Source organism: Mytilus edulis, chromosome 9, assembly GCF_963676685.1.
Source record: "Mytilus edulis chromosome 9, xbMytEdul2.2, whole genome shotgun sequence".
NCBI classification, from domain to species: domain Eukaryota; kingdom Metazoa; phylum Mollusca; class Bivalvia; order Mytilida; family Mytilidae; genus Mytilus; species Mytilus edulis.
The window spans coordinates 69,071,731-69,128,032 of NC_092352.1; the positions used below are offsets into that span (position 1 = coordinate 69,071,731).

At 32.3% G+C, this 56,302-nt stretch overlaps 2 protein-coding genes and 1 long non-coding RNA gene across 3 annotated transcripts; 2 read left to right on the forward strand and 1 right to left on the reverse strand.

Moving 5' to 3' along the window:
* The first annotated feature begins 20,653 nt into the window (after window positions 1-20,653).
* On the forward strand, window positions 20,654-46,615 carry LOC139488897 (uncharacterized). Its single transcript, XM_071274859.1, has 9 exons — window positions 20,654-20,703; window positions 20,980-21,107; window positions 21,598-21,740; window positions 23,491-23,613; window positions 26,040-26,153; window positions 37,759-37,911; window positions 38,547-38,755; window positions 44,371-44,526; window positions 45,447-46,615. Exons 1-9 carry the CDS (start codon window positions 20,662-20,664, stop codon window positions 45,609-45,611), a joined length of 1,233 nt encoding a protein of 410 aa, XP_071130960.1. The 5' UTR covers window positions 20,654-20,661; the 3' UTR covers window positions 45,612-46,615.
* Window positions 26,509-36,070, reverse strand: LOC139488875 (uncharacterized). The gene is made up of 6 exons (XR_011656105.1): window positions 35,885-36,070; window positions 34,188-34,284; window positions 32,491-32,587; window positions 30,794-30,890; window positions 29,097-29,193; window positions 26,509-27,496 (listed from the first exon to the last, which is right to left on the reverse strand). It is a non-coding gene; the product is annotated as an uncharacterized lncRNA (long non-coding RNA).
* Window positions 46,616-48,638: 2,023 nt separating the features above from the next.
* Window positions 48,639-53,565, forward strand: LOC139488898 (galactoside alpha-(1,2)-fucosyltransferase 1-like). The gene is made up of 2 exons (XM_071274860.1): window positions 48,639-48,733; window positions 52,465-53,565. The coding sequence occupies exons 1-2, from the start codon at window positions 48,715-48,717 to the stop codon at window positions 53,481-53,483; spliced, it is 1,038 nt and encodes a 345-aa protein (XP_071130961.1). The 5' UTR covers window positions 48,639-48,714; the 3' UTR covers window positions 53,484-53,565.
* Window positions 53,566-56,302: the final 2,737 nt, after the last annotated feature.

Here is a 56,302-nt window from a genome sequence, read left to right on the forward strand (position 1 = left end):
TTGATGGATTTAGGCTCACGATAGTCGAACCTTTCGATAACACATTTCGCAGGGAAGTGTTATTTACAATATTGAGGTCACCGGTTATAACGTGGCCAGCCGGATTACATGTGAATTGGGAACTAGCACAAGTGCAATCGGGAGGTTTAGGCACGGGGGGGGGGGGGGGGGTCTCAACATGGGATTTTGTGTACAGGTGTGCAGCTGGGATTTTAAACCCCCCCCATTCATATATTGAATAATTGTGAAATCCCTACCTATACATATATTTCACAGCGAAATCATAACCCATTCATATATTTATCAGCTCAAATAGTACCTATATGCATATACAATCTTATTATACATCAAAAACACTTTTCAATTATACAATACACTTTAATTAATATGAAACATTGAACTTTTCAAACAATAACAAGTAAAAACACTGTTTTGAAGGTGCAATAGCACAAACAATATGACTTCACAGCTGGTTATAATTATGATCCAAAAACACGCAGTTTTGAGGAAATAAACCTGTATTTAATGCATTTTTTTTGCTCTATGAGCAATCAGTTGAAAAGTTAAGCAAATTCTGCACAATTTTTTGAAAAATTTAATTTAACAAACAGTAATAGAAGTTCCGTGTTGAAGGTCGTACTTTGACCTATAACTGTTAACTTTTTATACATTGTGACTTGCATGGAGAGTTGTCTCATTGATACTCATACCACATCTTCTTATTTATAAGTAATAGAAAACTCTTTGGTGGTTTTGCACCTATGTAATGTAGTGAATTTGCTTCCGTATCCTTGAACTTCGGCGATTGTCCGATTCAGAATGTGACGGGATAACAACTTCAGCAAATCTCCCGTCAAAGTCCTGAAATGCATGTTGATGTGAAACTGATCTCTTCTGTCCTGTAGCTCTACCTTCTTTTGTTTTACCATGGTTTGTGTTCATTAACTTTTCGACTGATTGCTCAATAACAGATAATTCTTCTGCAGAAAGAATTAATACACCAGATTGAAATGTTAAATTGACATGGCATATGATATCAGAGGCTGTTATTGAGACTATTTCAAATATGTTAATCTTGTACGTGTCTTCACTTATCCTCTCGTACTTTGAAAATGTAATTTGTAAGTCGTTTAAAAAGTCTGCCGAAAAAGAAACCGTATCTTTATAGTCCAACTGCCTTTTGTTTTTAGCTACAATTGTTCTTTGCATCCTTTGGATGCGTCCAATTTGAAAAGTCTTTGCTGTCCTATCAACATAGGCGAAGTCCTCAAAAAGATTAATGCCGTTGTCTGTTCCTAATTGTGCCGATTTGGCCATATTTGGTAAGGCAGCCTGTCGTACACGCACTAACCTGTAACAATTATAAATCGTCAATTTTCGAAATTAAATCCATTTTTGGAGGCTTTTTTTAAGTTTCAAATGCACTTAAAATTTGCCTAAATTAAATATTTCATAAATATTTAAAAAAACTAGTTTTCCTATGCATGTAGAAATTCATACGCATGATGCCATGAAAGAGGGTTTATACACTGGGTTTATACATAAAAAACATTGGCCTTCTTTTACTTTAGGGATCCCAACCCATATTAGAACTCTACAAAACTATTCTTAACCTGACAAACCTCAAACCTTGCCCTAACCCATACTTAAACCTAACACTAGCCCTAACCCTAACCTAAAACATCCCCTAACCTAACCATAACCACGAATGTCTTTTCTTTACAAAACATCATATTTAATGGAAATATTTAAATTGTAATTGATATATTGCCAAGGAATAAATAAACAATCTGAAACAAATAATCAACGCAAAGGGAAGTAATCATGTATATTACAGATATTGGCTATCCACTTTGCGTCTATCATTTTTACTAAATTCGATATTTTTTTTATCAAGTTACTACATGACTGATTTTAATAAAAATAAATACAATAAGATGAAGAAATGGTTAATTTTTTATTGTTTATTTAGCCACATGTTTTATACAGATATTGGACAAAATGAATAATTTTTCTGTGAGAATTCACTGAGAGTATACACCCTTGGTGTAAAACAGTCTGACATACAGATAATGGCCATGTATTTTCGTTAAGTTATAAAGTTAGGGGATGACCATTTGATATTCTGGGGGGGAGGAGGATTTTGAAAATAAATAACCTGTCCTGGCAAAAGCTGAAAATAAATAGTTGAGCAGCGAAGCCGTGGAAAATAAATAAACTGGTTAAGCATCAAGTGAAAATAAATAACTCATCAGGCAGGATTTTGAAAATTAATAACAGGTTTTGAAAATAAATAACTTGTCCTGGCAAAAGCTGAAAATAAACAGTTACGCGGCGAAAAATAAATAACATGGATTGGCATAAAGTAAAAACAAATAACTCATCCGAAACAAAAACTCCTCCCCCCCCCCCCCCCCCACGTGCCCCCCCTCCAGAATATCAAAAGGTCGTCCCCTAAACGTGAAACGTTGTTTATTATGGACGAACAAATAAAAATACAACACTTGGTTGAAATTAAGTTTGCACATACCATTTGAAACTTCTTCTACGCAGTTTTCTTCTAAATTCTCGAACCCACTCGTCAGTGATGTTAATCCTACATCACTATGACCACTATGTTCCAAAGTGTCCAATTTGAAATGTTTGTTTGATTCATCTCCCGTTATAGCTTCCTCCTCTTGTTTTCGAATGTGTTTTGCAGCTACACAGTCACAATAATCACATCTTAAAGTTCCAGTAAATTCCTCACATTCATGACAATTTAAACATTTCCCTGTCAATGCTTCGTATGTCTTTCATTTTGGCAATCAAATAATGACAAATTCTTTCAACAAATTAAAAGTGATTAAGCAAGAGACACAATGTCAATGAGAATAGACGCAACAAATTAAGTGCAAATAAATCGATGTGTTACGCAACTCACGTGACGCAACTAGTGCAAAAGGTTCGATATCTACTGGGTAATTTACTGAAGATTATTAATTGTGACAATGTAATTAAATTTAATCAGTATCAAAACTTGTGTAAATAAGTTTCAGCAGATGTGGAAATTTTAATGACAAAGAGTTTGGGAAATTCAGTGAAGATCGTTGCACAACAAACTGAAATTTATGACCCATTGATATATCACAATCGGTCAATTACTACCTATTGATATATTTCCTCGGTAAAATTGCACCCCATTGATATATTTGACGGATCAAAAAAGGGACCCATTCCAGCGGCACATATGTATATTGTTTATTGCTACCAAAATGAAGGCTTTGTGTATATTGGTGGAGATGTTAATTCTAGATGCGGGAGCGAGCAGGATTACATACAAGGTGTGGATGATATTAATGACAGAGAAATAATTGACGTTTCCAGTAACAAGTACGGTGATCTTCTAATTGACTTTTTGACCAGTTGTAACTTGTGTATGCTAAATGGTCGTGCTGATGGAAATAACGACTTCACTTCAACTTGTATCAAAGCGTGGACGGTCAGTTGTTGACTATGTCTTTGCACCTCATGAACAGTTAGACATGTGTACAAGCTGTGACGTGTATTTAATGTCTAATCTTATAGTCGATACTGGTTTGAACTTTGAAAAGTCCATACCATACCATGGACCATTTATAGTTTGGACTGTAAACGTAAAGAAAGACATTGCATGCGATACGAGTAATATTGGACAAGCACCAAATACAGATAGACCCAGGTACAATTTGAAACGCTTCCCATTGAACTTTCTAAATAACAATAAACACATTCAAGATACTATTGACAAAATTGAAAACGAACTAGTCACTAATAAAGACATTAATAGTGCATATACAGAGTTTGTTACTTTAATAGAAAAAGAGATGAAAGACACAGTTCCCCTATTGAAGACCCCAACAGGACCAAGTTCGAATACAAGGAAGAAATCGCTTCGAAAACCATATTGGACTGAAGAACTTACCTCATTATGGAATAAAGTGTGTATTAAAGAAAAGCAGTGGTTGAAATGCAAAAACTGCACTAATCTGAGACGTAAACTAAAACAGGAATTTTGTAATATTCGTAATCAGTTCGATAAACTAAATAGAAATACTAAACGTAAATTTCAATTAAAGGAGCAGGATAATTTGTCTAAACTGTTTCAAAGTAATAACACTCGGGACTTTTGGAAATACATTGGTAATATTGGTATTGCGAATGAACGTCGCCAAAACATTCCATTCAAAGTAAAAACAGATGAAGGCTTTAGTAGTGATGTTGATGTTGTCCTGGACAAATGGAAAACAGATTACGAAAAACTATTTAATTCTGGTGATAATGGCAACTTTGATAACAATCATTTAGACTGGGTAAAGGGAAACAATCATGTTTTCCCGACTAGGAACTGTGACACTTTGAACTGCCCTGTTACGAGACAAGATGTCATTGACGCTGTAAATAGGACTAAATTGAATAAAGCCGTCGGTTTTGACTATATTCCTGCGGAAAGTTTACGCAATAGCATATGTATAGACCTGTTATTTAAACTTATTTCGTTCTGCTTTCAAAATGGTAAAGTGCCTGATTTATGGTTAAATGGAATTATTAATCCTATTCCAAAATATGATAGTGGTTGTAAATTCGATCCTATGTCATATAGAGGTATAACTATTTTATCCATCCCATGTAAAATTTTTGCTGACATTTTGAATAAGCGTTTGAATAAATGGCTTAATGAAAATGAAATTTTATGTGATGAACAGAACGGTTTTCGAAAAGGTAGAAACTGTACAGATCATGTTTATGTATTAGATAATATTGTCAAAAGTAGAAAAAATGCAAAAAAGGATACATTTGTATGTTTTGTTGACGCAAAGAAAGCATTTGATACCGTTGATAGAGACTGTCTACTATTTAAATTGAGAGAAATTGATATTAGCGGTATATTTTTAAATTGTATTACTTCTTTATACAGTAATGTCAATTGTGCAGTCAGAGTAAATAACTTTATGACATCCTTTTTTCCTGTTGCTCTTGGTGTAAAACAAGGCTGTGTTTTATCGCCGACTTTATTTTCTATTTATGTAAATGATTTAGTCTCAGATATTAAAGAAGCAAATTGTGGTATTCAAAATAGATGACATAATGGTCTCTATGTTATTATATGCTGATGATATTGCATTGATTGCACCAGATGCAGAGAAACTGCAAAAGCAGTTGGACATTTTAAACAAGTGGTGTTAAAAGTGGAGATTAACTCTAAATAAAAACAAAACCAAAATTGTTCATTTTAGAAATAAATCTTTACTAAGAAGTAATTTTCAGTTCAAATGTGGTGAACTTTGTCTTGAATATGCAGCTTGTTATAAATATCTTGGTGTACTTTTGAATGAATTTTCAGATTATTCTATAATTGCCAAAGCATTGTATAAATCAGCTAATAAAGCTCTTGGTGTTATTAAAGCAAAATTTTGTAAAACTGGTGGTATGAATTTTGATGTATTTACTAAATTATATGACACTTTAGTCAAACCCATTTTTACATATGCTTCCGGTGTATGGGGCATTAATATACATAATTGTATAAATAATTTGCAAAACAATGCTTGTAAATTTTTCTTAGGCTTAAGCAAAAGAAGCAGCAACTTAGCTGCTAGAGGTGATATGGGTTTTTTTATCAGGTGATGCACTATTAAAAGTTGAAGTTTTTAAACTATGGAATCGTCTTAAATGTGACAATACCAGTAATATATGTAAAAAGGTTCATACCTGGGCGATTAGAAGAAAATCGTCATGGGATTATAGAGTTTTACAGTTAGCTCGTAAATATAGTTTGATTATAAATGTAGAAGATGAAATTAATATGTGTAATGTATGGGACTCTATACAAACTTTTGAAAAAGAATCTTGGCACCATGAAGTATGGAATGATAAAAATAATGTCAATGGTAATAAATTAAGATTTTATAGATTGTTTAAAACTTGTATTGGTACGGAGCCTTATGTAAAGGTAGTTAATAATAGATGCCACCGACGTATTTTGTCACTATTCAGAGCTGGTTCGTTACAACTTAAAGTTGAAACAGGTCGATATGCTAGACCACCAGAACCTCTACAAGACCGTTTATGTATTTTTTGTGATAGTTGCCAAATTGAAGATGAAAAACACTTTCGTTTTAATTGTTGTTTTTACTCTGATATCAGACATGAACTATATGCCAAAGCCTGTCTTTTAAAAGTGGATTTTGAATATTTATGCGATATTGAAAAACTTCGTTATCTTATGTGTAATGAGAATATGGTTCCTCTTTTAGCTAGTTCCCTTTATCATATGTTTTATCGACGAAAACATGTCATCTAGAAATTATATATTTTTTTTTTTATTATTTTTTTTTTATTTACGAAATACTTTTTAAATGTAACAAAGCTGTCCTTTTATGTATGTATTAGATGTTTGTTTTAATGATAGTGTCTCATAAGTCGTTTTCGGCTGGCATCCTTTTACTTAAATGTTAGGTTCTTATGACTTTATGTGTATATATATATATTGATATTGTAATGGATGGTGACACTTTAATAAAATAAATCTTATCTTATCTTATCTTATGTATATACCTTTATATAGGAAGAGACCCCCCCCCCCCCCCCGGGTTTAGGCTTGCAGTTGTCAATATTGAGATCCTTTAAAACGTGTTTGTAATTGAAAATCTTACTTGCAATAGGTTTGGTATAGGTATAAGAAATTATTGGTACAGACTGATCTTTGAAATAAGGAGGTATTTTCGATTGAACTAATTTATGATGAAGGATATTGCCTAAGTTGACGCCATCAAGACCTTTATTGGCAATGGAAAGATTAAGAAAAAATCTTTTCTCTTCATCATTTATTCCAGTTTGGCCTGGTTTCAAAAGACTGTAACATGCAATATCCGAAATTTTATCTGTACGTTTGTATTGGTTTGAATGAGGGTTTGAAACAGTGGTTTCCAAACATAAATTAAACAGAGAATAAAATTTTGAAAGGCGAAATAAATAAAGCCTTTGGTATCAAATTTCGAAATGCGACAGTGTTGTTCAGAGCCATCAACATCCAAAATATCTTTAAGGACAATTGAACATGGCTGTAATTTACCTGAGGGATGGAACATCCTTAGTATTATTATCCTTTAAGGGTTTGGTACACAGTTTATTTATAAATGTGAGAAAATACCAATGATAGTTCATTTTAGCACAAGTGCTACAAAACGACTCCTTATATTCATTTAAGAATACGTTTTCTGGGGTGATTAAATATACAACCATATTCATTTTTATAAAGAAATTACTCTAAATATGACATTTTATCCTGCAACTGCAACTGCGTGTCCTACTATAAATATATACAGTCAAACATATATCGCTAGCCTATATGTGTATACTATACCTATGTCGCTTTAAGCTCCGTCTACTGCCGTACTACTGTTGTTTAATGTTTCTGTATGAACTTTCGTGACCTCAGAACGTTTATTGCATTCGCATTCCAATGACGTATTGTTTTACTTTCTGTGAACTATGCATTTACGTTCTGTTTGTGTATTTTATGCGTTTTTGGCGTATTAAATTTTAAACCTGATGCTTTTTGTTATTCATTAATCATGTGTTTCTTTGTCTAATACGTTTTCCTATTTATTTGTATTGTAGTCCTGTAATATTATGTTGTCATTTCTATGTTAAATTTAACATTGCCATTAAAGTGCGAGGTTTGGCATGCCACAAAACCAGGTTCAACCCACCATTTTTTCCTTTAAAAATGTCCTGTACCAAGTCAGGAATATGGCCATTGTTATATTATAGTTCGTTTCTGCGTGTGTTACAATTTAACGTTGCGTCGTTTGTTTTCTCTTATTTTTCAGTGTAAATTGACATTGCGATAAGACGTGTAACGGTACTTGTCTATCCCAAATTGATGTATTTGGTTTTGATGTTATATTTGTTATTCTCGTGGGATTTTGTCTGATGCTTGGTCCGTTTCTGTGTGTGTTAGTTACATTGTAGTGTTGTGTCGTTGTTATCTCTTATATTTATGCGTTTCCGTCAGTTTTAGTTTGTTACCCCGATTTTGTTTTTTGTCCATGGATTTATGAGTTTGAACAGCGGTATACTACTGTTGCCTTTATTTATCATTTGTGTTAGAGCAATATTAAATAAAATGAAAATATTTTGCCTTCCATTCTTTTAATTTCTATCTTTAAAATCTCAAGAATGCATTATAGTCGTCTGCTGCAATGATGCTTTCGAAAATGGGCGAAATCCAAAGTTTCGTCTTGAGGGTTCGTGGTCAGATTTAGAAGATATGAATGAAATTGGTGGTAAAAGTGATCTGAGGCTTTGCTCCACATAATACAACCGGTTGGAGACACAAAATTGTCAGTGCACACAATGTCTACATTTTATACCACAGACAATACTGCTGTTAAAATGGCACCAAACAATGAAACCAAAAATTTACAAAAAAAACAGAAACTCACAATGCGATAATCAGTGACCAAACATCAAATGTCCGAGTTTGAAACAACCTCCTGTTTCCTAGTGCAAATTTATTTTATTTTCAAATTTTCTAGTTTGTCTTTCGGAAGATCAATGTATGGAAAATGTATAAATACATTAAAAGTCTATATAAATAACAAAAGGTGTACATCTGCTCTTAGCAACAATCTACACATACTGATCAGGGTATTTTAAGTTCTTGCATACTGCATGTTATTTTAAAACGTTGCAACGAAATAGACTATGAGTAAGAAAGTTCTGTTCCAACAAGTCTTCTACAAATATCTTTACTGTCTAGCATGTTTAACATATTTTATGGTTTTTATTCTGAACAATATATAGCTCTTACATTTGTTTTGGACAAAAGTAAATGAAGTGTACTTAACTACATTGGCAATTAACAACATTTCCAAATCGATGTAGTTGTGATGTGTTTAATTTCATTTAAAAAAATGTAATTAAATGTATTACATGTAATTTCTTTAGGACGTAATTGACTCCAGTTCTGCATTAAATGCCAACTTAGAATTTTGAGAAACTTTTGTATTTACGCATCAGATTATGAAAGAGTCAGTCAGACCTAAATGCTCACCGGTTGTGTTTTTGTGATGTAAGAACAATTACTTTTATTATTTGTTTATGTAATTTTACTTTGCAGTTGCATTGAATGTCGCTCAGCACAAACAAACAACCCAGTCGTCCACATACAATGAAGGAAATACTGAATCTGAAAATGCAGTAGATGGAAATTATGAACAAGATATGATGCTGACCACGACCAGGTGTACACACACAGCTATATCTTCCAATCAACCCCATTGGTGGTCAGTAGATCTTGGAGCAATTTATACTATAAGTCATGTTGTAATTTTTGGAAGTTCTGACTGTTGTTGTAAGTTATCAATAATATATATCTTACTTTCTTATTCTATGTGACACATTTTCGTTACAAAATGTAATGAATGATGTTTTGAAGAGGATAAAGTATCTCCTTGGAAAACTAGTCATAGGTCATGAATATTAACATGTTAATTTCATTAATCATAAGTTCACGAGACGGAAAGTTCACCATCCACTTTTTGTGTATGGAACTCCAAATTAATATCGTAGCTGCATATGACCAATTCTTTCGGATTTTTGGGTGCTTAATACTCTACAACTTTTTACTTTATTTTGGATTTTGAACTTTTTTATTCAAGCGTCAATGGTGAGACTTTAGTTGACGTCTGACATGCACAGTTTTTATACTGGTCCATGACCAGAATAGATACGGAAGATCATCGCTTCATTTTGAATAAGAATTCTTAGATCGATGATTCCGCCTATAATGAAGCTATTCCATCATTCTATTATTGAACTCTGCAAACTCCATGTGAATGAGTCAAACACGACAGGTGCCGTATACGGAGCAGGAAATGCTTACCCTTCCAGGGCACCTGATTTCACTCTCGGTTTTTAGTGGAGTTCGTCATGTTTCTTATTTATTATTTATAACTGTTGATGTAAATAACGCGCGTTTCGAGTACAAAAGACTCACCAGTGACGCTCGAATCTAAAAATGTTAAAAAGGCCAAATAAAGTCCGAAGTTAAAGAGCATTGACGATCAAAATTCTTAAACGTTTTGCCAAATACAGCTAAGGTAATCTATGCCTGAAGTAGAAAAGCCATAGAATTTCAAAAATTCAAAATTTTGTAAACAGTTAATTTATAAATATAACCATATCAATGATAATTCATGTCAGCATGAATATCTTTTGGTTTTACGAGTCTTTGTTTACTCCTTGGTTTTGATTGTTATTGTGTCAAAGTAACATCGCCGTCTAAAAAGGAAAATTACGAGTACAAACGACTTGTTGGCGACATTATGACTACGGTAAGTGGTATATTATTAGTTATATTTGGTATGTATTTTAGCTGAGAGACTCTCAAATTTCAACATTGACGTCATTAAGCCATGTAAAAACGCAACCAATTGGTTTGAAGGAGTCACTATACTGTGCCACCACAGACAGGAGGCTACAATCTATCTGTATGCTACCTGTTCTAACGGGGCCACCGGAAGGTATGTTCGCATACAGCAGCCAAAAGGAGAGAATGGTTTAGGCCTATGTGAAGTAGAGGTTCATGGACTATTTGAGCAGGATTTAAATTCAGGTAAATTAATCTGTTTATATACTTTAAAAAGGGCTATACAAACTGGACAATAAATATTATGGGCGATAAACAAATCCAGCAGATTAGATTCTCAATATATCTAATCACTGGTTATATGTAATCCGGGAATTGATTTGTGATTAGGATGTGAGAGATTTGGCTAGGTAACAAATCAGGTTTAATCCACCATGTTCTACATCAGAAACTGTGTGTACAAAGTCATTAATATGACAATTGTTTCCTATTCGTTTGATGTGCTTGAGCATTTGATTGTGTCATTTGGGACTTTCCATTTTGAATTTCCCTCTTAGTTCGGTAGATTTGTTATTTAACTTTTTATAATCAATTTTTAAACCTGCTCAGCATATAACTTATACCCCACTAAAACAAAAAGTTAGATAATTATTATTCGAGTGAATTGATTTCAATTTTCTTAAATTGCACAAGATCATCTGATGTAACTTTTGATTCTGAATAGATTTCGGGGGTACTAAATGTGTTATTAACTACGAAATAAATTTGGTATTGTTATACGAAAGTTTTAGCAGGGGACAATAACTAAACATTGCAACTTTACTTTCCATTACATACAATTTTGAAAGGAACTCAATATTGACGACTTCGAGTCTAAACTCATGGTTGCACCTTTGCTAATTCCCCATTCATATATAATCTAGTAAGGAGTCACATTATTACTGGTAAACTGAACATTGTCGACAACACTTGTCTCCGAAATGTGATATGCAATGGCTCAAAAAGACCTATCACCGGTTTTGTACCCCGAGTGTAACATGTGGAGCAGGATTTGCTTACCTTGCTGGAGAACCTGAATCCATCCCGAGATGCTAGTTTTGTAGACAAGGTCTTTTTGGAATCTTGTTTGTGTTGCCATGATATTTTCAGTATATAACGTATGAGTCTGAATATTCCCTTGGTATCATCTACCTCTACTTGACTATTATTGTATTAAAGTTTACACTTACAAAGCGATTTAATTTGAACAAAAGTTGATCTATTGAGAGTTTTGGTATGGAATAATGTTTTGTTTTACGATTACGAGACAGTTTAATATTGCCTACATATACGAAGGGATATGTGGATTTTATCAGAGCAAGTTTTCGTCCCCGAAGGTATCACCGCCAAGTAGTCAGCACTTGATATTTTACAGGTGTTGACATGAATATCAATTATATGGTAATTTTTATAAAATATGAAATATTCGAAATTCTAACTGGATTTTTTTGTTATCCAAGGCATATTACCTTCGCACAACTTTCTGGAATTTAGGGTCCTCAATGCTCTTCTTCGTACTTGTTTTGGCTTTCTAAATATTGTGATCTGAGCGTCACCGATGAGTCTTATTAAGACGGAACACACTTGGTACATTTGATAGCTATACGATTTGTTTAACTGTCTTCCCAAATATCCAATTTATATACTATGTCTTAAACTTTATTGTTATTTGTTTACGTGCACAAACGCAACACAAGGATGACGTTAATCGTCTGAACTGGATCAATGTTTCTACTATCAAATGAACCGTATTAAGTGATCTAATATCGCAGGGCCATAGTACAGTAATTGGCAGGAAAAGTTAGATTAAAATTAAAATCGATTAAGAGTTATGCTATTAGAGGCGGTCTATGTTATTTTGTTTACCAAATGACTGCTGCAAAGTCACATTATTTTGACGATTGCAATATTTTCGAGAAAAATTACCATTTTTTATTATTTCCTTTTTTTAAACTTCAGTGAACTTGCCATATACATGTGGATTTGAAGGTCACAGTTATGATGGACTTGAAGGATTAATTAAAACAGCCAATGTCAACAGCGAAATTCAGTGTACATACATGTGTGCTTATGTACACGGATGTCATGCTGCAGACTTCGTGAGAAAGAACAATGCATGTTATTTAATGGAGAGAAAAAATGGGTCAAATGTTGTTTTTGATCCTGACCACAATGTCTTTCTTGTCAATTGACTATATATATATATTACTTTTTTTTTATAATTTAATCAAAGTTTTATTGCACTTTTGCTGTTAACAATTTACTCAATCTACAGCTTCAATTAAGTATCCCTTAAATTAATTTATTAGTTATTGAATATTTAGGGAAAAATATTCAATAAAGTATATCTATAAAGTTAGTTATATTTATTAAATACATTAGAAGAGTTCAATAGAGTACAATTTTATACCGGAATACGGTACGTTTCTTAACCTAAACTGTATGTATTTATTTACTAAAGCTTCACTGAACCGTGAAATTAATGGTGATCTTTGATACTGATAGCATGACTTTTCAGCCGACAGTAGAATTTCGAAATTTTTGTTCAGTTACTCCGTTGAATTGTTCAAAGGTCTTAAATGATGAGGTAAGACAGTTTGTTTTCACAAATTATATTTACAACATAGTCATGATAGTCTTTAACAGTAAATGTTATTTTTTTATATATTTTTTTGTGATCAAACCAAAGATAAAAAAAATGATCGAAAGTACACGTGGTATAATTTACATATGAATGCCGAATCGAAGCATTGTGTTGTGTAAACTAATAACAATACTAATTCAGTGTAGCTTTAATAAAGATGATAAATTATATAAACATGACAAAAGAGTAAAATTGAGAGTTTAATGTGATGCACATGACCTGACAGGACACATGTGCAGTCATGAACTAACGAAGTCGCAGCTTGAACATGCTTTACATTGATAGAAATTCGAAATATTCTCATGCTTTAAGTATAATTCTCTTGGTTTTGTCCTTATTCTATTCATGTTAGTTATGTCCCTGATTTCATTTTTGAAGATTTTAAAGATATCGATGACATTGTCTTTCTTGTCAGACATGTTTTATGCTTTATAGATTGAAAATAAAATGATAGATAATAGACAGTTCATATAAAAAAAGGCTTCATCTTCAATTTTATAGCCGGTCATTAAACTTTCAAGACTAAGAATATGCTTACCAATTTAATAATGTTAATATCTAGTCAACTTTATGCCAATAATGTACATTATATGAACAGGAAAATAGAAATCATCATGTTGCTTACAATGGAAGCACAAACTGCTTCCTACTATTTCCCATTAATAAAGTAATTCATTACAGGCTAGTATAATATATAATGTATTATTGTCCATTTAAACATTTTTCAATTTGTTTTTTCAAGGTAGTTAAAAATAAAGTTGAATGTGCATATCAATTTTGTAGACATCTTATTATGCAAAATTCTATCCTATATTAGAATTCCTGTTGGTTTATCATTTGTAAATTGACTTTGTAAGAGATATATATTTCTTTGTTGCTCATATCGGTGAAATTTCATGTTTAAATTCATCGATTGTTTTATGTTGACAACACTATGTATATCATCAATAAATTGAAATGGTGTGCGATGTGTTATTTGTTTTATAATTGAAACATATATCAAATGTTCTGGAGGTAATACAATAGCACGCATTTAGTATGATATACAAAGATGCTTCTAACTCATGAAGAAGGAGTAGACAAATGTTAACATTCTACAAACCTTAACTTAAAACTTAAAGTCTCTAGCATCTTTTTAATATATGTATGCAGTTTCTTTACATTTAGTCTATCCCTAAAACGCCACCAATGTGTAAAACAAATGCGAAAGATACCAAGGGGACATTCATAATAAAGTCGAAATACACTGACAACGCGATTACAAGAAATGAAAAAGAGACCAAAAAGAATATAGTACACTAAACAAAGCATATGAAAATAAAGTCTGGAGTAATTAGAAATCAAACAGTAATTAGAGATGATTGCAGGTTCTCCGTTCCGTGAACTAGCTAGTTCAAACTCGGTACTAGTTCTAGTTAGGTGGGTCCCATTTGTGAAACAGAGGATGTGATTGCGGTTAGCGACAATTGGAAAAGAGATCGAAAATAAATTAACAACGCCATGGCTATAAAAAAAAAGACAAACAGACAAATAATAGTACACAAGACACAAGATATGAAACTATAGACTAAGCAACACGAACCCCACCAAAAACTAGGGGTGATCTCAGGTGATCCGGAAGGGTAAGCAGAGCCTGCTCCACATGTGGCACCCGTCGTGTTGCTCATGTTTTTACAAACCCGGTAAATAGTTCTATTCGGTAGGTGACATTTGTGAAAAGGGAAGGGGATTGAAGGTACGACATAAGGAGCATATCCGAAATCATCTGTGAAAGGGCTATTCCATAAGGGTCAACCTACTCTTTGTGGCGTCCGTAAAATTTATGAAGGGATAATTTCAACTTCATCATTTGGATCTTTTGGTTTAAAAGCTTTATTAGCATCAACGCTCTATCAAGGAAATCATGATAGAAAAAACAATCCCGGGAATATCGTATCAATTGGGAGATATTTACTCCGTATAAAGGCGCTGGTAAAATGTAACTACATAGAAAAGGAAAGTTCACAATTGAGAAGCCAAAATAATCTCTTTTGTCGTAAAGTTTTGTTTTTGACCGACCCTCATTGTCCATTTCTAGATGTAAGTCAAGATATGAGGCAGACTTAACTATCTAGTGTATCCTATATCTTGAGTTTGATGGTTTAGATGCCTTCAACATCGTCACCAATCTTTGATTTTTTTAGTGAAAGAACATAATCTATATAGCGGACAGCAAAGTTAGAGATATTGCTAACCTCTTATATTTCTTTCTAAGAAGTTCATGTATGAAGTCAGCCTTATAATGATAAAGAAACAAGTCGATAAGGAGAGGGGCACAATTGGTTCCCATTTAATGCCGATAGTCCGTGTTCACTTTAGATATTCCATAGCGTGATAGCGTCTGTAAATTTTTCAAAGGGATGATTTTAACTCAACCACTTGAAACACTTCATATACAAGCGTTCTTATAGTTATGAATCATGTCAGTGCTATTAATATAGTTAGGAATTGAATTTAAATGAATAAGTATTTAGCGATAAACACAAGTGGTATGACATTTTGCATGAAGCACGGAAGAAGTTGATGCTTAAAAACTATGTGCAATCACTTGTTTTCCTGTCGATCGATTGATACACAATATGATTTTAATCAAAATATTTACTGTTATGTAGTCTTACGAACTAAAACAATATGAAAACAATTTGAATATGTACATATATGTGTGCTTATCTGAACGGATGTCATGTTGCAGACTTCGTGAAAAATAAAAAATAAAAGTGTTACTAGTACAACCTAGTCAAAGAGGATGCTTATGGTTATGAATAATGTGATAGCAAAGTTATGGTAGAAAAACGTTTAAATATGGGGATAAATAATCAATTCACTTATTGTGCATGTGGTCCGGGAACAAAGTTATCGTCCCTTGATTTCATACACCTTCTAAACTGATTTCTTCATGTTGTATGCCTCGAGTAGCAAGAAGGTGGATGACATTACACTGTAAAAATAATTGGGTTATCAATTTTAAAGTAGTGCTTTGATCCAGCTGAAAAGGGTTACAAATGAGGATTTCGGAAGCTGTCAAAAGATTTCAAGGCACAATTAACATCATAAAATTGTTCATATGTTGAATAACAACTGATGACGTTTTCTAAATTTTAATATAATTTGTACCAAAATTAGTCCAACAGACTGTAAACATATTATTGAGAAAGCGCAGGATGGCTTTATTTTTTTTATCTATTGTTTAGAAGAAATGCACTACGAGATAACTGTGTTCTCGGGTCATGTGTTGCATGCCAGTGTTACAATGCCTTGATTTCTCAACATTAAAAGTGACATATTGAATATGCCATTCATATCATTCTTTTTTTGGCTGAACATATTTGTTGTAGTTGTCGTGTTGATATTTTCAACAGATAGACGGTTTTCCAAGGAGTACTTATTGGCAAGACACTATAACAGACAGAACGATTAAGATTTGCAATCTTATAAAGCAACAAGTATACAGAACCTTCTCAAAGTCAAAAATAACATCAATTTTTTTTTTAAATTTCATTTACATATTTTCATGTATATCGATGATGCGTTGTCATTCAATAAAGTAAACAACACCTCAATGCATGTTTGTATATCATAAATCAGAGTGAACTTGAGATTTTAAAAACTACTGTAGATCCATTTATTTTCGTGGGTACCAATTTTCGTGTATTAAAGAAAACTAACATGTTTGTGGATATTTAATTTCGTGGTTTTGCTGAAATTTGCATACAAGACTTTAGAAAATTTGGTATTCGTTGAACTTATAATTTCGTGGTTCACCGGTTCCCACGAAATCCACGAAAATTGGTATCCAACGAATAATAATGAATCCATAGTACTGCAAAAGGTCTGTTTCATATCTTTCCTCAATATGACATAGATGAACGAATCTACAAAATAACCTTTTAGTCAACCGTAAAATTACCTCTTCCACTCCGTATTTTACTTACAATATGGAATCTGTAAAAGATACAAGAGAAGTAATATTGTCTCTTTTTATTGAATCATGTATCCGATTGTTTAATTTTGACTCACTTTTAGTTCGTATGGCGATTGAAAACTACCTGGAATGAGACGCTTAATTTCACTCTTGGTATCTTGGTATCTATGATGAGTTTATGTACAACCACTGGGTCGATGCCACTGCTGGTTGAGTTTTAATTCCCCGGGAATATCACCAGCCACGTAGTTACACGTAGCACTGCTGTGTTGACTTGAGTTATCATTGATATGTTCATAATTAGAAATTAACTGTTAACAAAACTACCTAAGGAAGGGATTACCGTTGTTGTATTTTGCAAAACTTTAAGGAATTTTTGGTACTCAATGCTCTTCAAATTCGTACTTTATATGGTCTTTTTAACATTTTTATCGAGCGTCACAGATGAGTCTTTTGTAGACGATACGCGCGTTTGGCGTATATACAAAATTTTAAATCTGGTATCTATGATGAGTTAATTTTCTCTCTTAACGAAACTACTTTACAAATTGATGCACTTTGTTCAATTTTAATGTGCTACATTGATTTGTAATTTCCTAATCAGTAGTGACATACTGTTACTTGGATTGTAATACTCATTAATTTGGAGACATATCAGATGTCATCTCAGAACTTTCTGTGGTAATAGCTTAATTGAGTCTCACCATATATACATTTGTACTGCACTCGTTCTGTTTGAGCAGTCAAATTGCGTTCACAATATATTTCTATGTCATATACAGTCACTGACATGGTATCACTTTTCCTCATGAATATTTAAATAGAAATTGCCGAGATTATAATTACTTATTCATACGACCTAGTATTCAACCTGTTCTTGTTTTCAATGTATACAACGACGCAAACTTATTTCTTTTGCAATTTTTATAAAAAAAACATATTTCACTTGTTAATATGTTTGGTCTGCATACCATAAATCATTATATTTATGCTTATTCAATTTGTTGATATTTTAGTTCATTCTTAAACAAATTCGTATATTTCTCCGCCTGTATGCTATGGGGCCTTTTTATAAAAGGGGGAAGTTTCCCAATATTTATATCAATGGTAACATTAACATATTAGACAACAATTGACAATTTTTTTTTAGATTGCAGTATAACATGTACAAAGACAATAATAGTGCATTGACTTGACATATCAACGATATAAGGATTCCGTCCGAAACGGGGAAAAAGCTCGACAGAGCCTCGCATTTCCCTGTTCCTATGCCTCATCCTTATATCGTTGATATGTCAAGTCAATGCACTTTTATTGTCTATATAACAATGATTACACACGCAATTCATAGAAATGTGTTCGTAGGATGTTACGTAAACAACGATCAATAATTCATAACTCGTAATATTAAGAAGAGAGACAATGAGAACATGGTGGTGAATCTCTTTCTAATAAAAACATAGATAATACAGCATGTAAGTTGTAAAGTCGTGTCTCGATGCAAGTATCGTTATTTTTTTTCTCTTCTAATTGGTTGAAATAACTTGAAGTTCAATGACATACTTGGGGTATGATTGCCAATGAGACATCTGTCACCACGAGACTTAAATGACATAGAAATTTGAAATAACTAAAGGTCCCCATACGAACTTCAACACAAGAGTAATAATAATACCACATAGTCAGTTATAAAAGGCCACGAAATTATAAACCAATTTAAACAAGGGCACTACTAACTGCTAAATCTATGAACAAAAATAAAATAAACGAAAAACACTTAAGGCACAAAGCAAGAAAAGACAACCACTGAATTACAGGCTCCTGACTTTGAATAGGCACATTTAGATAAGCATATTAAATAGAACATAATTATATACATTTAATTTCGATTGCTGCATATATATCCTGATGTAATTATTACACACATCATATATATTCTGAACGAGAAACCATTAGTAAGTTGAATAAATAAGTTCTGCAGTGTATGCTGATCAGGCTAAGAGCCAGGGAATTAGACTGCCACGTGCACACAATTTGAATATTAGTATATCACAATGCCATTGTTTTTATGTCGTCATGGGAATTTGTTGTTCAATGTCGTCGATTACACCAATAGACTTCCGGTCAACTGGGCTATGTCATTCATTAAAAAAACATCGACATTTGTTTATTGGATGTTATTTTGCCTTGCAGAGATGTGTTTAAAATGTTATTGTACGTGGCAACAGGCCACTTCATAGAGATGTTACAAATGTTGTACATGGCAACAGGTTACCTCAGAGAGATGTTACAAAGGTTGTTGTACGTAACAACCGGTCATCTCAGAGAGATGTTATAAACTTTGGCCACTGTCCACCTCAGAGAGCTGTTACAAACTTAGGTTCTTGAACGTTACAACAGGCCAGCTCAGAGAGCTGTTACATTTTTTTTGTACCTGGCAACAGGCCACCTCAGAGAGATGTTACAAAGGTCATTGTACGTGGCAATAGGCCACCTCAGAGAGATGTTACAAAGGTCATTGTGCGTGGCAACAGGCCCCATCAGAGAGATAATACAAATGTTCTTGTACCTGGCAACAGGTCACCTCAGAGAGATGTTACAAAGATTATTGTACATGACAACCGGCCAACTCAGAGATATGTTATACAGTTTTTTTTTACTTGGAACTGGCCACCTCAGAGAGATGTTACAAACTTAGGTTCCTAAACGTTACAACAGGCCACCTCAGAGAGATGTTCAACTTAGGGTCTTGAAAATTACAACAGGCCACCTCAGAGAGATGTAACACATGTTCTTGTACCTTGCAACAGGCAACCTCCAAAAGTTCTTGTACACAGAGAGAGCGTGACACTCTCATAATGCGAAACAACAGATTTAACTACATGCTTTTTACGTTAAAATTCCGACCGGACGTCCATGCGTATTTTTACATTTAATAAAACCAAACTATGACAAGGGTTTTATTTCCGGAATGGAGAAAGTCGGAGGATTACCATAATGTATATGATTTAGTCAGGTTGACGACAAACCTTGGGGTTCAGATGTCATAACTATACATCACGATAAAGCATGCTGGTTTACAAATATAACGTAATATAATGCGTAATAAATCGGTTGTCTATGTGATACGAAATTGCATACAATGAGGCGGTCAAATGGAAGAATTATAACTACACGTAAAATCGTATATATGGTATAAATGGGTATACATGCACATTTAAAATTTCTACTTGATACGACATCCATACAAGTCTTTCATATGATATAGAATATCATGTATTTAATTATGCCATATATAACCAAACTAAATTGGTACATGTATACTATGAATTGGTACGACATTTAATTTTGTTATGGTACGAAATGGGTATGGGACGAAATTACACTATATTTGCAAATACATGATAAGAAAAAAATCTAGATAGTAAATTTAACAGGCATCTAAACTCAAGGTAGTTTAAAAGTTCAAGGTAATTCTACACAATCTGCACTATATACGAAATATAATAAAGGTAAAGTTTTTCAATATTTTATGTTTTTTATCGGTTAAATAATCCGAGAGTGAAATATTATTACAAGATGATTTTTGTTCATTTGAAATGTTTTTTGTTAGAAAAACAAATGTTATGCACATGCAGCAGTTTATCACAAATCACAACACAGGTAACTATCTTATATATAACTCTTGTTATAGTGTCATATATTTTCGTTTATAATACAGACACACTAAGTGATAACATATAAAGAAAACTCACCCCATCTTTTTATTTTTATATTGAATTTTACAATAATTTATGATTGTCTTATATTGATTCTTTTGTTTGTCTACATATAAATACACTTGGGTTTCTACCTACTGAAAAGATTATCATTAATCAATACACATAAGGTTAACACTACATTAAATTTTCCTTTTTTTTTCTTCAATTTTTTTTTCAGAAAGAAATGAATCTTTCATTCGGAAAAGAAATGCGTGAAAAAGGTTTCACTTTAAAAGAAGGTATAACTTTTGTGAATCATGGAGCATTTGGTGCAGTGCCGAAACAAGTTCAGGAGGCCCAGAGGAGGTGATTTTTTAAACAAATGGAAACTAGCAAAGTATTTAAGCTTGATACTTTTCTGTCCGTTAATTATAAAACAAAAACCAAGCATTTAATTTGTTTAAACCATGCAAAGTATTTAATCACATCAAATTTGATGTAAAATAGATTTATAGAAAGCAATATTTTACTTTGAGTAGTATAACCCCCTTATGTCGATACCTCATGCTAACATGGAACGTACTTGTAAAGATCGTTCATGATACAAAATTCGAAGAGTCAAGAATAAAAAAATATAAAATTCCAGGAATGGAAAAATCTTGTTTTGTTAATCTGAAAGTCATATCTTTACGATAACATGAGCATTATCGCTACTTTTATTAAATAGAAATATCGAAGGAATCTTTAAATGCGCAAAGTACTGTTACAATCTGCATGATTTGTGAAGTTATATTATATATAGAAAATCTTAAATACTTGAGTGGTACTGTACATGGATTTTGTTGTCGAGTTTCAGGCTTATGGATGACATGTATGAATTACCTGATTTGTGGGGTAATAAAACAGAGTCTAAAAAACTTGAAGAGGCGACAACGGCATTAGCTGGGTTTGTAAAAGCAGACTCAGACGATTTTGTTTTTGTACAGAACACAACAACAGGTAATAAGTAAAATTAAAATAAAAGAACTCCAAGACAAATTCAAAACAGAAAGTATCTCAGACTAATCAAATGTCAAAATCAAAGAACCAAACACTTTAAACGGATGGAAACCAATTGTCATATTAATTCCTGACAATGTACCAGCATTGCCTTACATAGAAAATAAACTTTTCACAGTATGACAATCGCATAGAATTCTACTTTATTGACAGCTATGTTCAAAACAAAACAAACAGACACAATAGATAAACATGTCAAAATTTGAGGACCAGCAGTACTATAAAAGTCTTGTCAAACGTAAATCCATAATACTTTGGGAGGGAAAAAAAACCATGAATAGCACGATTAACATACTATGCGTAATTTATTGGGGTTTCTACACATTGACAGTGTGGGATATTAGTCGAGAGCCGCAATGTGAACCTTCTCGGCGACTGAGAGCTTCATATTTTTTCATATTTGTATCTATACACACACAAAATAGCCTGATGAGCGTGCTTTTTTTGCGAAAAAAAAAGAGACGCCAACGACACAAAATTAAATCCATCTGACTTCTAGAAGTTAATATACTAGTATTACTTTAATTCATCGACAATATTATCACATTTGCTATTGTATCAACATCGAATTTGCCAAATAAAAAATAACTGACGAAAGGGAGTTGCTTATGAGGTTGCACACACAGACCAAATAGGCACGATAGACATATCTTATCTGAATTTCGACATGCAGATATTGTAACATAGCAGTCGCTCGACACAATTTGAAGCTACTTTGAATTTCGAAACTTCTGGCTGATAAGTCAAGATATCATCTTCAGAATTAGAAGAGGAAGAGATTATCTTAATATGTAATGCCTTTTTACACATGTTTGAAGACATTATAAGATTGCATATGATGAATAAAAGTACAGAGCGAACAGTTTTTAGGACAACTCATTTTTAGCTCACCTGGCCCAAAGGGCCAAGTTAGCTTTTCTCATCACTTGGCGTCCGGCGTCCGTCGTCCGTCGTCGTTAACCTTAACGTTTACAAAAATCTTCTTCTCTGAAACTACTGGGCCAAATTAAACTAAACTTGGCCACAATCATCATTTGGGTATCTAGTTTAAAAAATGTGTGGCGTGACCCGGCCAACCAACCAAGATGGCCGCCATGGCTAAAAATAGAACATAGTAGGGGTAAAATGCAGTTTTTGGCTTATAACTCAAAACCCAAAGCATTTAGAGCAAATCTGACGGAGTAAAATTGTTTATCAGGTCAAGATCTACCTGCCCTGAAATTTTGAGATGAATCAGACAACCCGTTGTTGGGTTGCTGCCCCTAAATTGGTAATTTTAAGGAAACTTTACTGTTTTTGGTTATTATCTTGAATATTATTATAGATAGAGATAAACTGTAAACAGCAATAATGTACAGCAAAGTAAGATTTACAAATAAGTCAACATGACTGAAATGGTCAATTGACCCCCTAAGGAGTTATTGTCCTTCATAGTCAATTTTTAACAATTTTTATAAAATTTGTAAATTCTTACTAACATTTTCCACTGAAACTACTGAGCCAAGTTCATTATAGATAGAGATAACTGCTAGCAGCAAGAGCAAGAATGTTCAGTAAAGTAAGAAGTACAAACACATCACCATCACCAAAGCACAATTTTGTCATGAATCCATCTGCTTCCTTTGTTTAATATTCACATAGACCAAGGTGAGCGACACAGGCTCTTTAGAGCCTCTAGTTTTTTACTTAGGTGTCAACACTGTACTTAAGTCGTTAAAGCTGAATCCAGATGACATTATTCTGTACACTGATATGGCGTACTGTGCAATACAATATACTTGTGAAGAACTTGTAAAACATTCAGAGTCTAAAGGTATAGTATTTGTAATATTGTGAAAGTTCACACACATGTGCAATAAAAACAACACGTGTAAAGAGCATGTTAAACATTCAGAGTGTAAAGATATAGTATTTGTCAGACGATAAAAGTTCATACACATGTGCAATGCATGTACTATACACTTTTGAAGAACATGTAAAACATTCAGAGTGTAAAGGTATAGTATTTGTTACACGGTCAAAGTTTATACACATGTGCAAGACAATACACGTGTGAAGAGCTTGTTAAACATTCAGAGTGTAAAGGTATAGTATTTGTAACCCGCTAAAAGTTCACACACATGTGCAATACAATGCACGTGTAAAGAGCATGTTAAAACCACGAGTTCCAAATGGTGAAGTTGAAATCATCCCTTCGTAAATTTTACGGACGCCATCACGAGTTGGTTGACCGTTATGGAATAACCGTTTCACAAATGATATCGGATATGTTCCTTACGTCGTAACTACAATCCCCTTCCCTTTCATGAATGTGACCTACCGAATTAGACTATTTACCGGATTTGTAATCACATAAGCAACACGACGGGTGCCACATGTGGAGCAGGATCTGCTTACCCTTCCGGAGCACCTGAGATCACCCCTAGTTTTTTGTGGGGTTCGTGTTGTTTATTCTTTAGTTTTCTATGTTGTGTCATGTGTACTATTGTTTTTCTGTTTGTCTTTTTCATTTTTAGCCATGCCGTTGTCAGTTTGTTTTAGATTTATGAGTTTGACTGTCCCTTTGGTATCTTACGTCCCTCTTTTAAACATTTAGAGTGTAAAGATATAGTAGTTGTCAGACGGTAAACGTTCATACACATGTGCACTACTTGTACAATACACGTGTGAAGAGCACGTAAAACATTCAGAGTGTAAAGGTATAGTGTTTGTTACACGGTCAAAGATTATACACATGTGCAATACAATACACGTGTGAAGAACATGTTAAACATTCAAAATATAAAGTTGCACGGTCAAAGATCATACACATGTGCAATACAATACACGTGTGAAGAGCTTGTTAACCATTTAGAGTGTAAAGTTATAGTATTTGTAACCCGCTAAAAGTTCACACACATGTGCAATACAATACACATGTAAAGAGCATGTTAAACATTCAGCGTGTAAAGATATAGTATTTGTCAGACGGTAAAAGTTCAAACACATGTGCAATATATGTACAATACATGTGTGAAAAGCACGTAAAACTTCAGAGTGTAAAGGTATACTAGTATTTGTTACACGGTAAATATAATTAAAATCATACACATGTGCAATACAATACTCGAGTAAAGAGCATGTTTAGCATTCAGAATATAAGGTTGCATGGTCAAAGATGATACACATGTGCAATACATTACTCGTCTTAAGAGCTGGTCAAAATATGTATAATACCCTTACTTTATCAGTAATTCGTATATTTTACTGCCTAATATTTTCGAGTATCAACGCACTGGCTGTATCACTGAAAATATTATGCAAAACATTGTTTGACGTCATAATAACCGATAAACAGAATAAAAGGTAGTTTCGTTTTTGATACTGACTATAACGGACTCGTCTAGATATTACACATGATATAGTCAGTATCAAAAACGAAACTACCTATTATTCTATATATATTATGCATAGTTACTTTATTACCTTTCACGAAGACACGCGCTCAATTGTGCGCTTTATTTAAAATTTGGATGGTTGTTATGTTGTTGCATATCAGTATGTATGGTCAAATTATGTTTCTGTTTGAAGAGAAAGCTGTTCCCCTTTTGTCAGTAACTTGTATTTTTGTTTGTGGGCAGGGGCGGATCCAGCCATTTTAAAAAGGGGGGTTCCACACCCAGGAGAAAGGGGGGGGGGGGGGGTTCCAACTATATGTCCCCATTCAAATGCATTGATCGTCCAAAAAAAAGGGGGGTCCAACCATCGGAACCCTCCCCCTGGATCCGCCACTGTGCCACAGTCATCTTTGTCTGATTAAAATGTAGAAATGGAAGCTGATGTGTTTTTATATGTCCGTATGTAATCGCCTCCATCCATGCTACCAGAGCTATTCCCCTAGTCTGTAATAATGTACATGACGTCATAACTTTTTTTAATTTGAAATTTAATCAATAAATAATAAATTAAATAACACATACTGTAGCTTACATGATGAAACCGTAGATTGTGTAACAATCTGCTCGTTCACCCTCTTCATGGGTGTCATTCGGTTTATCGAGAAAAATGATCGGAAAAGAATAACTAACGGTGGTCAAGGGTTGATACAAATGTATAAGTCAGAGCTATACTGTTTTATGCGTTTTCAGATTCATCACTCAGCAACTTCCTGTAAACCGAGGAGTAATGCTATCATCCGTGAGCAGTTACTGTAGCTCGCAGTTTCACTTGTTAAATACATTTTTATACTTTTATTTGCAGGTGTCAAAACACACGCTCTTTCATTTGAATTCCCCATTAAAAGCGAGAACGACGTAATAGAGTCTTTTAGAAGTTATTTCAGCAAGAACAAAAATGTAAAAATTGCTATAATAGGTAAGACAATTATGAGAAGAATAAGTTCTGTATTGCTTGAACATGTGTAATAGAGTTTAAAACAAAGAAAAAATTCAAAAGATGTATGTACATAAATGTTGCATTTGGTTAAAACAATATATATATCTATAATACTAAAATTACGAGGTCCAATTTGTCAGCCGTCATCACGTAAAAACGATGAATCAAAGAATTCAACTTTATATATAACTAATATAGTACAATGGTGTTAATTAAAAATTACACCACTCTAGGCCCGTTTGTTTTCCACGTAATTAATATTGCCAATAATTAAGAAGTTCCGGATCGAGTCCGACACCGATACCAATAGTATATTCACCTGTTACCTATTGGGGTAAATTCAGTAAAAAATCTCCCATTGACTTTAATGCTAATCTATGTGTGGAAATAAATTTATACCTGATTTACCTTTAGAAATTAAAAACTTTCATATATCATTCATGAAAGTACAAATGTAGTCCTATCTTTTGCAACAATAAAAACATAGGGTCATGCGGCATTTTTGGGCATTCACATGGCCTTGTTTACAAACAATGTAGATTCGCACTGAATTCCTATACTGACCCCCATTACTTTTCAACCCTGTAGGGGAAAAAAATAGTACATTTAGCATTTTTTTTTTTTTTTTTTTCAACTCTAGTTTTGATCCATCTACCATAAAATATTTATTACAAACATTATCTACCAATCAGAAGAGCACATGACTTCACTTTTAGACAGAAAGCTCTCCCCTAAATGGGCGGTCCCTGATGACGTATATTTATTTACTGAATTTACCCCTATATATAAGGGACTTTTTTACTTCTTTTCCAACTTTTTTTGTAATAAACATGTAATGTATCCAATTTCCAAGTTCCAGTTTCAATACAACCTTCATAAATGCTGAATTTGTAAAGATAGAGCAAAATTTATACTACAGCCCATACTGCGGCCAATGTATATTTGGTATATAAAGTTGCGCATTGACTGTTTTTAAAAGAATGGTGTAAAATACTATGTTTAATAAATATGAATTGTTTTCTGTGTTTGCTTTGACCAGTATTGCAAGTACATCTAGAAACTAAAGTCTTGGTGTACTCTTAGTTAGATTTTTCCTTATATGGAGGTTTTTGATTAAATACCATGAAAAGACCACAAAAAGACTTTTCAAAGGCTTTTTTAAGCAGTTTCATACCAAATAAAACAACAATTATGTTTCATTATACTAAATCTGTGTTTTAATTACTTGTAAATTTCACAAAATGTCATTGACAATCACTCTGCAGAAATTCCTGTTACCCCAACATCAGGATGGATTCTTCGCCAAAACTAGACAGCCAGAACTGAAGTAGAAAAAAGTGCCAAATATGAAAAAATAAGATTAGGTATAACCAAACTTTACATTTGGGAGATTCAAGTAACAATTTAGAATATTTAAAAGCCATTATTTAATATAAAAATCCAATTACAAACATTTCAACACTTGTTTCATAGATGAAGGACATGTAATCATGAAAAGTTGTCTAGTATATTCTTTAAATAAAGAAACGCAATGCGTTATGTAAAAATAAATGAATACCTTCATGCGGTTAGATTATTCGAGTGTTCAAATACTAGAAAAGTGCTTATTAAACACTTGTTCTACAACTTAACATGGGGAATACAGCTATAAAAAAAACCACTATGTCAAAGGGAGGTAATCCATTTTTTTCATATGATTTTATACATTATGAGGAGAAATATGTGCAAAATATGATGTAAATGGGGTGAATATTTATGACTTTCATTGATATCATAACTTTCAAGTGTAATTTCTATTGTTTCTTTCAATCTGGACATAAAAACTGATTTTTACCATATACTCCATGCTTCTCTCACAGTACACTGAGTGCATCCTGGATAGCCGCAGTTAAAGATAGAAATTTGTGTAAAAAGCAACTTCAAAAGGTTCCAAAATCCTTCCATTACATTAACATTTACCGGAAATGAGTTTTGTGATTATTGTGTGGCCTTGGACAAGTACAGTGAAAAAGTGCATATTTTCCTATAGGGGTAAATTCAGTAAAAAATCTCCCATTGACTTTAATGCTAATCTATGTGTGGAAATAAATTTATACCTGATTTACCTTTAGAAATTAAAAACTTTCATATATCATTCATGAAAGTACAAATGTAGTCCTATCTTTTGCAACAATAAAAACATAGGGTCATGCGGCATTTTTGGGCATTCACATGGCCTTGTTTACAAACAATGTAGATTCGCACTGAATTCCTATACTGACCCCCATTACTTTTCAACCCTGTAGGGGAAAAAAATAGTACATTTAGCATTTATTTTTTTTTTTTTTTCAACTCTAGTTTTGATCCATCTACCATAAAATATTTATTACAAACATTATCTACCAATCAGAAGAGCACATGACTTCACTTTTAGACAGAAAGCTCTCCCCTAAATGGGCGGTCCCTGATGACGTATATTTATTTACTGAATTTACCCCTATATATAAGGGACTTTTTTACTTCTTTTCCAACTTTTTTTGTAATAAACATGTAATGTATCCAATTTCCAAGTTCCAGTTTCAATACAACCTTCATAAATGCTGAATTTGTAAAGATAGAGCAAAATTTATACTACAGCCCATACTGCGGCCAATGTATATTTGGTATATAAAGTTGCGCATTGACTGTTTTTAAAAGAATGGTGTAAAATACTATGTTTAATACATATGAATTGTTTTCTGTGTTTGCTTTGACCAGTATTGCAAGTACATCTAGAAACTAAAGTCTTGGTGTACTCTTAGTTAGATTTTTCCTTATATGGAGGTTTTTGATTAAATACCATGAAAAGACCACAAAAAGACTTTTCAAAGGCTTTTTTAAGCAGTTTCATACCAAATAAAACAACAATTATGTTTCATTATACTAAATCTGTGTTTTAATTACTTGTAAATTTCACAAAATGTCATTGACAATCACTCTGCAGAAATTCCTGTTACCCCAACATCAGGATGGATTCTTCGCCAAAACTAGACAGCCAGAACTGAAGTAGAAAAAAGTGCCAAATATGAAAAAATAAGATTAGGTATAACCAAACTTTACATTTGGGAGATTCAAGTAACAATTTAGAATATTTAAAAGCCATTATTTAATATAAAAATCCAATTACAAACATTTCAACACTTGTTTCATAGATGAAGGACATGTAATCATGAAAAGTTGTCTAGTATATTCTTTAAATAAAGAAACGCAATGCGTTATGTAAAAATAAATGAATACCTTCATGCGGTTAGATTATTCGAGTGTTCAAATACTAGAAAAGTGCTTATTAAACACTTGTTCTACAACTTAACATGGGGAATACAGCTATAAAAAAAACCACTATGTCAAAGGGAGGTAATCCATTTTTTTCATATGATTTTATACATTATGAGGAGAAATATGTGCAAAATATGATGTAAATGGGGTGAATATTTATGACTTTCATTGATATCATAACTTTCAAGTGTAATTTCTATTGTTTCTTTCAATCTGGACATAAAAACTGATTTTTACCATATACTCCATGCTTCTCTCACAGTACACTGAGTGCATCCTGGATAGCCGCAGTTAAAGATAGAAATTTGTGTAAAAAGCAACTTCAAAAGGTTCCAAAATCCTTCCATTACATTAACATTTACCGGAAATGAGTTTTGTGATTATTGTGTGGCCTTGGACAAGTACAGTGAAAAAGTGCATATTTTCCTATAGGGGTAAATTCAGTAAAAAATCTCCCATTGACTTTAATGCTAATCTATGTGTGGAAATAAATTTATACCTGATTTACCTTTAGAAATTAAAAACTTTCATATATCATTCATGAAAGTACAAATGTAGTCCTATCTTTTGCAACAATAAAAACATAGGGTCATGCGGCATTTTTGGGCATTCACATGGCCTTGTTTACAAACAATGTAGATTCGCACTGAATTCCTATACTGACCCCCATTACTTTTCAACCCTGTAGGGGAAAAAAATAGTACATTTAGCATTTATTTTTTTTTTTTTTTCAACTCTAGTTTTGATCCATCTACCATAAAATATTTATTACAAACATTATCTACCAATCAGAAGAGCACATGACTTCACTTTTAGACAGAAAGCTCTCCCCTAAATGGGCGGTCCCTGATGACGTATATTTATTTACTGAATTTACCCCTATATATAAGGGACTTTTTTACTTCTTTTCCAACTTTTTTTGTAATAAACATGTAATGTATCCAATTTCCAAGTTCCAGTTTCAATACAACCTTCATAAATGCTGAATTTGTAAAGATAGAGCAAAATTTATACTACAGCCCATACTGCGGCCAATGTATATTTGGTATATAAAGTTGCGCATTGACTGTTTTTAAAAGAATGGTGTAAAATACTATGTTTAATAAATATGAATTGTTTTCTGTGTTTGCTTTGACCAGTATTGCAAGTACATCTAGAAACTAAAGTCTTGGTGTACTCTTAGTTAGATTTTTCCTTATATGGAGGTTTTTGATTAAATACCATGAAAAGACCACAAAAAGACTTTTCAAAGGCTTTTTTAAGCAGTTTCATACCAAATAAAACAACAATTATGTTTCATTATACTAAATCTGTGTTTTAATTACTTGTAAATTTCACAAAATGTCATTGACAATCACTCTGCAGAAATTCCTGTTACCCCAACATCAGGATGGATTCTTCGCCAAAACTAGACAGCCAGAACTGAAGTAGAAAAAAGTGCCAAATATGAAAAAATAAGATTAGGTATAACCAAACTTTACATTTGGGAGATTCAAGTAACAATTTAGAATATTTAAAAGCCATTATTTAATATAAAAATCCAATTACAAACATTTCAACACTTGTTTCATAGATGAAGGACATGTAATCATGAAAAGTTGTCTAGTATATTCTTTAAATAAAGAAACGCAATGCGTTATGTAAAAATAAATGAATACCTTCATGCGGTTAGATTATTCGAGTGTTCAAATACTAGAAAAGTGCTTATTAAACACTTGTTCTACAACTTAACATGGGGAATACAGCTATAAAAAAAACCACTATGTCAAAGGGAGGTAATCCATTTTTTTCATATGATTTTATACATTATGAGGAGAAATATGTGCAAAATATGATGTAAATGGGGTGAATATTTATGACTTTCATTGATATCATAACTTTCAAGTGTAATTTCTATTGTTTCTTTCAATCTGGACATAAAAACTGATTTTTACCATATACTCCATGCTTCTCTCACAGTACACTGAGTGCATCCTGGATAGCCGCAGTTAAAGATAGAAATTTGTGTAAAAAGCAACTTCAAAAGGTTCCAAAATCCTTCCATTACATTAACATTTACCGGAAATGAGTTTTGTGATTATTGTGTGGCCTTGGACAAGTACAGTGAAAAAGTGCATATTTTCCTATAGGGGTAAATTCAGTAAAAAATCTCCCATTGACTTTAATGCTAATCTATGTGTGGAAATAAATTTATACCTGATTTACCTTTAGAAATTAAAAACTTTCATATATCATTCATGAAAGTACAAATGTAGTCCTATCTTTTGCAACAATAAAAACATAGGGTCATGCGGCATTTTTGGGCATTCACATGGCCTTGTTTACAAACAATGTAGATTCGCACTGAATTCCTATACTGACCCCCATTACTTTTCAACCCTGTAGGGGAAAAAAATAGTACATTTAGCATTTATTTTTTTTTTTTTTTCAACTCTAGTTTTGATCCATCTACCATAAAATATTTATTACAAACATTATCTACCAATCAGAAGAGCACATGACTTCACTTTTAGACAGAAAGCTCTCCCCTAAATGGGCGGTCCCTGATGACGTATATTTATTTACTGAATTTACCCCTATATATAAGGGACTTTTTTACTTCTTTTCCAACTTTTTTTGTAATAAACATGTAATGTATCCAATTTCCAAGTTCCAGTTTCAATACAACCTTCATAAATGCTGAATTTGTAAAGATAGAGCAAAATTTATACTACAGCCCATACTGCGGCCAATGTATATTTGGTATATAAAGTTGCGCATTGACTGTTTTTAAAAGAATGGTGTAAAATACTATGTTTAATAAATATGAATTGTTTTCTGTGTTTGCTTTGACCAGTATTGCAAGTACATCTAGAAACTAAAGTCTTGGTGTACTCTTAGTTAGATTTTTCCTTATATGGAGGTTTTTGATTAAATACCATGAAAAGACCACAAAAAGACTTTTCAAAGGCTTTTTTAAGCAGTTTCATACCAAATAAAACAACAATTATGTTTCATTATACTAAATCTGTGTTTTAATTACTTGTAAATTTCACAAAATGTCATTGACAATCACTCTGCAGAAATTCCTGTTACCCCAACATCAGGATGGATTCTTCGCCAAAACTAGACAGCCAGAACTGAAGTAGAAAAAAGTGCCAAATATGAAAAAATAAGATTAGGTATAACCAAACTTTACATTTGGGAGATTCAAGTAACAATTTAGAATATTTAAAAGCCATTATTTAATATAAAAATCCAATTACAAACATTTCAACACTTGTTTCATAGATGAAGGACATGTAATCATGAAAAGTTGTCTAGTATATTCTTTAAATAAAGAAACGCAATGCGTTATGTAAAAATAAATGAATACCTTCATGCGGTTAGATTATTCGAGTGTTCAAATACTAGAAAAGTGCTTATTAAACACTTGTTCTACAACTTAACATGGGGAATACAGCTATAAAAAAAACCACTATGTCAAAGGGAGGTAATCCATTTTTTTCATATGATTTTATACATTATGAGGAGAAATATGTGCAAAATATGATGTAAATGGGGTGAATATTTATGACTTTCATTGATATCATAACTTTCAAGTGTAATTTCTATTGTTTCTTTCAATCTGGACATAAAAACTGATTTTTACCATATACTCCATGCTTCTCTCACAGTACACTGAGTGCATCCTGGATAGCCGCAGTTAAAGATAGAAATTTGTGTAAAAAGCAACTTCAAAAGGTTCCAAAATCCTTCCATTACATTAACATTTACCGGAAATGAGTTTTGTGATTATTGTGTGGCCTTGGACAAGTACAGTGAAAAAGTGCATATTTTCCTATAGGGGTAAATTCAGTAAAAAATCTCCCATTGACTTTAATGCTAATCTATGTGTGGAAATAAATTTATACCTGATTTACCTTTAGAAATTAAAAACTTTCATATATCATTCATGAAAGTACAAATGTAGTCCTATCTTTTGCAACAATAAAAACATAGGGTCATGCGGCATTTTTGGGCATTCACATGGCCTTGTTTACAAACAATGTAGATTCGCACTGAATTCCTATACTGACCCCCATTACTTTTCAACCCTGTAGGGGAAAAAAATAGTACATTTAGCATTTATTTTTTTTTTTTTTTCAACTCTAGTTTTGATCCATCTACCATAAAATATTTATTACAAACATTATCTACCAATCAGAAGAGCACATGACTTCACTTTTAGACAGAAAGCTCTCCCCTAAATGGGCGGTCCCTGATGACGTATATTTATTTACTGAATTTACCCCTATATATAAGGGACTTTTTTACTTCTTTTCCAACTTTTTTTGTAATAAACATGTAATGTATCCAATTTCCAAGTTCCAGTTTCAATACAACCTTCATAAATGCTGAATTTGTAAAGATAGAGCAAAATTTATACTACAGCCCATACTGCGGCCAATGTATATTTGGTATATAAAGTTGCGCATTGACTGTTTTTAAAAGAATGGTGTAAAATACTATGTTTAATAAATATGAATTGTTTTCTGTGTTTGCTTTGACCAGTATTGCAAGTACATCTAGAAACTAAAGTCTTGGTGTACTCTTAGTTAGATTTTTCCTTATATGGAGGTTTTTGATTAAATACCATGAAAAGACCACAAAAAGACTTTTCAAAGGCTTTTTTAAGCAGTTTCATACCAAATAAAACAACAATTATGTTTCATTATACTAAATCTGTGTTTTAATTACTTGTAAATTTCACAAAATGTCATTGACAATCACTCTGCAGAAATTCCTGTTACCCCAACATCAGGATGGATTCTTCGCCAAAACTAGACAGCCAGAACTGAAGTAGAAAAAAGTGCCAAATATGAAAAAATAAGATTAGGTATAACCAAACTTTACATTTGGGAGATTCAAGTAACAATTTAGAATATTTAAAAGCCATTATTTAATATAAAAATCCAATTACAAACATTTCAACACTTGTTTCATAGATGAAGGACATGTAATCATGAAAAGTTGTCTAGTATATTCTTTAAATAAAGAAACGCAATGCGTTATGTAAAAATAAATGAATACCTTCATGCGGTTAGATTATTCGAGTGTTCAAATACTAGAAAAGTGCTTATTAAACACTTGTTCTACAACTTAACATGGGGAATACAGCTATAAAAAAAACCACTATGTCAAAGGGAGGTAATCCATTTTTTTCATATGATTTTATACATTATGAGGAGAAATATGTGCAAAATATGATGTAAATGGGGTGAATATTTATGACTTTCATTGATATCATAACTTTCAAGTGTAATTTCTATTGTTTCTTTCAATCTGGACATAAAAACTGATTTTTACCATATACTCCATGCTTCTCTCACAGTACACTGAGTGCATCCTGGATAGCCGCAGTTAAAGATAGAAATTTGTGTAAAAAGCAACTTCAAAAGGTTCCAAAATCCTTCCATTACATTAACATTTACCGGAAATGAGTTTTGTGATTATTGTGTGGCCTTGGACAAGTACAGTGAAAAAGTGCATATTTTCCTATAGGGGTAAATTCAGTAAAAAATCTCCCATTGACTTTAATGCTAATCTATGTGTGGAAATAAATTTATACCTGATTTACCTTTAGAAATTAAAAACTTTCATATATCATTCATGAAAGTACAAATGTAGTCCTATCTTTTGCAACAATAAAAACATAGGGTCATGCGGCATTTTTGGGCATTCACATGGCCTTGTTTACAAACAATGTAGATTCGCACTGAATTCCTATACTGACCCCCATTACTTTTCAACCCTGTAGGGGAAAAAAATAGTACATTTAGCATTTATTTTTTTTTTTTTTTCAACTCTAGTTTTGATCCATCTACCATAAAATATTTATTACAAACATTATCTACCAATCAGAAGAGCACATGACTTCACTTTTAGACAGAAAGCTCTCCCCTAAATGGGCGGTCCCTGATGACGTATATTTATTTACTGAATTTACCCCTATATATAAGGGACTTTTTTACTTCTTTTCCAACTTTTTTTGTAATAAACATGTAATGTATCCAATTTCCAAGTTCCAGTTTCAATACAACCTTCATAAATGCTGAATTTGTAAAGATAGAGCAAAATTTATACTACAGCCCATACTGCGGCCAATGTATATTTGGTATATAAAGTTGCGCATTGACTGTTTTTAAAAGAATGGTGTAAAATACTATGTTTAATAAATATGAATTGTTTTCTGTGTTTGCTTTGACCAGTATTGCAAGTACATCTAGAAACTAAAGTCTTGGTGTACTCTTAGTTAGATTTTTCCTTATATGGAGGTTTTTGATTAAATACCATGAAAAGACCACAAAAAGACTTTTCAAAGGCTTTTTTAAGCAGTTTCATACCAAATAAAACAACAATTATGTTTCATTATACTAAATCTGTGTTTTAATTACTTGTAAATTTCACAAAATGTCATTGACAATCACTCTGCAGAAATTCCTGTTACCCCAACATCAGGATGGATTCTTCGCCAAAACTAGACAGCCAGAACTGAAGTAGAAAAAAGTGCCAAATATGAAAAAATAAGATTAGGTATAACCAAACTTTACATTTGGGAGATTCAAGTAACAATTTAGAATATTTAAAAGCCATTATTTAATATAAAAATCCAATTACAAACATTTCAACACTTGTTTCATAGATGAAGGACATGTAATCATGAAAAGTTGTCTAGTATATTCTTTAAATAAAGAAACGCAATGCGTTATGTAAAAATAAATGAATACCTTCATGCGGTTAGATTATTCGAGTGTTCAAATACTAGAAAAGTGCTTATTAAACACTTGTTCTACAACTTAACATGGGGAATACAGCTATAAAAAAAACCACTATGTCAAAGGGAGGTAATCCATTTTTTTCATATGATTTTATACATTATGAGGAGAAATATGTGCAAAATATGATGTAAATGGGGTGAATATTTATGACTTTCATTGATATCATAACTTTCAAGTGTAATTTCTATTGTTTCTTTCAATCTGGACATAAAAACTGATTTTTACCATATACTCCATGCTTCTCTCACAGTACACTGAGTGCATCCTGGATAGCCGCAGTTAAAGATAGAAATTTGTGTAAAAAGCAACTTCAAAAGGTTCCAAAATCCTTCCATTACATTAACATTTACCGGAAATGAGTTTTGTGATTATTGTGTGGCCTTGGACAAGTACAGTGAAAAAGTGCATATTTTCCTATAGGGGTAAATTCAGTAAAAAATCTCCCATTGACTTTAATGCTAATCTATGTGTGGAAATAAATTTATACCTGATTTACCTTTAGAAATTAAAAACTTTCATATATCATTCATGAAAGTACAAATGTAGTCCTATCTTTTGCAACAATAAAAACATAGGGTCATGCGGCATTTTTGGGCATTCACATGGCCTTGTTTACAAACAATGTAGATTCGCACTGAATTCCTATACTGACCCCCATTACTTTTCAACCCTGTAGGGGAAAAAAATAGTACATTTAGCATTTATTTTTTTTTTTTTTTCAACTCTAGTTTTGATCCATCTACCATAAAATATTTATTACAAACATTATCTACCAATCAGAAGAGCACATGACTTCACTTTTAGACAGAAAGCTCTCCCCTAAATGGGCGGTCCCTGATGACGTATATTTATTTACTGAATTTACCCCTATTACCTTATCTGTACGTTCCGCATCTGACAGACGCACCACCAAACAGTGTATTTAGAATTTTGCTGTATACTGTTGAGTAAAAAATACTCCATTCCAGGTCCTTTTGTTTTCCAAATTATTAATATTACCAATAATTGATAGGTTCCAGGTCGACGGGTTCAAACAGAAAAATCTTGAAAGCAGAGAAAAATGTGCACCTTATACATGTTATAATCGGCATGACTCTATCAGATGACAATACCAATACTAAAATAAGGCATACGCATAGTTATATATCAGTCACGGGTGTGTTCTAGTATATATATATATTTAAATAAGACGGATAATTATGATTGAAAGTCAATGTTCAGAATACGTCAATAAGACATCAAGTTGACAACCCAACAAAGCAGTTTACAATTAATCATGTAGTCGTCCAGTTGCCTCATAATGTTTAACATTGCACATATATGTCGTTATATGACATTGCTATATTCCTGATATGCATGTGATATTTGCCACTGGACGTTTAAACGCTGATTCAGTCATAATTCTATCTAATGTGTTAAATTAATTCTTTTAGATTTTAGATAACCTTTAAGTTGGTGATTACAATATTTGACATTTTTTCATAACATAGAACATATTTCAAGTCCACTTTCTGTAAGATTGCCAATAGAGAAATTGATTCCACTCTGCAAGGAGTATGGAGTTCTCAGCCTGATAGACGGTGCTCATGCGCTTGGGCAAATTCCACTGAATCTTCGAGAGCTTAACGCAGACTTTTATACAGGTAAATAATAACAGAGTCTTTTTAGATAAAGGTAATAAAACGATTTTTTTTTAATTTTCCTAAATAGTTGAATTTAAAAACTAAACAGTTATTATACAGTAATGTTGGTCAAGAAAAAGACGTGAATATTATATTGTATGCAATTTGACCTTCGCGACCTTGAAATATTCATATTTGACCCGTACAAGTCTTGTGTAACTATTTTTATACTTTTAATTAGTAAAACTTTTTTTATTTAGTACTATCATATGCATTTACGTAATTATCTTTTTCCGTCTATGAAGAAACATAGCGGGCGGGTTATTTTAAAGTGTGCACCACATTTTTGATGTTATTTCGAATAAACAGAAACAATATTATAGTCATTCCTTATGATTTAATTCTATGCCGCGATAAATTATGAAAAACGTTGATGACGTCACTGTCACGTGATAAAAATTATGTTTATGAGCTGATGTGTCTTGTGTACTTTTATTTGTCTTTTTATTTGTTAGCCATGGCGTTGTCAGTTTGTTTTCGATCTATGAGTTTGACTGTCCCTCTGTTATCTTTCGTTTCTCTTTTAGGGTTAAAGCTATACAACAAATTAAAAAAGACCAATCATTAAAAACATACCGTATGTTTTTTTCTTTAAGAAAATCTTCACAAATGGTTCTACTGCCCGCGAGGATGTGGATTTCTCTATATGAAGAAAATTCACAAGGATTGGGTGAAACCGCTCGTAACATCATTTCGTTATTTTGAGGGGTTCCACAATATGTTCCATACACAGGGCACACGTGATACAAGTGTCTTCTGTGTTGTACCGGAAGCTATTAAATTCTATTCAGACATTGGTGGTTATGTAAGTACATGTATAATAAATTGCTTAACATTTTGTTTCGCTTTCAAATTGTTGCTTTTTTTTATTATTTTGTTTAGGTATTAAATTAGGAAAGGTTAATATCTCAAAACCGTTTTAGTCAGTCATGAAGAATTTCATCGGGCCAACGAAGTAGAATAATATGTTCATAATCGTTTATGTCAATAAACTGTACCAATTTTGTTTTTATGTGTTGAACTCGGACACTTCCCGTTGTGTATTTCAAGAAAATATAGAACTGTTAAATTTTGGTTGCATTTAATCAAGGACCAACCAAATATTGGGTATGATGTATATAAATTTTTATGCATAGATGCATCTAATGGCAAAACAAATTACTAGGCATCCAATGTAAGAGACCTTTTGTTTAGTTTAGATTTGAATTATATATCGTTTGCCAGTGGAGACAGGGAGGTGGCAAAATGTTTAAAGACCCGAGAGGCTATGCCACCTTTGTGAATCTGCTGACATCGGTGATGAATTCCATTATGTAATGTCTTGTCCTTTTTTCAAAAAAGAACGATATAAATATTTACCACATTATAGTTGTACAAATGTTAATATTCTTAAATTTAAAAATGTATTCACTACAGTCAATACTGTCTTACTAGAAAAATTGTGTAGATTTATAAACTATATATCAGTGAAAGTCTGTCCTCCTGGTTAAACTACATTTATTTATGTATATTTCACACATGCAAAATATGTTGTATTGTATATATTGACGTTGCGCACGATATTGGTGTCACTTTGGAAATATGGGTTAGAAGGCGGGTTATTCAAATTCAGGCTCTTATCCTATACAACAAATATCCATGTTATGCATATCATTCGAAAGGAAAAAAGCCATAGAAATCAATAAAATAGATGATTTTGTGCTTTGTCTATTTTTTAATGAAAAACTTTGCTCATTTGGATGCCTATAACGTCATTTCAAGGGTGTCCCGCTGTTACAATTTTGTTTTATGTGCGTCTTTGAAATCCAAGTGCGGATTCATTAGTGAGTAGAATGGTTTAAAATTTTAAAACTGTATTGTATACATTTAACGTTAAATGAATTAATAGACGTTTTTAACGGTAAGAGAAGGAAGATCGTCAGAAGAGTTTAAATAAAAAAGAGAAAAAATGTCCCAATTACCTGCTCAACCCATAAAAAAACTTTCTGTCTTCACTTTCATAAGACATAATGGACGAAAATGGATTTCAATAATATCAGAAATATTATACATGTCCTGAAGAAGCTATCTGAAGTCATCATTATGTAACTGCTGTCTTATTTTAAAAACATCGTCATTTTTCCCGTGTCCAATAAAATGTCCCGATGGACAAAATAGCACAAAGAATAATTCAGAGGCTTTTTATCAAACGAAATTCTACTATATCTCAAAATTTTAACACCTGTTATCTGATATGAATGGAAAATACATTTTATTTCCTTTAAAATGATATGATATGTATATTTGTTTGAGTTGCAGCTAGAAATTCCGAAACGATCTAAGATGTCCAATGACATGTCCCCGTAACCGTAATTTGACGTTCGCGTTATAATAACGTTAATTTGTATACGACTTTTCTTGCATATTTGGCATAACATAATTTCATGAAATGGTCTGATCTATATAAAATGAAGTTCCCGTTTAATATGCATTTAAATATAGATCTGCATTGTTTCAAGGATATAAGATGTCGAAATATTTAACTTGGGTACTTCATAAAGACAAGGCTATAACAAAGAGATAACTTACTAATGACCACACTCCCACTTTGTAAAAGCAAGATACATTGAAAAAGAAAATGCGATCAAAAGTGATATCTTAAATATCCTCCTCAACCAGATAGTATCTGTTATTCCTAACGTTTCTTTTAAAAGATTCGAAGCCATACACATGAATGAAAATTCTCACAAAAGTCTTATGAGAAAAAGTACGTCTTAGTCGTAAACATTTCAGTAAAACGTGCAACCATTTTTTTTGTCGCATCGACTCATTTAACCAAAGTTTTATCAGAGAAAATACTTGTGTTCAGTATAGCTTATGATCATTTTTTTCATCTACTGTGAGTAGAATAATCCCTAGTCATCAACCTAGCAATATGTGTTTGAAAAATAAGGTTATTACATTTAGACGAAGTGTGGCAGAATGAAGTTTATTTTCTCGAATCTCCAACAGAATTTGCTGGTACATATGCATGTGATGAAACTAGTATATTGAAATTGAAACTTTTCTTTTGGCATAATTTGAGAAAGAACGAAAGAGAACGAGTAGTTGTCCGACATATATGATGTATGGCACACAAACATGTAGCAGCTAGATCCAAGGTATTAATTTACAGACACTCCCAACTCTTTTGAGAAAAAAATTCAACCAATCAATCTGCTGTGTGCAGATTTTTTTTGTGTGTAAAGTAGACCGTTTTTTATCTTCGCAGAACGCCACAAAACATAGCTTGGATATTGATTTTTACATCGCGATGACCGTGAGGGCATTCCGATGTATCATTCCCATAGAGATTTGACTTTCGTTTTTGACTGGTAACCGATCGTATAAATACACGGATATCATCGAGTGCAAAATATTATTTCTTATCGCTTGTTATAAATTCGTTTCTTCAATGAATACTCATAAGAACAGAAATTAGTAATACGATTGTATTTTGTCGTTAGAAATATTTATATGCATTAAAATCTATGCATAATTACGTACAAACAAATTATGTTAATGCATGCGGAAGAAAATAACAAGAAAGTTTTGTGGGAAAAATATTATATAAATATAATATAATATTTATTCACGCAGTGAGGTTGATTTCCCTGTCATTTATTCATCATCCACGCACGAATTTGTCTCAGAAAAAAATATATCTCTGTACATAAACCTCAGTTTCAGGTATAGAAATGTGATTTTTTTTTCTGAGACAAGTGCTTGTGACCATTCACAAGAACTTGCGGTCATCCGATGTTCAGTACTTTAGTGCTTTGATTATACTTGTAAAACAATGTAAAAACGAAACCAAAAAGATTGAAACCGAAAACATAAAAATAATCAGTTTGGAAACGGTTTTAAAAGAAAATGTCAAAGAATATTTAGTGTAAACCGATACTCAGTTATATGCTGATGAAAGCTACATAGAAATCAAGAACATGAAATTCATTCCTGGTCCATAGTTGTTCGCTTGAGAAAACACTGATCAATATGTGAACATGCACATATAGCAGTTACTTCAAAATACATATCTAGTCAAATAAAAATAATTGTATTAATCAAAATCGCATTTCGACCTGCTGGTTATCTGAGAGGAACTTGTATTGGTCTGTGTAAGAGTTTTACATACTTTGCCAAATTCTATAATTTCAAACATTATAAAAAGAGTTGATCGCCTACCCTTTTTTGAAGCTTGAGTTTGTGAAAACATATCAGATGAAAGGATAGCTCGAAAAATATGTTTCCGACAGCAAAAACAAAGCAATACATATTCACCGTTCTCATTTTCATGATAAAGTAGAAGATGCGGCCGTATAAGACCAAATAAAAGTGTCTATATGCAATCAACAATGAGCAAAACCCTTAACTTATAGTCAGTTATAAAAGACCCCGAAATGACAAATGTAAAACAATTCAAACGAGAAAACTAACGGCCTGATTTATGTACAAAATGTGAAAATTCCTTCATAACATGAATTTTCGTAATTATTTGCCTGGTAAAATAATCCTGATTTCAAAATTGTAATCAATGAAAACATTTTCTTTTTAAAAAAATAATTTGGACCCCAACCAACGTTAATCATTGAAAGTTGACAACGGCAGCATAAGAGCACGTATTTCTTTTTCAAACTTGATGCAAATTTTTTTGTTAGAGATTTTTGAAAATATGCTATTTTTAACATTTCCATAAAATCGGGATTGATGTTATTAAGATTGTTGACTTACTTATACTTTAAAATAAATAATATGAATTATAATGTAAGTATAAGTCACTGTTTAAGAAAAATTAAATAAAACCAAATGCTGGGACTATTATATTAACTTTAGTATAATAGTCCCAGGATTAAAGTGTTGATAAAATAAGATAATGAAAAGGAAAATAGCTGGCGATATGCTACCTACATCTTTCACATAATCAAAGACAACTCAAGAAGCATTTGAACATTAACGTAAATTGAGGGAGCGAAATTACCAAATAACAACAACCATATATAAACGTGAAATTGGGGATAAGAGACAGAAAACAAGAAACGAAATATTTACAATTTTACTAGCAAAGATAGGAGACGTCTTCTGGCAGAGAGAACATTGCATAATTTTAAGAAATAGAAGAAACTGGTAATACACAAATAAGCAAAGACAGCCAATGTGATATGTTGTAAGCACGCTCGTCTGAGAGTTAAGAGGTTAGCCTCAGATTTGTCCTGCATTTGTTTCACTCATAGTATCTAACTAAGTTTTTTAAAAAGTTTTAAAACATTTCGAAGATAAAAAATGCCAAAAAATATACAAAACAGACTTTTTCGTTCATTTTGTGACATAAATTAGGCAGTTAGTTTTCTCATCTGTATTGTTTTATATTGTCATTTCGGGACCTTTTATAGCAGACTATGCGGTATGCGCTTTGCTCAACGTTTGAAACTTTCCGCGGAACAACGTCAAAATCGTCGTTTTATTAGGAACGTCGTGTAACGCTAAGTGGCACCAATACCGTGCGTAACGTCGTTATCATCTCTGTAACTATGTTATTTAGTTAATGAGAATAAAGATCTATCTAGATTAACCAAGATCACATAAATGTGTCATTTAACCTTATTAAATCACGTATCAACGGTCAATATTATCAAAGCTGGTATGCTAATATTAATACTTGTGAAAAACTGTCTATCTATATTTAAAATGATTCAAACTAGATTTTTGTATGGAGAATTATTTACAATATGATTTTAATACAAATATACTTACAAAACTACGTAGTTGAAGCTTGAAATTATATTTAGAAACAGGTCGCTTTACAATATCCTAGAGTCAATCGTATTTGTAGATGTTGTAAAAATGAATAATATTGAAGATGAATATCACTTTGTGTTGATTTGTTCTGCATATAGGACACTTAAATGTATTTTTTCGCCAAAGTATTATTGTTCATGGCCAAATATACGAAAGCTATTTTTTCTGTTACAAGCTAAGCTGGGTCAAAAACCTTAACTAAAAAACTATGTAATTATCGTAAAGCTGCATGGAAAATAAGATCGCAAATTATCAGTTAATATGTTATTCATGTTATTATAAGTTATCTCTGCATTATTTAATTTATTTAATTGTTCTCTGTATTCTGTCATATTTGACATATATGTATTTACCTTGTATTATGCTAGAGCAATGTTGTTGCTAATGCAATAAAGATTCATTCAATTCAGAGATCCATATACAATCGTCACCTATAAAAAGATGTCTGAATAATATAACAAGCTCTTGATTATCCAATGCCTCTACAAGTTGTGAATAAATTTGAAAGAATCAAAAAGAGGTCATGCACGCGTTTTTAAATCCAAATTCTACAAAAAAGGAAAAAGAAGGCCTTTTTTAACTAATGATTTCATTTTATATTTAAAGGAAAAGATACACAACTATGCAGCCCCATTGCTAGAGAAAGCTGCAAGTATGTTAACCTCTGCATGGAAAACAAACACCTTAAACATACCGAAATCAATGGAGCCCCCATTTATGAGACTTGTTCAACTACCACAGCAAAAAGAACAATTGACAGACGTATGTACATCTTAATAAAACTTCGGTTATAGAATAAAGAAAAAAAAACAATGTCCCCCGCGTTGCACATATTTATCGAAGCTACAAGATGAATAATTAAAAAATACACTTTCCTTGTTCTTTAAAATTGTTATCTCTAAGGGACATAACTGTTTAAAAAAATAATTGATCGGCACGGACTTTTAAATTCGTCTAAGATATTGCTGATATAAACCTATAATACAAGTATCATAAATCTGACAAAAATTGTACACAGGAGAGCAATCACTGTTTCATATAGCTAGTATTTCCAAGGGGAATAACTCTTTTAAAAATAATTAATGGGCAATGATTCTCAAACTCGTCGAATAAATTCCTGATATAAACCTACAATATAAGTTTCATATAAAACACAACTGACAAGAATTATACACATAAGAGCGCTAACGATACAATTTCCTTATAATACAAGTATTCAAAGAAAATGATTTACGAACTCGTCAGAGACATAAAGTCTGATATAAACCTATATAAGTTTCATAAAAATCTGACAAGAATTAATCCCATAAGACCTTCACCCTTACCAGAATCAATAGTGTTTTATATCCCAACATGTATGGAAAAGTACGCAAGAAATCGTATCAAATTCTTGAGGATTTACGATTATGATATTTGTAAACTTATCCCTGGAAATGCTTCAAACAGGCATAAGAACTACATGTAGTTCATCGCTGAATTCATTAATATTCTCTGTTTAATTCTTAAAATAGTTTGTTCAATAATAACTACTTGTTACTAGATGATCTTAGATAAACGTAAATTTTCACTAACCCTGTAGACAAAATTTATCACTCGTATTTCTTTACGAAAACAATATGATATTTTCTCACAATACCAAAACTTGAATCTAAATGGAATATTAAACATATTATTTTTTTTAGGAAGGCAAACAAAACAAGATCGTGGATAACATCATCAGAAACAAAATTGCTATTTATCCTGTAATATTTGGAGAACACACCTATTTACGAATTACAGCAAACATTTACAATACTGAGGAAGATTACAAGAAGCTATGTCAGATTATAGAAGACGGACTGTTTTAAAAAGGAACATTGATTGAGTAGGTCAACTGTTAGGTGTGTGCTCCTAGAATCATAACATCTGTTGCTTACTCGACTCAGTTTTATATTGGTAAATGTTTGTGTATTGATATGAGTACTCTTGTTGACTGTTTAACAGTGCTTATCAGTTTTAAATATATAATGTCTATAATTGTCAGTTTGTTGTATAACATATGGAAACTAGATTATCTGTAAGACATTCGATTTTTAAATGACTTGGATTAAAATTCAACGGATTACACCAAGAAATATTGATAGAAGATTTCAATTCAATGTGATTTCATGTTTATATACATGTGTTTATTTTCTTATTGTTATTAAACACTTCAATGTTTCTATTATATAATGCAGCTAACTTATTTTACAAGTTAATATCCTTTATCCCAAGTGGGAGTGCTCTGATACAATGTATACAAGGGAGGAAGCTACCTGTACAGAACAGAACAGAACAACATGCATGCATCTTCTTCTTCCGAGTACGAGAGTAGACTCCTAGGTGGGAGTGTAAAACTTCCCGGCTATTGATGAATGAAATATCTATTGGTTTTTGTCATATGGTTCAAAACATACATTTATCCTACGGTACATAACGCTGTACAGGGATAGCTCCGTAAAAGTCAGATGAACGTTTTAATCAATTTTTCCTTTGTTCTGGAAATATAAAGCTTCTTAATGACCAAAATAAGGGTATGTCAAACTACACCACTATATATTCATTGAATTTTTTTTTCCGCTAAAGTGTGTGGCCAAGTGTTTTGATTTTTTTTATATAGTGTCAAAAGGGGTCAAATTAATATTTTCTCAAAATAGAGTATAAAAGAGCTGAACTCATTTTATCAACTGTATGAAGGTGTGTGATGATCTATGCTACCACATCACATGTGATATTCAGAATTCAACGCATCTCATTAAATTCAAAATTGACACACTTTTTTAAAAGATCTTGTAATTTAGTAATAATATAAACGAAAACGCCCTGTTTCTGATATGTCGCGTGGGAGATTTGACGAAACCCGCTCAGAGGTCACATGTGAGTGAACTAGAACTTATGAATTTATAATGATATGCAAATGATTGACGACCTATTTTAAAATAAGCCAATCAAAAAAGTTTATGAATTATTTTGACTGACGATTTCGTCGTAAATTAAATGAGTTACATCCCTTTACCTTACGATAAACTTTCAAGATCGTGGAAGACTCAATTTCATTGGTCGAAAAAGACACACCTACGAGGTCACTCACATGTGACCTCAAAGCGGGTTTCGTTAGATCTACCACGCGACATATCAGAAACAGGAGCGATGAGAGATCGGTTTTTAAATAGATTTAAACAAACGGGACCTGTGTTGCAAGGAACGGGATCTATTATGGATTTTTTTGGTTATTTTTTTTTTCACTATTAAAATTATTAAATAGCATGTGTTGTTTACCTGAATACATGAGCATCTTAACCAACTACTAGTAGATGATTATTCCATTTAGTTCAGTAGTGTCAGAGGAAAATACTTTGTTTTTAAATGACGGTTAACGTCGACAGACGCAACGTTATGGCAAAACCTATCATTGACCCTTTAAGCCAGGTCTGATCAAATAAACATCATGTTTAATTTCATTACAAGCATTCAATTTGATATATATTTAACAATCAAAGGTTCCAGTTAAGGGCGGATCTTCCACAAATGATGCAAAATAAAACATTTAAGATATTAAGGTTCTGTAATGATGATGATTGCGGCGGAGTGTAATGTCTGTAATCAGCATCAGGGTGATACTCGTTATTATCGAATGGTAATCATCGATAAAACCCTCATCCAAAGTTATATAGTTTTATTTATTATACTCCACTTTTAAATGCCATATTTTGATTGTCTTATACGAGGGTATTAATTTACTCTATCACATAGCTGAGGTGACAATTTTTTTGAATGTTACCCTCTCGTCAAGACCAATCAGAATTCGATAATTTAAAGGACAATGAATCGAATTTACATCAAGTAATTAAATGCAACGCTTAAGTTCTACGTTTTGGTTCAGATTTTGTTATTTGACCTTTAAAATAAAAATAATAAAACATCTTGCTTGACTTTTGTTGTTTTTTCTAATACCCATAACGTTGTTATGGACGTGATGTCAAAGAAAATACTTTTTAAAATAAAAAAATCTGTAAAAGACAATAATGATAGGACATTCAGTATAATAAATTAAATAACACATAGCTGAGAGGGTGATAGAGCAGATTGGCACCCCTCGAAAAAGCATTGTCAACCTTGGCTTCGCCGCGGTTGACAATGTCTTCCCGGGGGTACCAATCTGCTCTAACACCCTCTCAGCTATGTGGTATTTCTATAATGTTACACTTTGTTATTTTGTTATCCATGTATATTACTTACTCAATGGAACACCAATCATCAACACCTCGTACTCTTGTGTTTTTAAGTAAACATTTTTAAGTTTACATTCCTCGCTGCAACTGTACTATGTTCGATTGAGGGAGTGAACTAGAAAATTACGAGGTTTCGGTATGTTTATGTTTTGGAAAACCTAAGTCATCTTCTTTACCTTTTCTTTTTTAATTTTGAATTATTTCAAACAACTTGGTTTATTCAAATTTGATTTGAATTATTCAAACTCAATGTTGAATTGTCCAAATTCGATTTGAATTTTTAAGTTCTATTTGAATTCTTCTAGATTAATTTGAAATATTCGAGTACATAAGGGTCATGTAAAACAGATTTGAAAAAGTTCGCTGCATCAAGGAAATGGAATAATCCTCTTTTATGAATATTCATTATATTTAAACTCCTACTATAAGACTTTTACCTACACTCCGTAGATATTATTTTACTTATGGATTTGTATTTAATGTATTGATTAGTTATACTTAGTAAACCATATTTCCCAATGACATAGTAAAATTATTACAATGGAAAACCATTTAAATTTTAGCCGGTATTTACAATAAACATGCATTTACAATAGATATTTAAACGTAAATTCCTTGTATAAACAAACTTTGAAATACACAACTTTTTAACAGGTCTATAATATAATAATATAGGAAGGATAGGTACAGAATATGTGTAATGAATATCTTAAAAAATGGTAGGTGTTTTACTCTATTTTATGTATATTAACCCGAACATGCTTAGTACGTTGCCGGTGTCTATTATTGAACTTTAATATTTCACATAACATCATCTGGTCAAATAGTCATGAGCCAAAATGGATACTGCTTTTAATAAAATCATGTCCTGTCAACGCTAAAAATGTCAATGCTGAATAGCAGTGTTGCTTATATCGAACCTTGCCAATTGCCGTCTATGGATAGTTGTATCACGGTTCATATCATCTCTCTTTTAATATTGATACCGGAAGTAGAAATCAAACATGAAATTGTCACCATGAAGCTTCTTTTAGAGCAAAGACACAAGCATTCAAATTGAAATTAAATGTTCTTAAATAATTATACGTGTTCCCGTTTGAATGGTTTTACACTAGTAATTTTGGGGCCCTTTATAGCTTGTTGTTCGGTGTGAGCTAAGGCTCCGTGTTGAAGGCCGTACTTTAACCTATAATGGTTTACTTTTTAAATTGTTATTTGTATGGAGAGTTGTCTCATTGGCACTCACACCACATCTTCCTATATCTATATATGTATTCATTCGTGTCATTTGTTCTATTCATTCGACCATCCCTTGCCCTTCGGGATATACATGTTATATCATGAAAAAGGAGCTATTTTGAGGTTCTTTCTTTGATATTTTATTGTAAAACAAATAAAAGTAAACATCCCAACTAGTCGGCACATACTTTATTAATGTCGATAATTGCTTGGTACGGAAGCGTATTAGCTATATAGGGACATAGTAAAAATAAAATTGGCAGTGAACTTTTTTTTCAAAGTCGATATTTTAACATTTCAAATCTCGAAACTTTGACTTTTTCTAAGTACTTTTAAAACTCTGATATTAGTATTAGTATTAGTCAATTTAGCTGGTACGCATGAATGTCATTTTCGTGGCCTAGACAGTTGAAATAGATAGCTATTCTCTTTATGCCAATAATCGCAAAAAATATGAAAATATGCACCATTGAATGCACTTTTTTGTCCTATCTTTTTTTTTTAGGTGTAATCTCTGTTCTGTCTTTTTATTTTCCCCTCTATTCGGTCCTGTTTTATTATTTATTTATCTTGCCTTTTTTACATAAATTGTCACCCTGCCTTAGTTTTTGGCAAAGTGTCTCGTCCTGCCTTTTTTCATCCTAGCGCCCCCTTACCGAAATCAAAGGAGGGTAGCTCCCTTACACAGTATGCATGTAACTTGATTCAAAATAAAAGGAAAGATTGATTTGGAATTCTTGACAAACAGTTCTTTCGACGGACGGACAGGAGTAAGGACAGACGGGCAGACTTATATATACATGTATAATTACGAGTAAGAGTATAATTACAGCTTTTTGCCACCATAAGCTGTTCCCACGATCGACATACATGTACGCCATTTTCTGAAAATTAAATATATTAGCAGAGCTTTATATTTAATCAAATTATCTAGTATATTTAATGACTCTACCGTTCAAAACTTTATACCTCCTTATTTTGATAACATCGAACCACTTATTATTTTATACACTTACAAAAAAAAAACCGCAGAAGATAAATTTCTAATTATACATGTAAGTCAGTAACATCAGACGAGTATGTAGAAAATAATACTCCCTTAACTTGAAACTGCGAATCGTCGAAGTTTAGATATAACCCCTATAGCCATGTTATCACAGAGGACCTCAATATCGTTCAGGATAGAGAGGTTAAAAACTTTTTGAAAAAGGACCGAAATATCGAAATAGACCGGAAAGAGTGTCGTCCAGTCACATTTTAAAAATAATTTAGAAGTTAATAATAGAGTACATTATACGCCTATTTCTAGAATAAGAAATAAACCTCAAAAACTTTCAAAGCGGTTTGTGTTTGTTCCGGTCGACACGGAAGCCAACAATATGGTGGTGGTGGTGGCATGATGTAAATACTACATGGACATTTTTAAGAATGAAATTTTAAATTCATCTACATTCAAGTCCATACGCTCCACGGAGAGTCATCATATAGTAAACAAACATATCATAACCACACCAAAGCTTAAGGCTTCTTCTAAACATTTAAAGGTCCCTACTAGATGTATTGGTTACCTAAACTACACACAAAAACATTTAAATATCGTTTCATCTCGGCCTCTAGTAAGTGTACTACAACTAATCTTTCAGCGCTTTTAACAAGTTCCTTAACCATGTTAACTACTATCAAAGAGCTTATCATAAACTATTGTAATTCATTATATGAACATAGTGGAATTAACTATTTTTGGAGTGTAAAACACAGTTTTGATTTTTCTACTCTTTACACTACACTTTCACACTATCTTATCAAACAAACGTTTTTATATCTAATTAAATGGTCCTTTGGTAAATCTGAAATCAAATATATTTACTGCAACTTGTTTAAAGCTTTTTCTTTAATGAGAAAGGTAAATATGAATGATATATTTACTGGAGGTGCGATGAGATAATTGAAGCTGTTAACTTTCTCCTTGATAATATTTATGTACGTTTCGGCAACAAAATTTATCGACAGGTTGTAGGTATTCCTATGGGCACGGACTTACTGTCCTTTCCTAGATTTAGATATTTCGGTCTTAAACTGGAAACTCCACACTAAAAGTTACGACAAAAGGGACAATTTTTCGTTCTCAAATTGTTAAGTTTCCATTTTTAGATGGTGATGTTCCTTTGGCACCATCTTACACCATTTTAACGAACGTAATCTATGTATTACTGGTTTAAGCCAGGAATTTCGTAACAAGATCATTGAATACTGTTTTTATTGGTATGAATATTGATTTTGTTATCAGTAAATTAAAAGCCAACTAAAAATATAACTTGTATGTTATATAAATATACACATTCACGGATCTACAATCTGTCGATACCTGTATTTTGGCATTGCACAAGGTCATGTTTTCTCTGACTGTTTTTGACGTCTTCACACGAAATCCATTGTAATGTTGAATGTGAACGGATTGATAATTTAGTATTAGATGCATGATTTTTTTTATATTAATTGTTAGATGCTTTGAACTAGCTGTCAGTTATCTGCGAGTACTCTCAGATCTGTACTTTGTGTGTTTTTGTTGTTGGGATGTACAATTACCTGTCCATGTCCACTTGTATTTTTATCCATCTGATGAGTTAAGCCTTTTTCAACTGATTTTTATAGTTCGTTCGCATGTTGTTCTATTTTACCACTGTACCAGGTTAAGTGAAGGGTTGGGATCCCGGTAACATATTTAATCCCGCCATATTCTGTATGTGTGTGCCTGTCCCAAGTCAGGAGTCTGTAATTCAGTGGTTGTCGTTTGTTTATGTGTAACATACATGTATTTGGTTTTCGTTAATTTTTCGTACATAAATTAGGCCGTTAGTTTTCTCCTTTTAATTGTTTTATACTGTCATTTCGGGGCTTTGTATAGCTTACTATGTTGTTTAGGCTTTGCTCATTGTCGAAGGCCGTACCGTTACCTTAAATTGTTAATTTCTGTGTCATTTTGGTCTCTTGTGGAGAGTTGCGTCATCGGCAATTATACCACATCTTCTTTTTTATATCAACACCAGTGTATGTTTTAAAGCTGGGAAATCATTATAAATATCAATATCCCTATAAAATTGTAAAACAGAGAGTCTAACAAATTTGAATTATGAAATATTTTGAAGTTTTTGTCATCAATTTATTGCACATTCTGCTGCTTTTGAGAACATGTTTGTTTTATATATTTCAGGTTATGGATGGTGTAGTAGATGCATTGCGGTATCCATAGTTACTGCAATTTTCTTAATAATTTTTGAATACAATTTGTACTATATAACAGAGGAAAATGTTTCATCTGAAAACCAGATACACATGCTAATGCCGAAACCGAAGCAATTTAAAATTAAACATAAGATATGTCCAATGTTTGAATGTGGAACATGTGGAATTGGTAATGCAATATTCCAGTTCGCTTCAGCTTTTGGTATAGCCCTCCACCATAACATGACACTAGTTATCACAGAGAATGAACGTTTTAACAAAATATTTGATATCAATGACAAGAACATACAAAAACATAAAAACAGGGATATTTGTAATAGAATGCCGATTATAACAGAAAAGTTTGGATGTTGTGCTTACGACAGCAAATTCAGGAACCTTAACTCATCACGTGATTATAGACTTGGACATTATTTGCATTCTTGGAAATATTTTCATGGTTACGAAGAAAAGCTAAGAAAAGTGTTGGTGTTTAAGCGTCATCTTCTGACTAATTCAAAAAATGTTATCAAGAATTTGCTATTAAAACACGGATTTCGTTCAAAAGCAGATGCTATAACTGTAGGTATACATGTTCGTCGCGGTGATATGGTTCAAAAGTTTAAACGCGGTTACAATGTTGCTTCGAAAAATTATTTTACCAATGCTGTTAGTTATATGTATTCGAAATTTAATAAAACCATTTTATTTATTATTGCTTCCAATGATAAAGAATGGACTTCAAAGAATATCATTTCAAACAAAGACTTGAAAGGTTACAAGTTTGAATTGCTGACAAATAATAAACCGGAAGTAGATTTTACGATTCTTTCAAATTGTGATCACGTGATAACATCCGTTGGAACATTCGGTTGGTGGATGGGATGGTTAGCAAATGGATTGACATTATATTATAAATGGCCTGCCAGACCAAATACATTTGTTGGTTCTCAATATAATAAGAACTTCACTGATTTCTTTTATACTGATTGGATAGGAATTTCTTAGCAAATAAAAAATGCAAATGAATTATAATAATCATCGGACAAGAGACCACAATTAATTCCTCTAATCTATCATTTCTTTATAATGTTTTGTCGCATTAAAACAAATATCCCTTTTTTTGTCATTTTTTTTGTGTGTTTGTTATGTACAGTAAAAGTCCAAAAATACATCCAGTTTTCAGAAAAATTGCATGTCTACATCATACAAATTTGGCCAATATATATCTTAACTTAGGTTGCTGAGTTATGACGTTGAAATAGAACAATTTCAAATTTCAAATTTCAAATTTTGGCTTAAAAAATCCCCAAACAACAACAAATTGCAATTGTTAATGTCTCAATGTATAAGATATTATTAAAAGTAAATATAGCATACTAAATGTGTTAGACTTGACAAAAAGTTAATTTTATATGACCCTGTGCCAAAATATAGAGGTTTTCAAATGAAGCGGTTAAGTTAAACCAAAACCTTCTACATATCATAAATATTCTTTTCATGTAAATGTAAATGTAAGTTTCAAATAGCATATCACATGAGTATAACATGGTTTTAAACAATGTTAAGCCTAAAAAAAAACAAGTTGTCATTTAAGGCCGTTCCCAATATTTCAATATTAAATTGCATATGAAAGATGGAAATATGCTTTTTTTGCTTAAATCCTAAGGCTTGCTGAGATATGATTATATATGAAGCCTAGATATAACAAGACTGCCGAGTTTCTTTTAACTATATATATGTAGACAATATGGTCTGATCCAAAGCTTATAAACATTACTGTTTAAAATCTGCATGAAATGTTAGCCTCAAAAAGCCAATATTTTAACCACCAGCCACCAAACTGAAGAAAATATAAAGGTTTACTTGAATTACCCCATTCAACGGGTTAGTGAGTGCATTATTGAATGGATTTAACAAAGTTTTTCATAACTTTTTGACAAATATCTAATCATATTTTGTGTAAGATGGTTGGCGCATAATTTTTGTTTGTTTGTAATTTCATCTAGTCTCTATTTACAACGTAGAGCAAGCAATACAGGGCACCAGAATGACTAGTGTAAAACAATTTGAACAGGAAAGCAAACGGTCTAATCTTTATATTGAAAAGGAGAAACGAGAAGCACTAATGAACAACAGACGACAAAATATGAAGTAAATATTTTCGGTTACAATTATCTCCTTTTCACCCTTAATTAATCGTGTATTATGGAACGCCACGACTGCCTTATGTTAATAATCAGCATTATACGCAGTGTTCACATCATTATATGAAGTGATCACAGCATTATATGTAGTGCTCACAACATTATATGATGTGATCACAGCATTATATGCAGTGCTCACAGCATTATATTAAGTGCTCACAGCATTATATTAAGTGCTCACAACATTATATTAAGTGCTCACAGCATTATATTAAGTGCTCACAACATTATATTAAGTGCTCACAGCATTATATGCAGTGCTCACAACATTATATTAAGTGCTCACAACATTATATTAAGTGCTCACAACATTATATTAAGTGCTCACAACATTATATTAAGTGCTCACAGCATTATATTAAGTGCTCACAACATAATATTAAGTGCTCACAGCATTATATGCAGTGCTCACAACATTACATTAAGTGCTCACAACATTATATTAAGTGTTCACAACATTATACGTTTTTTGTTGTATGATGAGATTGATGTATGATGAGATTTATGAATGATGAGATCATTCGGTAAACTTCGTTTTTAGCGGAAATTACCGAATCCATAATTGGTAAATTACGGTAAATCAATGCCCAGCAAACAAATTTAAACAGTTATTATTATATATGTGATCATTTAAGGCAGTATCCAATATTTAAAACGGATTGAAATAAGTAAATTAAGAAGTATGATCAATTTAACCCAAGTTTATTCCACACCAGGGCATTTTAAACTTATTTTGAGGATTAGTTTCACCATATTCACAAATTAATATGTATATATATTTACTAGAACACATCCGTGATATCGCGGGTCTGTGACTGAATTAAAGAATATAACTATGCGTAAGCCTTATTTGAGTATTGGTATTGTCATCTGATAAAGTCATGCCGATTGTAAGATGAAGTTTTTTCTGCTTTTAACATCTTTCTGTTTGAATCCGTCGACCTGGAACTTGTCAATTTAATATTGGTATTATTGATTTTGTTTGGAAAACAAAAGTCTCTGGAAAGGAGTATTTTTTAATCAACAGTTTTGTCCTTTATGAGTTATGAATAAAATTGAATCTTTGATTCGCTGTTTTACGTCTAACAAATTGAAAACTGTACATGTTGTACCTATACGCATTATTGTAAGTCCAGATTTTTATTATTCGTATTGTCATCTTAGAAAGTCATACTGATTTTAAAAGTACTACAATCGGGAACAATGTGACAATGATTGAATTAAGTAGTTTCAACCCTGTGATTACGACCCGTGTATATAGCAAAATCTTAAATACAGCGTTGCGTGGTACTCCTGTCAGATGCGGAACGTACAGATAATGTAATAGTTAACTGGGCCCGTATGCATAAAGCTACTTAAGTTAAGATTTTCCTTAGTTAAGTTAAGGAAACTCCGCCCTTTTTATCTAAGTGGTATGCATAAAAAATATTAAACTAAGTATTTCCTAAGTAAAATCTTAGTTGTTTTAAGTCACGCCCACAAAACTTAAGTAGTATGCATATAACTCCTTATACTAAGGAAACGCCTAAGTTAACACTTAAGTCTAAGGTACCTATAGAGCTTCCTTAAAGTTTCAAACATAGTTTAAAATCAATCGAAAGTATGCGTTCTTTGCAGGAC

What these genes read in the sequence shown, in the direction of transcription:
- LOC139488897 (XM_071274859.1), top strand. Translation starts at nt 20,662, where the DNA reads ATGTTATGCACATGCAGCAGTTTATCACAAATCACAACACAG. An exon ending in TGTACAGAACACAACAACAG is followed by an intron (nt 21,741 to 23,490) that starts GTAATAAGTAAA and finishes TTTTTTACTTAG; the next exon opens with GTGTCAACACTGTACTTAAG. An exon ending in TGTAAAAATTGCTATAATAG is followed by an intron (nt 26,154 to 37,758) that starts GTAAGACAATTA and finishes TTCATAACATAG; the next exon opens with AACATATTTCAAGTCCACTT.